The sequence below is a fragment of the Nothobranchius furzeri genome, chromosome 1 (assembly GCF_043380555.1).
Source record: "Nothobranchius furzeri strain GRZ-AD chromosome 1, NfurGRZ-RIMD1, whole genome shotgun sequence".
Classification (NCBI taxonomy): domain Eukaryota; kingdom Metazoa; phylum Chordata; class Actinopteri; order Cyprinodontiformes; family Nothobranchiidae; genus Nothobranchius; species Nothobranchius furzeri.
In genome coordinates this window covers 59549804-59610751 of record NC_091741.1, presented here as the reverse complement: position 1 = coordinate 59610751, position 60948 = coordinate 59549804, and the positions used below count along the sequence as shown (strand labels likewise).

Here is a 60948-nt window from a genome sequence, read left to right as displayed (position 1 = left end):
CATGCGGAGCAGCAACTTTCACCAAGAATAAAAAAACATGATTAGATTACAACATGAGTCATTTGAGCTTTTACTTCATGGTTTACTTAAAAATGCATTAAAAAGGTGAAATTTTGATCTATGAGGGTTTCAGCTCCACATGGATATGTGGAGATTAAAATAAAAATGGAAGAAGTGCTTCTTTTTTCATGAAGGACAACACTATGCCTTTTCCGGGCCACGTAGTCCAATCACAGCTCCGAGGCTAGGGTTCTCTTCAGGGCTGGGAAAACTAAGATCTCCATCATGATGAAGACTTCATACTGTCCTAATGGCTCGTTACACCAACCATGTTCTGGACCACCATCCTGTCCGTGTGCCGGAGATGTGAGGACTTTTGCAAAATAAATTAAGCAAACCGGAAATCATGTGGTGGTGAGGGAGACCAGACTCTTAATTAGGAATCCAAAGGAGGACTTTAATGGCCTTTGCTGCCTGGTGGGTTGTGGATCCAGTCCAGAGTGATGAGGGACAAGCTGCCGAACATGAAAACAATTCCCATGATCAGGAAGACCGTTGCCTGGATAGAGAGAGAGAGAGAGAGAGAGAGAGAGAGAGAGAGAGAGAGAGAGAGAGAGAGAAGAGTGGGTTGAGTGGGGAGGAACACAGTAGGGGGGGGGGGGGGGGACTCTCCACAAGGTTGTGTTTTTAAAACTTTATCCACTTCTTCTGGGGAATCAAAAGAGAAACCTGATAGAGTGAGAAAGCAGCTTCCTGCACACTCACCCCGACCTTCTTCGGGGTCGACCTGGGCTTCACCAGGCGGAGGTAGAAGGCAGCAGGTAAGATGAAGATGAGCATCGTGGCGGCAGAACCTCCTGCAACAGAGAGGAGGGAGGGGTTAAAAAACAGTACCTGAGCTGGAGTTCATCAGCCAACCAGAACGGGAGGCAGGAAACGAGGCAAACAGATCATTTGCTGCTGTGGCCCCCAGACTCTGGAACTCTCTCCCCCAGAGCCTGAGATCAGTGGACTCAGTGGTCTCCTTTAAAAAGCAGCTGAAGACTCACCTATTCAGGCTGGTTTTTGCGTGATCTTCATCACAACCCTCTCCTTATTCTGTTCTTAATCCGCCATTCCTGGGATCCATTGATTTCCCTCTTTCCTATTCATTTTCTCTCTCCTTTTTCATATGTTTTTGTGTCCTTTTCTCCTTTTAAATATGTTTAAAATAATTTTAGAAATAATTTTATACTTAAATTTTTTATGTTTTTGTGAAGCATAAATTAAATACTGGAATCAAGAATGCAAAAACAATATTAACTTTAAAAAAAGAGATAAAAAATGAAATGATTAACTTATATAGATCTGTTACATAAACGCGTGAGGGGAGGGGGGTTGGGGGGTGAAAGAAAAAGAAAAAAAGGGAAAAAGTCTATGTATGCATATGTGTATATACTGTATGTATATATGTATATAACTTTATGCTTCTTTCTGTGTAACTTGTTTTCTCTCTTTTTTTCAATTCATGGGTTGAGGTTGTGTCGGCCAACCAGTCCAGAAACTATATTGTCCAAATTTTTTAAGAATCATATGATTGTTTCATTTGTATTAATGTTATTTTAGTTAAAAGGGGCAGATAACATAAGTTTTCCTTCTTTCTGTCCACATTTTCATTTTGGCTTTTAGCAATTTAGTTTAGTATTTTTATTTTAATGTCAATAAACGAAAATAAATTTGAAAAAAAAAAAAGCACCTCGTGATTTTTATCTTGAGAGGCGCTAAATAAAAGTTTGTCTTCGTCTTGAATGCTGGTACTGCGTTCATTGAAGTTGTTCATTTAAGCTTCTGTATTTTTCTCATGATTTCAGCAGATTTATGCTTTTGCCTGAGGGACTAAAACGGATCTAGTTTAAAGAGAGATCAGGAGCATGATGAGAGCAGCTGTAGCTGTGAGGAGTCAGAACATGTGAGCAGGACTTACCGATGAAGCCGAAGATGTCCCTGATGGTGGGGACGAAGATGACCAGCATGTTGTTGAAGAGTAAGATGGCGGCAGCGATTACCATGTGGCGAATCCAGCTGAAGTCTCGACCACTGAAGAGCAGAGTGGTGATGGAGGAGCGGATCTGTGGGGAGATCACAGACACTGATCAGTCTCTCCGGGAGGAGGCATCAGAGCGACTACGGGGGCCCTCACACCTAGGACACAAATCAAATCTGAGCTGTTTCAAGATTATTCTTAACCTTTAAGAGACAAATGACAGCCTCCATGTCTGTATCAGGATTAGTGTGTTCCTACAACTTCTGCTCCTTTGAATCAAAGTCTTCTGCCACCTTGTGGAAGATCCAAGTTCTGCAGCTTATCAGTGCCAGTTACATGTGAAACTTGAAAAATTAGAATAATTCATTTTAGACTGAGAGACCATCTAAAGGCTCAGGATGCCTTTGCAGGTGTTTAGGATTCATTAGCTGAGTAACATTTGAGTCTAGATTATTGAACCTTTTCACAATAATCTAATCGTCCGAGTTTTTGAATGTGGTTTTCATAAACTGTAATCCATAATCATCCCAATTATAACAACTAAAGGCTGAAATATCTGGAGTTGCAGCTAATGAGTCTATCTAATATATTAATATACATTTTCAGGCTTTATTACTGACATAAATAAACTTTTGCACCATATTCTAATTGTTGGTTTCACCTGTGGCTACTGTTATGAAGGCTGTACTAAAAACTGAATAAAATGTTTTCACATAATTGTTTAACTGACATTAGTTTTGTCTAATCACTGCAACATTCATACATGCGTACCAACTACCCCGGCCTCATGCTCTAATTAAGCTAAACTGTTCTGATGCACCAAAGCAACTTCTGCTGTATTTTTGTAGAAATTTGTCAATTTCAGATAATATTGCTGATTAATTTTTCATATTTTATTAAAACTCCATAAAATACAACTATTTTTATGTGGTTAAAGCCCAAAAACATGGAATTCTGATAAAACCCAGTAATGAAATGTGTCGGTGAATTCTCTTCAGGCTGTTTGTGTCAAAAAATGAATAACTAAAAAAGGAAATTACAGTCTGACATTCTGCTCTTGAAGCACATTCCTTTACCGACTGAAGAGTATATTTGTGTGTGTGTGTGTGTGTGTGTGTGTGTGTGTGTGAGTGTGTGTGTACAGGAAGGAGGTAAACCATAAGAAGTTGCAGACAGACAGTTTAAGCTTTTACTGGGTAAAAGGTCGCAGGATTCAGGAGAAACCTGAGGCCACAAGACGAAAGGTGAAAAGGGAAGAAGTTGCTATGAAGGCCATTCAGTCAGACGTGTGTGTGTGGTGGGGGGTGGGGGGATTATCTCCTGTGGAGCAACAAACCCATGAGGTTGCATCAGCCGCAGAAGAGAGGAGGGCGGAGCTTACCACCAATGGAGGAAGTGAGCCACTTTTGCCTTCTCCCACTTTGTTCTCCAAACTTTTGAGCCTGACTTTAGGATTTTCATTACAGCCAAGAAAAAAAAGCCAACTTAAGTTAATTAAGTTGATTTTCTGCTCTGTCAAACTGAACCAAGCGACCTCCCTGATCACTGTCAGGAGGCACGAAAGCGACGATTAAGTTTCTCTGTTTGCTGCCAAAGCCCTGTCACCAGTTGGTGGATCTAGCGTTCCTCCTGAAAATCTAAAGCTGAGTCCTCCATGCAGCTGCAGCAGGAGTCAGTCGGCATGGAAACTTCGAGTTGGATGCTGCATTTCTCTCTGAGGCACTGGGGCTGCTCAGCACCCGTGTGCTACCTTTGGAGTTCATCGTGTTATATTTACACACTTAATATTGACCGAGAACACACACACACACACACACACACACACACACGCACGCACGCACGCACGCACACACGCGCGTGCGCGAGTTCAAACATGCAAAAATACCCAAAGAGGAAATGTCTGAAAGGGGCTGAAAGTCCCTCTGGACATGAAAACCTCAACAGTTTTTAGACTGATAATAACCTAAAAGTAACACAGGCCTAAAAACAGAGAGTGCCCTCTAGTGGCCAAATTCAGGGCTGCAGCCCAACCAACAAGCTGCTGGTTTGAAGGATTTTACCCACAGGATCACAAAAACCAGACAACTGTACTTCTTAGTTTACACAGACTCAAACAGTCTTCATTTTAAAGCATGAATAACAAACTCTTTAAACCAGTTGTGTCCAAACGTGTAGAGACACGGGTCAAAATTTATTTTTACTTTATTTAACCAGGAAGTTCCCCTTGAGATTAAACATTTTTTTATAGAAATGCCTTAATTTTAGCTGATCAACAATAAATCCCATCATCCTAGATGGCTTTGCTCCTGTTTCTTCGCCTGAGTTAACCAAACTAGTTAACTCTATGAAGACCTCTGCATGCTCCCTCGACATCTTTCCCTCATCTTTGTTTAAAAGTGCTTTTCAGTCCATCGGTCCCAGCGTGCTCTCTATAATTAATGCTTCTCTGGTTTCTGGTCAGGTCCCTGCTTACTTTAAGAACGTTGTAATCCACCCGCTTCTTAAAAAAACGAGTCTTGACGCCTGTCTCCATAGCAGCTTCAGACCCATCTCTAAACTTCCGTTCATCTCAAAGATCTTGGAAAAGGTTGTGGCTAAACAAGTCACAGCTGCTCTTGATGAACATAACATCTATGATTGCTTCCAGTCAGGTTTTCGTAGAGCTCATTCTACTGAAACAGCTCTTCTTAGGGTTTCTAATGACCTTCTGACTCACAGTGATGCAGGGGACTGTTCTGTTCTGGTTCCGTTGGACCTGACTGCAGCCTTTGACACTGTTGACCATCACCTGCTACTGGAGAGGCTGAGGGACTGGGTAGGCCTATCAGGATCTGCTCTGGAGTGGTTCTCCTCTTATCTCTCTGAGCTCTCCTTTTCTGTGGCCGTCTCCAAGTTTAGGTCCTCCACCACCTCCCTTACCCATGGTGTCCCACAAGGTTCTGTGCTGGGGCCTCTGCTCTTCCTCCTCTATCTGCTTCCTCTTCAGCACATCCTGAGCTCCTTCAAAGGAATCTCCTACCATCTTTATGCAGATGACATCCAGCTGTACATCTCCGTTAAGCCCCATGAGATGTCTAAGCTGCAGCTGTTACACACCTGCTTAGACTATTAAAACCTGGATGGCTGGGAGCTTTCTACAGCTGAATGAAGATAAGACTGAGATCCTCCTCTGTGCCCCAGACAAGCTGGTTCCCAAAGTCAGAGACTCTCTTGGTCAGCTTGCTTCCCACACCAAACCTTCTGTCAGGAATCTTGGCGTGACCTTTGACCCAGCCCTCACCCTGGATTCTCATGTCAGTTCTCTTGTTCGCTCTTCCTTCTTCCATCTCAGGAACATTGCTAAGCTGAGTCCCATTCTGTCCCGCTCTGAACTTGAGACAGTTATCCACACCTTCATCTCCTCACGCTTAGACTACTGTAACTCTCTTTTCACGTGTCTGAGCAGAACCTCCCTGAACCGTCTACAGGTGGTTCAGAATGCCTGTGCTCAGCTTCTGACCAAGTCCTCCAAACACACCCACATCACCCCGCTTCTCCTCCAGCTTCACTGGCTGCCAGTCAACTTCAGGGTTCATTTCAAGAACCTGGTTCTGGTCTATAGGGCCTTACATGGACAAGCACCATCTTACATTGGTGATCTTCTTAGTCCCTACACCCCCAGCAGGTCCCTGAGGTCCAGTGATCAAAGCCTACTAGTTGTGTAGCGCACCAGGCTAAAGACCAAAGGTGACAGATCATTTGCTGCTGTGGCCCCCAGACTCTGGAACTCTCTCCCCCTGAGCCTGAGATCAGTGGACTCTGTGGTCTCCTTTAAAAAGCAGCTGAAGACTCACTTGTTCAAGCTGGCTTTTGTATGACCTTCTTCATCACTCTCTCTTTATTCTGCTCTCCCCACCTTTTCCACCTTCCTCAGGATCCACTGATTTCCCTCTTTCCTATTCACTCTCTCTCTTTCTTAACATTTTTTAATCACAATTGTCTATTTTTTGCTCATTTTAAATATATTTGTACCATTTTCTAAATTATTTATTATATTTTTACATTTTTTGTTTTTGTGAAGCGCCTCGCGATTTTTATCTTGAGAGGCGCTATAGAAATGATATTTTCTTCTTCTTCTTATAAAATAAACACATAATGAACAAGAACAGGCCTTGAATCACGTTTCCATCAGTCATGTTCGCTTGATTTAGTCCAGTTTTAGGATGTTTTTAGTAAGTCAGTGTTTGTGGTTATAATTACTGTAAAATTAGACTTGATTAAAAATCTGGTAACTGAAAGAGCTCAAATGAATTGGATTGAAGCAAAAACCATATTTTAATTTATGTGCATTGTCGTTCATCTTTATATGAGTAAAAAAATCTGAACACAAGACCGTTGAAAAGGGTTTATCCGTATCAGCTGGAGTCATCGTCACAGATACTCTTCTATCAGAACAATAAAAACAAAATAAAAAGATTGGTTTGGGGCCAAAAACAGAAAAGAACCACATTAAACAAGAGATCTGAGGTTTTGTTCCTCCAAAGACGTGACTCATTCAACTGAGATAGCTCACATTAAAGGGATACTACGCAACTTTTTCATATTTTTTATATTATGTGCTAAAATGACCCTTTAAAGGGTTAATGAAATGTCACTCAGGCCCCCACCACCCTCTGTGGCCAGAATACTGCATTTGCAACTTTAGAGTGCCGGTCCAGTCTGGTTCCAGCTTGTTTCCTGTTTGTTTTAGATCATGAACGCAGCAGATTTTTTTCATTTAGTGATGAACGCTCCTGTAGACACTAATAAAGGCTGGGGAGTTATTTCATCTGTTAGACAAAGGTGTGAGGAGACAGGTTTTGTTTTTGGTTCTACTAAACAGACACTAGGGGGTGCTAAAAGCAAGCCAAAACTGCCTAGCTTCCATTTAATAGAGTCCTCCTCACTACAGTTTAAAAGCCTGGTACTCAGCACTTTTCAGCTAAAGGTCCAGTAGGCCTTTTCACCACAACCTGGATGACAGAAATCACTGGAACGTTGTTTAGTTTAAAGAATTTCAAATAAATAATTTCCAAATGTTAGTCAAAAGTATTTTTAAAATCCTTAACTACAACTCCTGGTACATGATGCTTCACAGATCGTCGACTCACAGACAGAAAGTCTTTCTAGTGTTTATTTATGATGTTGGAGGTGAGTTTTGTGCCGCCCTGACTTTTAGTCTCCAGCTGGAGCCTGAGAACTGGGATGTGTCTGACTCCACATAAAGCCTTCTCATTATGTCCTAGATCCTGGCAAAGCCCTGTGTGATCTGAGCCCTGTTAGAGTCCATCTTTCACGTGACTGCACACACACACACTCTGGGGCCAGCAGCAGACCATGTTAACAACAGTCTCTCAGAGGGAAAAACTGAAGACCAGAACCACAGAGTTCACACTGAGACAAAGCAGGTATTTAGGTTTATTACTGTACACGCCGTTTTTATCTGGTTCTCCTTCCTGTTGCAGCTGATATACCACAGGAACTGGGTAGCTCATGTTACTGACTCACAGGAACAGGTGATTCACTGAAACAGAGGCCCAATCCCAACACTCGCCCTGCGGTCTTCAGTAATGTGCACTTGGAGAAAGTGTGCAGTAAGGCTTCGGGTGCGTGGTACACAAGTGTGCAAATTATTGCCGAATTGAGACGGGGAGCATCGCATCATCGTTCGCAATGCATGCGGGGATGCTGGTCGCTATGATACTTAAAAAAAACTTTATGAACAACTTTCAAACAATTATTTGCTGCTTTGTCTAAAAGTTTTAGAGCATCAACTAATTGTCCAAAAATCAACTACTTTCATTAGAAAATACAGATTTCAGAAAAGGAACTTGAGCCTTTTCTCCCACAGCAATAGATTGTGGGTAATACACTTCATCGATGCAGACTTGGGTGAAGTGCGGATCAAGGGTGCAAAGGGGTGTGATCAACTTCCGCACTTGAGAATTGGGACACCCTACGCACTCGCACCCCTGGTCAGAATCGCGCATTTGAAGGGTGCAAGTGTGGAAGTGAGAATGTAGGGTTTGGGCCTGACTCATGCAAAGCAGCTGCTGCCTGCAGGTGTTTGCACACTAAACCAAATTGTCATTTTGTGTGTATTATTTTGAGTTCAGCCACTGATTCATTATGGCAAAAAACTACTAGGCTAGAATGTTGTAGCTAGTGTAATTAGCCACAGCTGAAAGCAGCATGCTCACCTAAAATAATCACTTAGACTATTTAGCAGTGTGAGTCCATCAGGGGGTCAGCTCATGTTAGATGTTTTGGAGATAAAGCCAGAGAAGACAGACTGGTTTGGACATGTCCAGAGGAGAGACAATGATGACATAGTTAGAAGGATGCTGAGGCTAGAGCCACCAGGCTGGAGGCATAGAGGAGGTTTATGGGTGTGGTGAAAGAGGATAAGAACTTGGTGGGAGGGTAGAGCATGCAGAAGATGGGACTAAATGGAGACAGACGATTGGCTGTGGAGACACCTGAAGGACTGTTTGTAAGACAGCCTAACATGTACCATGTAAATAGATGGCTCAAGTTCCTTTATTCGCTAATTTAAGTATTTTTTAGAACGGCAGCAACAGTGCTAAAGGATCATCAAACTACCCAGCGGTTAAGAGAGGAATTATTTACTATTTTACACAGAAACACTTGAGAGTGGCTAAAACATCTCCTTAAGTTCAATAGTTTGATAGAGTGGTGTGTTAATGTTAGTAAGTTAAAACAGAGCTGGCATATTTTTGCATCACACACCGTTTCTGATGATTTCTCAACCCGACTTTGAAGAACCAACACCCCTGGGTGGAGGTTTGTGAGATTAGATATGCTGAGGACTGTACACCCCCCACCCCTCCCTATCTCTGCCGCTCTCTCTATTTCACCCAAGGTCAAGGTGAGGGATTTTCCACTCTCCGTTTGGACTGAAAACACCCGAGCTGCTGAAGTCAGGAGGATGAAACCTCCCACATCAACTCTGACAGAAATAAAATTGATAAAAAGTGGAAGACGTGTTGAGATCAGGTAGACGCCAACAGCAGCTGTTTGTCTTCATGTATGCATGCATAAAACATCCCCGCAGGCATTCTGTGTGTGTGAGAGGGAACCAGTCTGTATGCCAGCTGTGTCTTTCCACACGCTGAACATCAAAGAAGCTGCTGACCCCTGGTGGCCATTCTCTGATACTACACCACCCACAAAAAGTTTAGTCTTCATAACAAGATTTTTCAGGTCTATATTGAAATTACATTTATTTAGTAAATTAGGTAACAGAATTCAGGTTCAGCTTTCAAGCTTGAAAGAAACTACAGTTAATCATTTAAGTTGGTGCAATTTAGCTGACTACAGTGTAACATAAGTCTATTTATAATACTAGAACCAACAGTGTCCTTAATGCAGCCTGCAGGCTATTTTCATATAGTGTGAAAATCCAGAGCCGTAGAAATTTGACTTGTTATTGCACACAGACAGCTTTTTATCTTTTTTTAACTTTAACAAGAAAAACAATTCGAATCTTCTTAGAGAGGAAAATGTTAATACGGTCTTTTATCAACCACAGTTTTGACTTGCTTCAATTTCAGTTTTGAAACGTTTAGACACCACTAAAATAGACTATCACAACACAATTGGCCTATTTAGGATAATAAATACCATTGGAGTTTAAAACAAACACAAAAACCAACTAAATGAATTAGATCAGTAGAAAACACAGATAGCCAGCACTGCTATAAAAGTAGAGAAGAGCTGCTAGTGTGAAGTGTGTGCTTGTTTGTGGGGTAAAAGAAAATAATGGATGCAAAATTTAATTGATGCACCATATGCCACCAGTGTTTTGCCCTTGTTCTGCCATCTTGCACTGACTTTTAAAAACACCACAGGATGCAGGTGAGAGGTGGATGTAGGACTGGACAATATCTGGAGAATTTTAAAATGTTGATATATTTTCAAACAACATTGCCACACATGGAATTTAAATGATTTTACATAGATTAATATATTATTACTAAAAGTGCATGTGAGATATATGACTTGTTCCTTTGACTCTTAGTTGATAAAGAAAAATAATGAGCTCTATGTCATTTATCAGAACAGAAAATATCGAGCTATCAGTTTTGGTCCGTATCACCCTGCCCTACGTCAGCCAGAAGACAGAAAGTGCTGATTTCATCAGTTTTGTGAGACGAAACAGAAACACACATCACATCTCTAAAGATGGCGTGTGTCAGTGTCTGAAAACTAAAAGGAGGCAGGAAACTTCAACTGAGCAGCGTCCCTTTTTGTTCTCCTGGAGCCAGAGAGTGGGGACACGCTAAAATTAGCCCACAACCATCTATGGAGGGAAGGCAGAGGAGCAACGTACGTGTGAATGGATGTAAGACGATGAGGTTTGGGGACTGCAGATGATACGCAGGGTGACCTTTGAACCAATCCTGACCCAAAGCATCACCAGAATGAATGTGAGTGTGTGTGTTGCTGTAATAACGACACGTGGTCTCCGGTTTCAGGATGACGGCATAAGAACTGAACAGTGTGTTCTTTTTTCACCCAAACTGGAAGAAAACAAACATCACAGTCCCAAAAAATAAAAAAAACCCTGAAAAGTCTGACTGTGCAGGAAAAACAAAACACAGCCTGTTGGCAGGATCTCTCTCTCTCTCTCTCTCTCTCTCTCACACACACACGCACGCACGCACGCACGCACACACACACACACACACACACACTTATGTTTAACCTTTACAATAGTGGTGTGTGTACTGACATAATGGAATGACACCACTTCTTAAACAGGCTCCGTTTAGCGATGCCCAGAAATGACGACGCAAGAGATGTAATCTTTTTTTATGAGTTTTCTGCTTTCCAAATGTGTTCCTGAAAGACCACAGAAAACACACTCTCACACACACACTGCGTGTTGAACTCACCGGGAAAAGCACGATGGGAACGGTCAGCGTGACGGCGGTGAGGACGGCCAAACGCACCAGCAGCAACAACGTGTCAAACTTATAAACTTTGGTGAAGGTGTGAAGTAACTCTGCCTCCACGTTTTCTGCAACAGGACAAGAAACAAGTGTCGACATGAACAAAAGATTGCTTGTCATGCATTTTAGTTTGTATCTGGGGAGGATTGTTGCTCTTACCGTAAAACGTGAGGTAGCCAAACAGAGCTGAGAGCATGTACATGATCAGCATGGCAAGGATGGACAGGTTGGACACTGTCTGCATTTTCTTAGGGGTACGACTGAAAACAACAAGATTTTTATTTTGGTTTTTTAGTAACAAGCCTCTAAGCTCTGTCCTCACGAGGAGAAGTGGACTTACTCTTTCAGCTCGCTGTAGATCGGCAACACCTCGGGGTGGCAGACGAAGGCAAAGGCCAGGATGGGGATGGTGTAAGCCGTCTGACATCAAATGACATAATAAACAAATTCACCACATGCATTATTCAACATTAGAAATGCATTGATTCTGGTTCTGATTCATCTGAGTTACAGCTAAATTACTGCTCAGCCGTATTACTTAGCAATGATGCATTCAAGGACCAAATAAAACAATCTGAATGTGGAGCTTCAGATTGAATCTGACCTTCTGCTAAATCTCAGCTGTATTTATTAGCGTCACATTGTTGTCTCCCTTCCCAATATGGCTGACACAGCCAACCTATTGACCCTTTGCACGTGACGTCACGCCACTCATGTGACCGCCCCCTTCGCCATGATGGACGGCAACAAGACCGTTTACACCCGTAGAAACTCCAGTAAAGGTAGTCAAAACAAGCCAGTTTGTGGCCTTTTATCGCTTTTATTTAGTTGATTGGACAGTAAAATGATTTTAGCTTGCTGCGTGGTTGGCTGCACTAAGTTAAAGTTAAAGTCCCATTAGCTGTCACACACACTGATGTGTGTGCGAAATTTGTTCTCCGCATTTGACCCATCCCCTGGGGGAGCGGTGAGCTGCAGACACAGCCGTGCTCGGGAACCATTTGGTGGTTTAACCCCCCAATCCAACCCCTTAATGCTGAGTGTCAAGCAGGGAGGCATTGGGTCCCATTTTTTCAAAGTCTTTGGTATGACCCGACCAGGAATCGAACCCCTGATCTCCCAGTCTCAGGGAGGACACTAAACCACTGAGCTGGTTAGAGACAAGGACGTGAACTCAACTCGTTTTTTATTTTTAATAACTTTGATGGAGACTGAGGACGGAGATGAACTGCACTGATCAATCAATCAAGCGGACTAGCAGGCCTCAGATTTAGAGCGAACATGTTTTTACCGGGTAAGATTAACGTTCATTTATTTCACGAGGAAGACAGGGACAGGGATAAATGTGATGTGTTTATACTAGTTATTGATAATCCTGATGGATGGGTATTTCACCACGGAGGCTGCGTTCCGTCCACTGTAGTGCAAAGTGAGATAATTATTAACAATATTAAAGCTCCAATGTATGATTACGTGTGTTAAAATTACATTATTTATTTAAATAAGTGTCGGCGTTCAGAGATATTCTCAATTTGGTGTGAGAGCAGCAGCTGAACCCGGTAACACCACCAGCAACAGAAGCTGGTAGGTGTTCGGACCTTTTAAAAAATCAGTTTTGGTGTAAAGTGAAATGCTGTTTACAACATAAAAGTTTATAAATCCAGAGGGGTGAATTTAGGCAAAGTCAGCAACATGTTTACATCGGTGAACAGCTGCAGAGAGAACGTAAGCGAACGTTGGTAAGCTAGTTAACATACCGCTCTCTATGAGCCCCGGCTAGATGCGCTACTTCGTCTTCGTCTTCCTCCGCTTATCCGGGTCCGGGTCGCGGGGGCAGCATCCCAATTAGGGAGCTCCAGGCCGTCCTCTCCCCGGCCTTGTCCACCAGCTCCTCCGGCAGGACCCCAAGGCGTTCCCGGACCAGATTGGAGATGTAACCTCTCCAACGTGTCCTGGGTCGACCCGGGGGCCTTCTGCCGGCAGGACATGCCCGAAACACCTCCCCGGGGAGGCGTCCAGGAGGCATCCTGACCAGATTCCCAAACCACCTCAAGTGGCTCCTTTCGATCCGGAGGAGCAGCGGTTCTACTCCGAGTCCCTCCCGAATGTCCGAGCTCCTCACCCTATCTCTAAGGCTGAGCCCGGCCACCCTACGGAGGAAACTCATTTCGGCCGCTTGTATCCGCGATCTCGTTCTTTCGGTCATTACCCAAAGCTCATGACCATAGGTGAGGATTGGGACGTAGATCGACCGGTAAATCGAGAGCCTGGCTTTCTGGCTCAGCTCCCTCTTCCCCACGACAGATCGGCTCAGCGTCCGCATCACTGCAGACGCCGAACCAATCCGCCTGTCGATCTCCCGATCCCTCCTACCCTCACTCGTGAACAAGACCCCGAGATACTTAAACTCCTCCACTTGAGGTAGGACCTCTCCCCCGACCCGGAGGTGGCAAGCCACCCTTTTCCGGTCGAGAACCATGGTCTCAGATTTGGAGGTGCTGATCCTCATCCCAGCCGCTTCACATTCGGCCGCGAACCTACCCAGCAAGAGCTGAAGGTCAGAGCTGGATGAAGCTAGGAGGACCACATCATCCGCAAAAAGCAGAGACGAGATTCTCCTGCCACCAAACTCGACACACTCCACACCACGGCTGCGTCTAGAAATTCTGTCCATAAAAGTGATGAACAGAACCGGTGACAAAGGGCAGCCCTGGCAGAGTCCAACCCTCACTGGGAACAGGTCCGACTTACTACCGGCTATGCGGACCAAACTCACGCTCCTCTGGTAAAGGGACTGAATGGCCCTTAACAGAAAGCCACCCACCCCATACTCCTGGAGCGTCCCCCACAGGGTGCCCCTGGGGACACGGTCATAAGCCTTCTCCAAATCCACAAAGCACATGTGGATTGGTTGGGCAAACTCCCATGCCCCCTCCATCACCCTTGCAAGGGTATAGAGCTGGTCCACAGTTCCACGGCCAGGACGAAAACCACATTGCTCCTCCTCTATCTGAGATTCAACTATCGATCGGACCCTCCTCTCCAGTACCTTGGCGTAGACCTTTCCAGGGAGGCTGAGGAGTGTGACCCCCCTATAGTTGGAACACACCCTCAGGTCACCCTTCTTAAAGATGGGGACCACCACCCCGGTCTGCCACTCCCTAGGAACTGCCCCCGATGACCACGCAATGTTGTAGAGACGTGTCAACCATGACAGCCCTACAACATCCATAGCCTTGAGATACCCAGGACGAACCTCATCCGCCCCCGGGGCTCCGCCGCTGTGTAGTTGTTTGACTACCTCAGCAACTTCTGCCCCCGAGATCGGACAGTCCATCCCCAGGCCTCCCAGCTCTGGTTCCTCCTCGGAATGCGCATTGGTGGGATTGAGGAGCTCCTCAAAGTATTCCTTCCACCGTCCGACTATAGCCTCAGTTGACGTCAGCAGCTCCCCATCCCCACTGTAAACAGTGTGAGCGAGTTGCTGCCTTCCTCTCCTGAGGCGCCGGACAGTTTGCCAGAACCTCTTTGGAGCCGATCGATAGTCTTTCTCCATGGCCTCACCAAACTCCTCCCACGCCCGAGATTTTGCCTCGGCAACTGCCACTGCTGCACCCCGCTTGGCTATCCGGTACCTGTCTGCTGCCTCCGGAGACCCACAGACCAGCCACGCCCTGTAGGCCTCCTTCTTCAGCCTGACTGCTCCCCGAACTTCTGGTGTCCACCAGCGGGTACGGGGGTTGCCACCACGACTGGCACCGGCCACCTTACGACCACAGCTAGCAACAGCCGCCTCGACAATCGCAGAGTGGAACAAGGCCCACTCGGACTCAATGTCCCCCACTGCTCTCGGGACGTGGTCAAAGCTCTGCCGGAGGTGGGAGTTGAAGACCGTCTTGACAGGTTCTTCTGCCAGGCGTTCCCAGCAGACCCTCACTATGCGTTTGGGTCTGCCAGGTCTACGCGGCATGTTCCCTTGCCATCTGATCCAACTCACCACCAGGTGGTGATCAGTTGACAGCTCCGCCCCTCTCTTCACTCGGGTGTCCAAAACATACGGCCGCAGGTCAGATGATACGACTACAAAATCTATCATCGACCTGTGACCTAGGCTGCCCTGGTACCAAGTGTACCGGTGGGCATCCTTATGTTCGAACATGGTGTTCGTTAAGGCCAAACTGCGGCTTGCACAGAAGTCCAATAACAAAACACCGCTCGAGTTCAGATTAGGTGGGCCGTTCCTCCCAATCACACCCCTCCAGGTCAAGCTGTCATTGCCCACGTGAGCATTGAAGTCCCCCAGCAGGACAATGGAGTCTCCTGATGGAGCACTATCTAGCACTCGTCCCAGGGACTCCAAAAAGGGTGGGTACTCTGAACTGATATTTGGCCCATAAGCACAAACAACAGTCAGGACCCGTTCCCCGACCCGAAGGCGCAAGGAAGCTACCCTCTTGTCCCCCGGGGTAAACCCCAACACACAGGCAGAGAGTCTCGGGGCTAACAAAAAGCCAACCCCAGCCCTCCGCCTCTCACCCGGAGCAACTCCAGCAAAGTAGAGTGTCCAACCCCTCTCCAGGTCTCGGGTTCCAGAGCCAATGCAATGTGTCGAGGTGAGTCCGACTATATCTAGCCGGTACCGCTCAACCTCTGCCACAAGCTCCGGCTCCTTCCCCGCCAGCGAGGTGACGTTCCATGTCCCAAAAACTAGTTTTCTTGTCCGGGGATTGGACCGCCAAGGCTCCCGCCTTGGTCTGCCACCCGATTCGCATTGCACCGGACCCTTCATGTTCCGTAGCCCCGGCTAGATGCGCTACTTCTTCTGATAACTGAACTGGACATGAACTAGTTGAAGGAATGCTGGAGGAGTTCTGTTTTTGTTTTGATCGCAAAAACAATTTCAGGCTCCACTTTTCCCTTTGTTTAGTAATCGTGCCGCTCACTGTTCACATGCTTTTGCCGTCCACCATGGTGGACCCACGTGATTAGGTGACGTTGGTGCAAAGGGTCAATAGTGCCAGTGTGAGTGTGATTTATAAATCAGTGAGCTAGGACAGAAATGGAAAGTTCTGTAGGCAATTTCAACATTTGTGCTAAAACATATTAACAGGCCCTTTTATCCCAGCAGCAGCAGCTACCTGCCTGCCACTACATGCAATCCCCAAAATTAATAATTTTGATGCATTTTTAATTTTTTTCCCCTCATATTCATTCTGTTGCAAAAAAAAGATTATTTTTCACAGTGCAAACTACTCTCCATTTAACCTAGAAACACATCAGGAGTTAAAGCAAAGTTAGCCGATATTCTTTAACATAAATAAAGCTGCTGGTTTTTATTTTCTTTACTCACATTAACTAATTTATTGTCAGAGACGTTAACTCTGGCTGAAACAGTCAAGATGCTCCTTAGCTCCTGTGAACCAGTTTATTATAACTAACCTTTCGTCCTCCATGGGAACTGAATGCTCCGTGTCATATTCTTATCATGATTTATGATCGTATATAAGCCCTGACACCCATCCCTTAGCACACACACACGCACGCACGCACGCACACACACACACACACAGACTCTAAAAATCTCCACCCTCTCCAGACATGTCTTGGCAAATACTTGTGTTGGATTAGCAAATTTTCTACTGAATTAACTCCTGAACTTCAGTTTTATTATTTTCATTAACTTTGACTTTAATCTACAGAAAACACTTAAGAAATTAACCAAAGAACCAAATTAAAATAAAAGCTATCAAACAAGCTTACTTTGTCCTTAAAAGGAGCCCCCCCCCCACCCCCCCCCCCCACCCCCCCCGCCACACACACACCTGTGAATTGAAGACAAAGTATTTGGGTGTGCACATCTCCTCGTCGCTGGGGTGAGGCTCGAAGCGGACTCCTGTGGAGTGAGGGGTGTTCTGGCTGCTGTGGATGACCGGGGAGACGTCGGCCCGGGAGAAGTCCATCTGCGTGGAGCTGTTTCGTAGCACATAAAGGCCTGACATGTCAGAGGAGTTCATGCTGAGGTTGGACGAGGGCCCGTAGAAGAAAGGAAGAGGGCACGGGAGCTGCGTCTTCTTGTAGATGACCTGAACAAGACACAAGCAGAAACTGGAATTTCGGATTTGCTCCTCAAACAGTCAGATCTTTAACTCTTGTCTCAGTTAACCAGCAGTTAAATTCACATTTAGTTTGTGAACATTTAGCTAATATTAAATTTAAACAATGACATGAATTTTAAATACAATTTACCGCCACAATTCTTTTTATAATTCCAGCTCATCAAATCTTCCTCTAAAAATAACATTTTTTAGCAGGTGTCTGAGAGGAGCGCTGGTTTTGGTTAAACATCTGGTAACAGGCAGGATGTTGTCACAATGCATTGTGGGTAATGTGTGCTTATCTGAAACATGCAACACCAAAACAAAGCAACACATATCAGCTTTGTCTTTCATACCAGTTTCAGAGGGCCTCTTTTGTTGATGAATGCTGGGGTTTTAGCTAGGATCATGCAGAATCCCACAAAATACCCAAACATGGTGTTCAGTCCTCCAGCCACCAGAGTTTGGGTTAAATGACACATTTCATGCTCAATATTTGTAAAATGGATCGAATTGTGGACGTTTATTTTTTATTTTTTGGCAAAGTTGTGGCAGCCATCTTGAATTGAGTTGACTTCAAAAACGAACCAGTTGTAGACGCTGATCCAATGGTTACGATCAATCTAGTGATTCATGATACATTTGGCTAAAAAAATGGTTGACTCCTGTTAGAAATAGTAGAAATTTGGCAAAGTTTTAAAAATAATCTTGAAAATAATCTCTTTATGGGAGAATGTGAAGAAAGATTTATATATTCTGATCGTAATCCTGATAGAATCCTCAGGTGAGGAGGATATATTGATGGCATTATTCTGCTTTGGTCTGGGTCAGAAACTGAACTTCTTTCATTTCATTCATACCTAAACAATACTAACAAAATTTTGAAGTTTAATTTAGACTTTACCTCATCCCAAATTAATATTTTGGATCTTGTTATCTCTAAAGGAGCCAATGGGGATCTACATACCTCTACCTTTAGAAAATGACAGACTGTAATCCAATCCCTAGAGCAGATAGCTTTCATCCACCATGGCTTAAAAACAATATTCCTTTTGGCCAACCTCAGAGACTTAAACGCATCTTTGATACAGAAGTAGACTTTGAAAGTAATGCCCGAGATATGTGCCAGAGATTTAAAGCAAGAGGCTATCAACAAGGAGCCATTAACAGAGCATATAATAAAGCAAAATATCTCCCTAGAGAACAATAACTAACCTCTAAAGAAAAAGATCAACCAATTTCTACTCAACTATTCTGTGTAACACAATACAGCAACCATGTTGAGAAGTGCTAGTGCTCTTAGAGAAGCCCTTCCAGCTGCTCCATCCATTAGCTTCCGATGAGCTCCAACTTTAAATGATAAACTTGTCAAAAGTCATCTCTCTCCTCAACCAAAGACCTGGCTATCTACCAGAAAAGGAAATCATAAAAGTGGACATTGTTATCACTGCAATAATACGACCAATGCTAACTGCTTTACTGTCATCTTTTCTGGACGTAGGTTTTACATCAATTCATTCATCACTTGCAAAACATCATTTGTTGTGTACAGACTTGAATGTCCATGTGGCTGTTTCTACGTAGGGAGAACCAAGCGCAAACTTAAAGAGCAAGTCGCCCCCAAATCAACTATTTTTTTCTGATAAACTATATAAATGCATGTCTAATTGTGCTGCAGACACGTGTAGTCAATAGTTTTGCACTTTAGTGCATGTTAGTTAAGATTTAAATTTTCTGCCTGAAACTGTCAGTGTTGTGCCGTTGTCCGGTAAAAACTCTTCACTGCATTTGAATTTAAATCTGCCATCGCTATTGGCTAAGAGGTATGCTATGATGTAAACTGGTACATTATGATGTCACAATGTCGTGAGTGTGTGTATTTGTTAGTGGCTCCACCCTCTCGGTCTGCTAGGTAACAGCATTTGTTGCATTTTTCAAACATGAAGTGGGAGTGAAGTACGCTTCTTGTAAAGGGTGACTTGCTCTTTAAGACAAGACTGGCTGAACACAAATATGCAGTTAGAGCTGGTAGTCCTCTATACCCCATGGCAGTACATCACACAGAAATACATCATGGAAGCTGTGACTCTTAAAATTTCAGGTATTGAGCAAATCAAAGACAATTAGAGGAGGAGACAGACTTAAGAAGCTCCTTCAAAGAGAATACTTTTAAAAGCCACATGCCATCCAGGTTTGAATGGTGAAACAGATTTTCAGTGGTTATTTTTCTACAGTTTAGAATACATCTTACTTTGTACTGATCACTTTGTTTACACTTAATGTTTTTATTTTAATTATCCAGAAAGACCAATCGTGTGACTTCCTGTCAGCTCAACAAAACAGCTGAAACTGATTATTCTAGTAAGCAGACAAACAAACATTTATTGTCCTGATGAAGGCCAGCGTGGCTGAAACTAGTAGTTATGTTTTTATTTGATTAGCCATGGAATATTAAAGGCTTTCTAACTATTTTCATCCTCCTGAGTGCCTCAGATCCTTTTTTTTTCTTCTTTTTTTTTTTTTTAAATAATCTTGATTATTAAACTCAGATTTTTCTCAGCAAACACAAATCCATAATTTAGACCAGTATCTGTAATTTTGACTATGCATTTGCCTTTTTCCATTTGTTTTAAGTCAGGTTGCTGGTGATAATAACTGAATGTGGAGACGGAGTCATGACTGATTTGTGTCAGATGGCTAAAATCCTCTGAGGAACAGAACCCGGTGTGATTGGCTGTTAGCTTGACTCCTCCCTGATTTTCCCACCTGAGATCATTCTGACTGGTCTTAGTAAGATGATAGCTACCTCTCTACAGAAACCCACTTCCCAAAACCTGAACTAATCCTCTAAAACATCCTGAAAGGCCATGGCACCGACTACTGAGGGAGAACTTACTGCAGTCAGGAAGAAAACCATGCAGGATAGGGAGAACCCACTGGTGTAGCCCAGGTAACCTAAAAGAAGGGTTCAAAACAAACATGTTAATAACTTCAAGTTAAACACAGTTCTGGTAGATCAAGCTGTCATAAAGTTTTATGTTTTATCTGCATGAGCGGACCTGGGAAGTGCAATCATAAATCTAGTCTGAGTGGTGGAGCTGACTGCAAACCTCATGGCCGTGTTATGTTACCATAACCCCATAGCCGGCAGAGCTGACTAAGGGCTGGACCGGTGTCTCGTTGCATCTGGTCTGGTGGAGCCGATTATGGACAGCAGCAAAAACTAGAAACACCAGGAGATTTGGTGTCAGGCAGCAGCGGGCTGGGTCTGTAGAGGGGACTCTTACCCAGATTTTTGAGGAGAGACAACGGCAGAATGACCCCGAGTGACACGAACACAACCAGGTAGTTGCCATTCAGGTACCATTCACTGCAAACACAGCACAGGTTTAAAGGCACAGGTAAAATAGGGTTTATATAGGGTTTAACTTGTTTAACCTTTGAGAGCACTCACCCTGAGATTTCTTCTAAACCCATGAAGGCTCTGATGACTTCAGGAAGCTCATACTTCACAATAAAGAGGTAGCTGGACATGGCTGCAAGAGGACAAAACTAAATAATAAATGACTCCTACACAGAAAGTACCTCTATGCCAGGCGTACTACTATTTATGTATATTATGATCTGTGTTTACTTTGTGTGTTTGAGGGGGGGGGGGGGGGGGCATAATGGTAAATAATGTTTTGCCCTCGCTCTACCATCTTTACAGGATGTGAATTTTTGCAAAAACATTTGTGACCAGTTACAATCTGAAATATAAATCTGATAAATTGCACAGTACTACCACTAATTGCACCTGTTCACACGTGTACTTTGGCGATTTATTTTTACCTCCGATGTTCTGCATGATTATTGAGCCAAAGGCGGCCATTTTTCCTGGCCAACCAAATGCCTTCTCTCCCAACTTCTCATAAATGAGGGATCCTGCACAGAGAAAACAAGGAGAATCATCTAGAGAGGAAAGTCAGAATTCATATAAAATATCAACGTTTCCCTGACCACTAGCTCTTATAACTGGAAAGGACTCATTTAGAACATCGTCATTAGACATTGGGGGCTGTAAGCTGATCTTGCAGCACCTTTGAATTTAAATACCAACCTCCTTCCTTGGACGTCATGAGGAGCAAATGTACAGAGTATAAGGACAGGATGGCCACAGCAATGAGGAGGATTCTGCACAGAGGAAGCCAAAACTCATTAACATAGTACCAGAGGATCCACAACATGTATTTTGTTGTCTTTTCATTTTAATAAGAAACAGTAAAGGGACACCCTGCAGCTGCTGCTCGGTGATGAGCGTCGTGAGACGCCATGTTCTTTCAACTTTAGCCTGATGACCCGTGTTGAGTCATGCCAGTGCTGCGTGAACTCACCCAGTCACTGCGTTCTAAAGATGGCACGCTGTCTGTCAGTGGGAGGGTGGGGTTGGAGGGGGGTGTACTGGAAGTACTGGAACAGAGCAGTTACATCTGGACTGCCTCCAGCAGTAAATATAAACCTCTCTCTAGTTTTTATTTCCAGCTAGATTTTATTCCTGGTGCTGAATCTGCAGCAGTGTAACAAGCAGCAGTGGTGTTTTAATGGAGCGGTTTACTCATTTAATCAATACATTTGCAGTGGGCTCTAGAAGGAATGAATGCCTTGTAAGTCGCTCTCTAGGGGTGAGACGCCATGTTCTTTCAACATGGGGGTGGGTGGGGGGGGGGGGCGCACCAATTCTAGGAACCAAAAGTTACCCACATCACAGGTTTTGGAGGAGCTTCAGCTGTGTGGTGAAGTTGCCAATGATAACGGTTAACTTAAACTAGCCAAGACGTCCGCTGCTGATTGCTGGACGTTAAAACAACAACAACAACTTGTCAGGATGGGTGAATCCATGAACATTAAGTTAAGTGTCAGCGTGATGTAGAGTTGTCAGGCTTTTCAAATCCTAACGTTTCATCTAGGGAAGACCCGATACGACTTTTTCACTTCTGATACAATACCGATATTGCAGCCCTCAGTATTGATCGATACCAATATCAATCTGATATCCAATATCAGCACAAATCATACACACTTTTACTTATTTCATAGTGTGGAATGTTTGAAAGACTTGATCAAGTGACATTACTCAATCGGAGAACACGAGCCAGCAACAGTAAGTATGAAGAAAAAAAAAGACAATTTTTTTAACCATCGGTTGCATTAATGTAAACCTTAAACAATACGTATAACAAATGAATAAAAATAAATACATAATAAATTCAAAGACTGAAAAATATTTTAGGTTAACAAATAAAAGAAACCTTTTTGAAGTACAAAATTCTAATTCAAGGACACTTCAGTTATGTTTTACTGTCAGCAAATGGTAGGCACTGTTGAGGGCAGTTTCATCCATTTCCTATCATAAGCTAACGCAGGATATGTGTAGGAGACTATTTCGTGTTCAGCCTGCATGAAAAACTCTGAGCGACTGATTATAATCAGAAATAATAAAAACACCTTTCAGTGAAGATCATCTTACACGATGACAGCGAAAACAACCTTTTTGCTCAATGTTTCTAAAATTGCCCTAATTTTTGTGTTCTGTAAAATCTTTTACAGCACTTACGTGAACAGAACGATGCCGGTGTTTGCCATGGCGTAGGACAGGCCCAGGATCCCGCTGCCCATGATGGCATTGCTCAGGTTAAAGACCGACATGCCGAAGGAGGCGTGGCCAGGAAACTGCTCGATAGGAAAGTACCAATCAGTTCGAATCTTAAAAGATGCTAAATTGGGGAAATAGAGCTACTCAGAGCTGGTCCTGGGGACAGTCTTGCAAAACACACTTACTTCTTCGTCATCGTATTTCTTCTTCATTGGTATCCCATTTGACAGGAACCGTTGGTCTTCGCCATCGTCGTTATCGTCTAGAAACTGGCTGCTGCAAGGGTAAAAAAGTGTTGTTAGAATGTAAACTACCAAACTTTATTGCATCACAGTTTAGTTATTTCACCTTGTGGTTTGTGCTGTGTGCAAAAACAACTGCCTAGACGTCTTTAGAAGTCCTCTGTAGATGTTTACCTAAATCAGCTAATTCCATTCACACAAGACCTGACCTGTTCTGACCTGGTTATGGTGGCCTTTTCAGAGTCAATGGGCTCTCGGTCCAAACTGGTGGTACTATCATCATCAGCCTCAGTGGGGACCCTCTTCAGCTCCATGTGATCTCTTACTTTCGGCATTTTGATCCACAGATCAGAAGACGAGGCGGCTTTAAGAAGTTTCAACGTATGAACTTCTCAAAAGCGATTCTTCTTCTTTAATCCCCAGTTAGATGCAGTCGGTCTGGGGAAAATACCTTAAAACAAACAGAAGAAGCACACGAGGAAAACGATTAAGGAAGTGTTGAAGGGACATGAGTTATATTTTGCAGTTTCTGACAAGCCTGCTGGTCTTATCTGACCCTCCTGGGGGCCATTTGGCCCTGAGGAAAACCCTTTTGGGTGTGTTATTGTCCACTTGGTAAAGCATTTTCTAAACTCAAGATTTCTGATATCACTTTGAAGAAGAAATCTCAAATATGCAAACATGCAAAGGTGATGTAATTGGACATGTTTAACCAGTCTCTGCAGCAGCTGGTTTAATCTAGCAGGGTTTTCCCCTGAAGGCTTCATAGGACCAGAGAAGGGCGTGTGCTGGAGCTGCGTCTTATCTGAGTGTTTTAAACAGAAGTTTAGAGCTGGTCTAGTGCCATTATATCGCTTAAAACATTGCATAAAGTAAATGTTTAATCTCAAAGCATTTTCAGTGATTGCTGGTCTATACAGCACCAACTTTTAGGGGCTAGAGCCTGAACCCTTGGTACTAAGCCAGTTCTGCTCTTGTTCAGCACTGCAACACATTTAGTGGAAAAGTCCTGAACTTCTCATGCTTATGGGAGCAAATAGGTTTAAAGTCCCTCACCTTCATGCTAACTTTAGTATATACAGCTGAAACTCAACTTTGTCAGTCATAGGAGAGATCGAGAAGAAGTGGCTAACGTGACAAATAGAGCGCCTAATTCTATTTTCTATCTGGTATCTATGAGTTATGTAAGGAAGAGGTCAAAAGCAAGTCTTTCACACAAAGAGCTCTTTGACTGAGTCCATGAAGAAAGAGTCTCAGAAACACGAACTACAAGTAACAGGAAACACCAGACATGGTGTAAGTCTTCAACAGCAGAGTTGTTCTGTTGTTTCTGCTAATTGTTCGTGTGCATAAACAGTATTGATCATAGACAGATGTTTTGAAGGTAACTGTGTTATAACAAAGGCAGAACTATTAACGTTTTAGGTTAGAAAACCGAAGCTGACCTATGTCTGTAACATGCAAATGTGTACGGGTGCCTGGGAGTGCAGTGAAGTATGACAACAAAACTGAGAAGATACTAATCTAGTTACTGGTTGCGAGAAACTACAGATAATGATAAATGAAACAGCACTTCGATAGCACCTTTCAGAGTCAGAGGACTCCAACGCGCTTTATACTACAGCGTTGGGTGGGGCAATACATCGAAAATTTGACTTACTGAGATTAAATTTTACTTATTGTGATAAAATTAGACTTATCGAGATAATTCTTCCCATGTCAATAAATCTGAAAATAAAAAAATGAAAAGATGTGTGTAGGTCGGCAACGTTCATGTCTCTAAGAAGCTGTACCACCTTGAGTCACGTAAAAATGTGACTCAACATGATACATGTGACAGCTCCATCTAGTGGACTACTTTTGTTTCTGCGGATGTCTGTGGCTATCATCTATTTATCGTTACCGAGGTGAAATCCTCAATATATCATGATATTGATTTTAGGCCATATTGCTCAGCCCTACTAATATCTAGGGCTGCAGCTATCGAATATTTTTGCAATCGAGTACTCTATCAAATCTTTTATCGATTAATCGAGTACTCTAATAAATTACTCTTTTGCGTTTTTTAAACCATTATATCATGTTATATATATATATATATATATATATATATATATATATAGCAAATATATATATATATTATAGCATGTTATAAAATATGAAAGACCTCTTAAAATGAGCACGCAATTGCCAGTTATTCTTCAAGTTTTATTCAAATTTAGTTTTCAAAACTTCAGCACTTCAACTTTACTTCACAGTAAACAAATGTGAGCGACTGCGGCCCAAACAGAACCAGAACCGTTCACGGCGCATGCGCAAACATGGCTCGCCAGCTGTTTCCCTATTAACACACGTCCGTTTTAATTTCTACACTTTCTTTTTCTCACACTAACAAGGATTGTTGAAAGCATGTTTGCCGTGGTTATGCCAAATTATACTGATCACAAAACATTTATTTACTTTATCTCGTTTTCCTCCGCCACTCACAAATACACGTGTCCTCCTGCAGCAATCCTGAGGGACAACGGACGTCAATAACAACACAGTAAAAAGTCTGACGTGTTGTAAAAACTGCTATTTTTAGCACATTTTAAGACCGACGTGTTGCTATCAGATGTACGGTGTGAGCTGAAACTGAGTGCTATAAATGAAAAAGTCGCACAGTGTTTGCAGAATATATAGAAATACAGGCTAAAATGCATAATCTTGTAGAGGCTCCGAGACCGCTTGCAGGAGTGACATTTACATGTGGATGTTTCCTGGTCAGGTGCCGCAGCACGGAGGATGTGGTGTTGTGGTAGGCTAAATCCATTTTACAGCATACACTGGACTACGTTTTCCGCCTTACGACGTGAAAAATGGTCCCACACCTTTGACATTTTCTGGTTTTTTCGCACTCCACCGGGGTTCAAGTTGTCCGCCATGGCTTAAGAGAAAGTTAAGTTACATTCGCTACTCGCGTGTGCATTCAGTGCAGTGTGTATGTGCGTCACTTATTTCGGTCCGGGTGAAACATGACCCCGGGCGATTGCTAAGCCATGAATTAATTAAACATGAATTAAAGGAAGCCTTGAGGCAGAGAATTTGACTCGAGGATTTTTTGTACTCGAATTATTCGAGGTACTCGAGGAATCGTTTCAGCCCTATTAATATCATTCACCCATTCACACACTGGTGATGATGAGCTACAATATAGCCACAGCTGCCCTGGTGCGCACTAATGGAGGCGAGGCTTTCGAACACAGGTGCCACCAGTCCATCCGACCACCACCAGCAGGAAAGGTGGGTTAAATGTCTTGCCCAAGGATGCAACAGCTGAATTGTGTTGGAACCCGGGATCGAACCTGCAACCTTCTGATTACTGGACAACCTGCTCAACCTCCTGAGCAACTGCTTATTATAATATGTCAAATTAAATTCTTATAATATAATAGCTATAATGGACAAGCGCATGGCTCAGCAGTGAGATTAAAATAAAAGAAAACTGCATTAGTTCCTCTTCTCAACCTCAGCTACATTTACACGTTTAGAAAACTTTAACTTTTAAATTTAGCCTACAACTGACAAAAATATTTATTTTAAAACCAGACCCAAAAATGTTCAGTGTAAGTTTTTACTCTAATCTTTTTCATTCATACTTTGAAAGAACTAAATAAAGAATGTAGCACTCCTACGTCTTTATCTTTAAAGCACAATAACAACAAAAACTACACGTAGAAAGTCAAATTCGACCATTATGCCCCCTAGTGGCCCAACTTTAAGCCTGGTCCTATCTTTGGAAACAAATGGGACCATTTTTCTGGCTACAAATAAAAAACACACTTCCTAATGTTTTCAGGGAGTGGACTTCTATTTCTCACCTTGTTGCTACATGTTCAAATATAATGTTTACCTTCCTAAATACTTACTTTGTGTGCATGTATCCACAGCTCTACTGGAAGACTGTTCTTGTTTGTTTTTTGTAATTGTCAAAAAGGCTGCAAAAACACATTTGCACTTTTGACTCAATGATACACAGTTACTCCATTGATCTGGTGATGGTGAAATCAGATAAAACCAAATAGGACAAATTCTACCTGGAGACACAATCATACGTTTTATTCCACACAAAGATGGATAAATATTCAGAATATCTGCAAGCTGAAGCAAGACTGTCAATTTCTCCACAACACTTTATTTTAAACTGTGTTATTGTTTTGGTACGATGGTGCTGAAATCCAATTAAAAAACTCATCCCTGGATAAAAACTTAAATGCATTTAAAAGGTTCTGATGTTGAATAAAGCGGCTCAGAGCTGAGGTTAACAGGTAAACATCCAGTAGTTTTCCATGGCCAAAGAACTAGCACCACAAAGTGTTTGATTTAGCCACAGTTTAAAGAAGGAAGTGTTTGAGTAACACATTTGCATCATATGTGTGTGTGTGTGTGTGTGTGTGTGTGTGTGTGTGTGTGTGTGTGTGTACAGTCAACAGGCATATCTTCTATTTTACAGCAGAGCTGGGCCAGGTGGCGTCTCACACCTCCTCTCTACCTCCCAGATGCAGATGGACCCTTCAGACCCTCTTTTTCTCTAATGTGATCCCAGAAACTTCTTTAGGTCTAACGATCAGTTGCTACTTTCTGTTCCTTTTGCTCACACACAGTTAGGAAAGAGAGCCTTCGCCTGCTCTGCTCCTTCTGCTTGGAACCAGCTGCAGAAAACCTGGAAAATGACTGAGCAGGTTTCACTAAATGCCTTTAAAACCAAACTGAAAGCTTCAGAGACTGCATTAGTAACCTGTAACTGCTTTTAATGATTGAGTGTTTTATCATTGTCATTACGTTGTAACTGTTTGTATTTTTGCTGCCTCTTGGCCAGGACACCCTTGTAAAAGAGGTTCTTAACCTCAATGGGTCTCTATCCTGGTTAAATAAAGGTTAAATAAAAAAAAAATAAAAATAAAAATAAAAAACAGCTGTACCTCAGCCAAAAGAGATTTAGCGGCTCCATTACAACAAAACTCTAGCTAATCTTGCTGTGTCAACCTCCCATGATTAGGAGGGCAGAAAATGTGTTTGTCCAGCCAACAGGATTAACCTGTCTGACTGGGTTAACTTCACACGTTGTCACCACCTTGACTTTATGGCTGGGGTGACGGCCATGTGCAGATGTGTCTATAGTCGGCTGCTACAGAGTTCAATCCCCATCAGACAGATTTGGACTTGCCCACAAATGAAACCGCAGAGGAGTATTAGGAAAAAGTAGCTAATGAATCTAGAGAGAAAATGTCATTTCCTGCTCTTTGGATGTCATGGGATGGCTTCATGCTTTACATCTGCTTAAAACTGCGAGCTAATTAATACACATGCTAATGGGCTAATATTGTTTTATAATGAAGATTACCAATTTGTCTACAAGACTTCAGGAAGGCTTTTTGTGTACATAAAAACAAATAAACCCATCGTAATCTCACTTCCTGCCGCAACTCAAAAATGTTTTACAGCAAAAGACCAACACTCCACATCCAACAACAGATGTGGATCCAAGTTCTAGTGCCCCACTTTCATTATCCTGTTTAATTTAAACTCCTGGGATGTTCTCCACCCAAACAAACTCTTGCATCAGCCATCTGTTAAATTCCTTCCAGCAATTGCTCGATGCAGAAACTCAGTGGTCTCTGAAAACAACGGTGTACTTCAGACTCTTTGCAACATGCACAAAACTGAAATCAATAATCACAACTTGCAAAAAAAAAAAAAAAAAAAAAAAACTCTTCGCAAATAAACTCTGAAACACGTTGCTGCTTTTAAGTCGCAATCTGAATTCCTTACAAAATGCAGGCTCACTTACAGAACAGAATCCTTACAGATGTTTGCCAAGATGGTCCCCCTTTCAGAAAGTTATCCTTATACTTATTTAGTTTATTACAATAAGGAACAAGACAAGTTGGTGATCGAGGAGCTGTGGCTCTTTTGTAACTCAGGTGAGAGGGAATGGGTTTTAAAAGGGAGGAGGGAGGACTGCTCTCAGCCAATCAGAACATCCCACTTTTCCCAGACTCCTCCTGTATGAGCCAGAAAAAAAAATTCTATGTGAGCTCACAGGCCTACACACGTCAGCAAAAAAAAAAAGAAAAAAAAAGAAAAGGTATTAATTGATTTATTTCTACAGATAGATGATAGGTCAATAGTTCAATAGATAAATAGAGAATAAAAGATGGCGCTCACCACCAGTTGGGCCAGCGTTATATACCTACGGCCCCCTCAAGACATGATCACATGACCTGCCACATGACTGGTTTTTATTTTGGGGGCAAATTTTCTGAACCAAACAGAGTTGGGCCGCAAAGAACACAGAGCCAAAAAAGTGGAGATATAACACACACACACACACACACACACGCACACACACGCACACACACGCACACACACACACACACACACACACACACACACACACAGATTCTAGGGTGCACTGTGGATGACCGTGAGAGGTCTCAGAGGCAGTGCCATCCAATGGCCAATCAGAAGGAAGAACTGAGGGGTCGCCACTGTGCCCAAGGTTATGTTCGTGTCAATACAGGGTTTTTATCTCTGTTAACTTTGTAATACTGTCCAATTACTGGACCAGGCACATGAAGCTTGTACAGGACAAAACGTGGCACAGCTTTCTCAACTAAAACGAGCCAACGTGAAACTCAATCAGACTGATTATAGTACCAAATGTGTTTTTTTTTACCAAGAAATTAAAGATGACTGTAGCAGAAGTTGGTTATTAAACCAGCACTGAGGAAATGTGTTATTTTATTTACAATATTGAATGGATTCAAACAGAATTACATTAAATATCAGCAAAGTTGAGGAAGAGCTGAGATCCACACGTGGGGTATCGGTCCGATACCACTTCATGGTGGTAGGGTGCTCACCTGTCGGTTCAGTTGCAGCAGGAAGCTGCGACAGCTACCAATCTGCAGCAAAATCTGAAGACGAGTGACGTGTATGACACGGTACTGACATTAGGTTCAGGTAAAGCTGATGAATTGATTTTCTGATTGATTTTTCAGTTTAAACAAAGTAAGCACTAGCGTCAGACCTTTGTTTTTGTTGCAACAAACCAAATAATAGGGAGTCGAAATCACACCCAAATACTTCTGGACCATGGGCCCTCAACTGCCAAAAAAAAAATAAGAATGAATGGGAGTCTATGAGAGAATAAAATTATTTTCTCATCCCATTTGATGCGTGTCATGGATTTCACATATGATGTCTGATCTTTAAAGACCTATTTTGATGCAAAGGAAGCGCTTAATTTTGACAGGCAGCTACATTTATTTTAGGTTCACAGGTATACCTGCACAACATAAATTATGTGTGTATACCATTTTCTTCGCCGCAACAACCCTTTGAGTACTGGTGATGAGCCCAATTTATACTTCTTCATCTGCAGAGGCACACAGCGCCATTATTCGTCGACGCGAAGTCTCTCCGACAGGCACGCAAGGACGGAGTAGAGTGCAATTTTTTACCTGTCTGTCAAATGCAACGGTCGCGGCACAAATGCCGTACTGAACATCAGCGCCTGGTACTCACTTGAGTAATTTAACTGTAGTTAGGTGTACCCATGACTATTGGGATTAACAGCCCATGACTATTGGGATTAACAGCCCATGACTATTGGGATTAACAGAAGACTAGAAAATAGCTGCTGAAAATTTTCATTCTACTTTTCATAAAATAGGATGATTGATATAACTTTGAAGTTACAGATCAAACCACCAGCTTTCAAATATCTTACTAATGTCATAAATGGTTAGTGAAACCGCTTTTGTGCCAACATGTAGACAGACCGTTCTGGAACCTGGTGTACTCTCCAAATGCCTTTTGACTTATTTTCATAAATGATAATTGACCCTGTAATTCCCATTTTTACTGTTTAAATCAGAGCCTGCTCTGCTCTGGTGAGGCAGCTGATTTGTCCAGTTGACGACACCAAGAGTTTCCTTATCTTCCGCAAATTTAACAATGACGTGGTGGAGAAAATATGGATGTTTTGGTAACAGGAGACTAACAAAAGTCTGTTATGATCATTCAGTGAACATGCAGCAATGGGATGATGTTTGCGTCCCAGATATAGGGGGTTATTAACCTCCATTCTTCATCAAAACATCTGCTTTTCTACCTCCGACAGATCAGAAGCATTGTTGTTGTTGAATTGCAACCTAAAGGCCTGACCCCACTCTAGACCTGGAGACAAATCCTGAAAACATTCTGCTGGTAAATGATTGGCCAGATAACACCATTCAGCTTGTCAAACACAAAAATAAACAGACAAATGTTTTCCTTTCTGGTGAATTGAAATTGACCTACCAATCAAATCCAACACAACTCATTACTTCTGTTTACGGCTGGTCTAATCCATCAACTGCATGCATGTGTTTACACGTAGCACCATATGACGTAACAAACACCATCTGACATTTGGTCAACATTAGCAGGTTTAACGTGTTTTCCTTTGTCATGAACAAAAAAGCCAATATGTTAAGTGCCTTAATTTAAAATATTTCAAAAATTATTTTATTTATTCCAATCTATCTTACAACACGAATCAAAACGTAGATCCATCATAATTTCAACTAAACCAGGGTATATGCAGGGATCTTGAAGTAAGTTTAAATACCTTTTCAGGACTTCTCTAAAAAAATTAAGATCACAATGCGCCTGAAACTTACAAAAAGTCTTATTTTGTAATTCAGATAAAAAGAAATAAATGTTGTAATTCAAACTTTATCCAAAGTTTATTCAAATTTGCCAGAATATCAAAAATACTATTGGATCTTATGGAATTCTTTACGACAACTAAGTCAGGCTGTTAAAGTTTAAAGCCGCAACCAATCAGGGCCAATGAAAAAGAGCTCCTGTGAAGCGCTCTGCATGCTGAGCACCGTCTCCCAGATAGGAGAAAAGGTAAGAAAGAAACAAGTCACTCCAGGACCCCCCAAAGTAGATGTGAATTAGGGCTGCAATTATAGAATATTTTGGTATTCTATCAAATCAGGTTAATCGAATCAAATCAAATTCCCATTTTGACAACGTTTCAAGTAAAACAAGACTGCAGTCTGCTGCTACAAATATGAAAATAAAACAACAAAATTATAAGAGGTTCAATAATATGTATTAAATTTGTGTTGTCTAGTTCCCCCTTTCCCATCTGATATTTAAAGTTAATAAATATCTTACGGAAGAAAAATGTAACCTACATTTCCTTAAAGGGGCCATTTCATAGAAAATCTAATTTGGGAGCATTTTAGCGTGTGTTATTGTTGTTTCCTCATGAAGAATACTCCCAAACCCACTTTTGGCTGCATTTACACATTTTCCTGTTTTAGCTGCAAATTTTGAATTTTATTTTCAAATTGCAATAGTACCACTCATTTTAGTGTAAATATCCAGACCACATATGATCAGTAGATCATTTAATTATTTCAGTAGGAAGCTACTGGAAATGCTATTAATATTTATTTCCTACTGGTAACACTGTAATAGTTGCATATATACTGTTTAATCCAGTCTAAATTATATTCAAATATAGAAGCATTTGTGAATTACATGTTTCAATGGCTTGCCACAGAATTGTGGTGTGTGGAGGAGACTCGTAGCTAGGAATTTCCCGATCAGCATTTTAGGCTGCCGATCCCGATCCGATCTTTCAACTTCAAATCCGGTCTGATTTTGAGTCCTGATCCGATAGTTTGCCTTTACTATTGACATTGTAAATCCAATGAAATCAACTTCCTGTTTTAAGACGGCATGCAGAGTGCTATATTTCTGGCAGCTTTATTTTGTGTTGAATTGCTAATGTGAAGATGGACTCAAAAGTACAAAAAAGGAAAGGTCACATTCGTTACAAAGAGCGCAAGGTTGGCTGTAGCCAGTACCCTCTTCTTATTCTTTGCTTTTTCTTCTGTGCGTGCTTTAATGCCCTAAAAGTGTTCAGACCGTGGTGCGCACATTTAACAACGCTTTGAATCAGTAAAAAATGATTAGAGAAATTTAAAGGTGCAGCATGTAAAAATATAGTGAGAATTTTATAGTGAGAAAATCCCAAAGAGTAATTTTGGAAGGAATGATCTGAAACATATTTCCTATCCAGCTGGCTGTAGGGATTGTCAGTTTTTCTCCTTTCAAAACAAAGTAAGGAAAGACGTAACTACTGTTTACCAGCAGTGAGTGTGGGGGTGTCGTGTCTCCTGCGAGCTAACACTGCAGCGCCGACGACTGTAATTTGACGACGGCCGGCAAAAGCTCCAGAGTTGTTTAAAGTGGTTGCAGTGACCAAATTTTACGACAGGATGCTATTTTTACCTCATTTCTACATAATGCACCTTTAATGGATCAAACTTAATGTGAACTGTAGCTCACTTTATTTTCTAACTTAATGGTTCATTCCCTTTTTATTCTGGTCAATCACGCATTGACAAAACTTTCCTAAAACAGTTTTCCTCTTAAATGCAAACCTTGTTCTGCCTTCTGTTATTACCTTGGTGCTTAGTGTTGAATGAGGGCAGGGCACAAAGCCTGAGGCCAACCAGGATAAAATTATCAGGGTTGTTTTATTGCAGTTTGGTGGGGATCAACACCATTCTGCTGTCGTCAAACGCACTTATACATTTTTTAAATGGAGAGCTTGTTTTCCCATGTACAGATCATTTAAATACTTATTTCCCCTCAAATGGGATTCCATACACTGAGAGGGTGGGTCCTGGTGTTGGACAGCTGCTTTATGTAACAGTTCAAAGAAATCCATCTCACCACTTTTGGCAAGGATCAGACAAGCTGACTGATTGATGTTTGACACATTTTTATAAGAGCTATTTCAATAATCCAAACTCTTCGTCGTCGTCATTTTTCCTTCCAGCGTCAGAGGAACATCACCTCTCTCCACTTCTCTGTGACATCAGACGATGGGTCTAAGTTCAACAGCTACAGTAATGTCCCAAAACCAACAACCCAACACTTACCCACCGCTTCATGGTGATTGGCTGGGAAACAATCCAGTTTTTCTGGCTCTTAATCTACATCAAAATCCAAGTGCATGAAGGTTCATGTTTCCCCCATGCCTTCAAGCATGGCTATCCATAACAACGCTGACATTCTGATGCACTCAAACGCACTTATGAATGTGACGAACCATCTAACACTTCAGGCTCAGAGCAGTCATCTCATCAGCAGGATATTTTCAGCAAACAAATGTTTGATAGAAGTTATGACAAAACAAACAAAAATACAAAAAACCCAATGAATGCAGAATTTGTAATAGGAATATGCTGAACTAATTAGCTGAAATGACTCCTCAGACAAAAGCGAAAACCTTTCAACTTCAGTCTTATCGTGTGATAACGAAGACCAGAGGAGCTTGAGTAAACATCATACTGGCCTTTAGTACATAACCCTGGTGTGTCCCAACCTGCTGCGAACCTTACTGGCCATTTTGTTGCCCTTATCTGTGACTATTGATCTGCAGACTCATGTATGACGCCAGCTTCAAAGTTAGGTAAAAACTTGATTTTTTGTACAACCTTGACAAGATCAGAAAAGACAAGTTAAACCAAAAAAAGTTTTACTATTAGATATTTATTACTTTTTGTTTTAGATTTTGTCAATAGAGGACTTAATTTGGGCAACAACCCCCCCAAAAACAAACAAACAAAACAACTTTAGACTGTCCGTTCTTCCAAGACAATTCCAGCACGACAGCAACCTTCATCATCAAGTGTTAATTCACAGCATAAAGTCGAGCCTAATCGCACCACTTTACCTTTAATCCAAAGTAAAAAAAACTTCAGTTCAAATCTAACACGTGGAAAAATAAGACGTGGAAAAAGTTGTTACTAGTTTGTACAGACGTTATTGAGAAGCATGTTTTGCAATGTTTGGATGCGTGTTGTGATATCATCCTCTTGCTAATCTTTTACTTTGGTTAGCTATTGTGATAAAGGTTTCTGTGCTGATCACTTCCTCCACCCTGATACATTTTGGTTTATCCTGAAACTACAAAATTTAGTCTTTTTAAGATGCAGCTTTAGTTAAAAATCTATTCAATTTGGGAAAATATGGTTAATAAGCCGGTTAGCTTAGCATCGTTGAAAACCGTCCTTTACTAATCTCTTACTAGCGTAAGCTACAATTTATTTTAACCACAACTGCTTTATGGAAGTGATTATATTAGAAAACACATTAGCGTAGCCACTTAGCTTAGCAAAAACCCTTTTGCTAATCATCATCATTGGTCATCTACCAGTGTTGGGCAAGTTACTTCAAAACTGTAATGTGTTATTTATTACTTGTCACTGTCATTCCAAAGTAATTTGTTACATTACAATATTACTGTATTTAACAGTGTTAGTGTTAGTAGGAATTTTTCCAGCTGTGGTGGTGGTGTGTGTGTGTGTGTGTGTGTGTGGGGGGGGGGGGGGGGGGGGGGGGGGGTATGACACATCTCACCTTTGTGTTAATATTGTTTAATTTGATGCACTCTACTTTGAACTGCACCAATCCAGCAACTGCTGCATTTTAACACCAATATTTGCACAAAAATAATTTTTGTTTTAAACTCTCAGTGACACACCTTGCAGGGGGGTTTGGCATTTAATTTTTCTTGGCGTCTGGAAAAACATCTCCTTCTCCCCCCCCCCCCCCCCCCCCATTTGACTTTCTGCCCCCTTTATTTTGGTCCGAGATCATTACTGGGCTGGCCCTATTAAAAACAACCCTACTTCTACACCCCTGCTTAGTAGACTTAATGAAGTATTTTTAAGCCAGGGTTGAATGAAACAGGGTCTGACTCACCTTGGTAAGATTTAAATAACACGAAAGCCAATACGTTTCATTTTGGATGTACATTGTACATTTTTTAAACGTATTTTCACTTTTAAAACAGAGAGATTTAATGTTATGCCCGACTGTGCCTGACAAAAGTATTTTAATTTTATTTATGCATTTATGTCTATACTGACTGGGCACTGTGCCTAATTGGTGTTAGACAGGGCATTTTTATTTACTTTTAGTATGAATTGGCCTAACAGCAGCAACGTTCAATAAAATTTGCATTTTCCATTGAAGTACCCAGCTTTCTTGTGTTTATTATCATTTTTCACACAATTAAAGCAATCTCATGCTAAATTTAAGAAAAATCAGAATCAGAAAGCTTTATTGCCAGCGCTCCAGGGAACCAGAGCATAGGAACTTGACTCCGCAGCACAGCCTGACCAAGGTTATACAGGCAGACCACGAGAGCAGCCATAACGGCGCTCATTTCTTAAAAATTTTTTTTTTCAGAAAATGCAATAATTATCCAATTAGTTGACTAATTGTTCCAATTGTCAGTGACTAGTCGACTATTAAAATAGTCATAAGTTGCAGCCCTACTTCTGACTGTGTTGTAGCGCTAGATTCCAGCTTCTTTTAAAATGAAGTGAATGAAATATTGAAAATATTGATAACAGCAGCTAGCTTAGCGCAAAGACTTAACGTTGGGTAAAACAGTAAGATTGCCGCTGTCCAAAAGTCACCTACTTGCACCATTAAAAATAAAACTTACAAGTATGTATAGTCTTACCTCACATCAGTCAATTTTACTTGCAAGAGTAAAAACAAAGCATAAGTGTTTTAAAGAGCTCTGTATTTTACTCCTGGAGCGTTAACCAACAAGCACAACTTAGTCTAAATTGAATGCAGACTAGGGCTAGGCGATATGGCCTAAAATCAATATCACGATATATTGAGAATTTCACCTAGATAACGATAAATGGACGATAACTACAGGTATGCGCAGAAACAAACGTTGTCCACTGGATGGGGCTGTAACGTGTATCACGTAGTCACATTTTTACGTGACTCAATGTGGTACAGCTTCTTAAAGGAACATGAACGTTGCCAACCTCCACACATCTTTTTATTATGAAATTTATTGACATGGGAAAAATTATCTCGATAAAAGTCAGAAATTTTGATAGCGTCAAATTTTCGATTTATTGCCCAGCCCTAATGCAGAACTTTTAATGCAACTCTACTTTCCTTACTTTTATGGCATGAACAAATAGCTCATTTAGCTATTTCTGCAAACATTCTGGTATGTTAGAAGGACTTTCAGCAAGACACTGCATCCTTTTAAGTGACCTTTGATCTTTGCCATCTGCAGAAGAGGGGAGAGAGGAATTTCTTTAAGGAAAAAAAAACACTCAAAAGAGCATTCCCCAAAATTGTAATCTACAGTGAATTTTCATAATAGTTGAAACAATTTCTTGGAAGTTTATTTTATGCTCTTTTGGACTGCAACCAAACCTGTTGACAACAATTTGAGAAACTTCCAAAAGCTCATACTCTTTGTGGCACCACATGCCTCGATGTGTCTTAATGCCATTAATATCCAGCACTTTCAAACTGACTTGACATCTGGATTGAGGTTCATTTGCACTCAAGGTTACATCAGCCAATGCCAGAAGTGCTTGGGAGCTCAGCCACACAGCAGGCTCTGACCTATATTTGTCAGTCAGGACTTCTCATAGCCAATCAGAAGAAGGCTAGTCTTTGCAATGTTGGCAGGTGTTTCAAACTGTGCTGATATTTCTCCTCACCTGCAGAACGTAAAGCACTCTTTGTAGCCTTTAAGGCAAAATGCAAGAAAAAAACTTTTGTTTCACACTGATCTCCGTTATATGGCGGTATATACCTCTGCAGACATTTACAGTGCTTCCGATTTTGTGATGTTTCAGGGTTTAGACTTTAGCGTTTACTATACTTTTATGGGTGTGATGGCTTCTCATTGGTGTGGTGCCCCTAAAAGTACTGTTCTTGAACTATTAATTAAAGGAACTTGAAGTATGGTGCAGTTGTGGTATGTCCCTGTTTTAACCAGAATCTCTTCTATAAATCATAAAGTTGTTCCATCTCCAACATCTAACATGGCATCCGAGTCTGCAGACCATTGTTTATGCATTCCACTTGCAATAAGTCTATCCTGACAGAGATCCAATCAAAAGGCAGTTATATGGACTTGTGGTAAATACATTACTGATAAACCCTTTTTCTTCAAAGGCACATACACAGACCTTTTACTACTTAGAAACATAAATAAAACTTTCAGGCCGTAAAAACAAACACCAAGTTTCTATGAAGTCCAAAAATCAGCCCTAGAGGGACATATGTCCATATTAAAATATGTAGTACTATAACTTTTGATCTTGTAGAGTAAATTATTGTAAAACAACTTGTATGTAATTTTTGTTATATTATCTTTATAAGATTTACTATTTAAGCTGTTCTCAGGCTACCCTAACACACCAGTTGATTTGTTTCGCACGATTATCCTGAAAGGTCTTCTGTGGAAAGTATGTCCAACATTTCCTGAGTTGTTAGAAATAACACTTGGCTGGTTTTCTGTCAAAACTGCAAGCCCAATCAGATCAGTCTAGTCTAGAGAGACAGCTGGATTTATACTTCTCCGTCAGCTCCGAAAGGGAGAGACACGCACGCACGGGCGGAGACATTTTGCCCTCATACTCCTCCGTCTCCTGGGGAGTGTTGCAAAGCTATTCCCTGCCAGGACAACAGAGGGCGTAGCACTGTTCTGTGGTGTCCTGTCATGTATAAGAAAGTGTGTTTATATTGTGTTTTTTTTGTATGTAAGAGACTTTTTAACACAGACAAATTTGACTCTCTTTCTCCTCCACCTCTTCATGCGTTCTCCGTCTCGACGGATGGATGTTTAAGCCTGAGTCATGCTTCTGCGTCTGTGCGAAGACACGCAACGCCATTATCCATCCTTGCGAGGGCTCTACAGCAGGCTCGCAAGGACGGACGGAGTCGGGCTCTCTTTTCTAAACATCCATCTGTCGAGATGGAGAATGCAAGCTTGTGATTGGTCAGGACGCAGCTGTCGTCTACACCGACACCATTGCACCCTCAAAAACATAAAGACAGCCGAAGACAACTAGCGGCAGACATGGAGAAGCTTGAAGAATACCTCGCAAACAAACTCTAAAAATATGAATTTTAATTCCCCCGTAACTGGAGGAGGGAAAAGATACACAGCAAGCGTTTTATTTGTGGACGGAAATGATAGGAAACGTGGGTTTAGAGGTGGCGAGCGCATGAAGAGGTGGAGGAGGATGAGATTTGTCTGTTAAAAAGTCTCTTATATACAAAAAAAAAATACATGATATAAACACACTATCTGGGACCGGATACCACAGAACAGCGCTACTCCCTCTGTTGTCCTGGCGGGGAATTGCTTTTTCAACACTCCCCAGGAGACGGAGAAGTATGAGAACAAAATGTCTCTGTCCGTCCGTGCGTATCTCTCCCTTTTGGAGAAGCATAAATCCAGCTGTCGAAAAGAGAGCTCGACTCTGTCCGTCCTTGCGAGCCTGCTGAAGAGCCCTCGCAAGGACGGATAATGGCATTGCGTGTCTCAGCACTGCCGCAGATGCCGAAGCATGACTCAGGCTTAAGAAGAAAAGCTGCTACTGTTACACTGTAAAAACGAACTGCTGGCATAATAAATAGACTTTTCTGCTGTTGCCACAAACAACAAGCCTGATTTGGTCAGATTGATGAGAATCCATTGTCTTTGTTTACCTTTTTCTTCCTTAAAAGGCATAGTTTGAATGTTTGAAGTGTGTTTCTATGAGTTGTTATCAGCCATAGGTGAGTTATCAGTAGACAACAGGCAGAGAAGTTCATATAAAGGAGTCAGGCTAACAGCTAATCAGAAGCCGTTGATAACAAGTCTCAATAAAAAAATCTCACAGTGATGCTGCATGTTATATGAAGCTACAGTCGCTCTTACCAGGCGTCCTTAACATGTTCTCTTTTTGGTCATCAGGTGTTTTACCTGGAGAATTCTGCAGTGGTCCTGGTTCCAACACAGCTGAATAATATTTACCATGAAGTAAAAAGGAACTAATCGGTCGTTAATATAATTAGTCTACAATAGTTCTTAGCTAGGACAATTTTTAAGTTGAAGTGTTGGTTGAGTGTTTTGCTGAACTGTCAAACTGAAAAGTTTATTAAAAGTTCAAGACAAATTAGAAAAGGATGGTTCAGGAAAAACATCTAAATGAAGTAATAAACAACAAGCTAATGATGGTTAGCATCAATGCTGACAATTTTGCATCGACGTGCAGGTGGTAATATTTTACAAACCTGCAAACTCGGAGGGTTTGAAAAAGGTGACAACTACAATCACCCCCCGACAAAGTCCCTGCATGCTGTAGATTTGCGTCTGTGGGGTTATTAGTAACCTGCACTGACATTTATATAATTCTTGTTGCCACAATAATCTGTTGGAATAATTTAAATAAAGTCAACATGATTTTTTGCAAAATTCAAACAATTTTCTACCATGTGTCTGCTCAGAAAAAGAAATATGGTTGAAAAAAAATTTCCTAATTTATTAGAGATAATCATATATATTTTTAAGAATTTTTATGAGACTAAGTAACACTCCAAACACCAAAAATGGAAACATCTGAAAATTTTCCAGAATGCTGTAATCATCCCTAGGTTATTGTTACGGGTCACGAGTGCTGCAGCTCTGATGTGTTGGTTGTGATTAAATGTTTAGGTAAAAGCAGCTTTATCTCAACTGTTGCTTGAATACTTTAAACCACTGCTAAAGGTAAACTGCTGTTCTGACAAACAAAAAATAAATAAATAAAACACAACGAGCCTCTGGAAAAATCTAAAAAGGTAAATCTGACAGAAAACTGTTATTTAGTGGTGATTTTGTTCGATTTGACGAACTTTGAACTCAAAACCTCTGTGAGATGTTAAAGCGACAGCACTCATACTCACTGTGAGCGCCGCTGCTGCCTCGTCGTCTGTAGCGTACTGTCTCTGACTGTGATTGGTCAAATGACGACATGAACTAGCCCACTAGAACAAAGATTGTTTGCGAACAAGAAAAGTCCTCCATCCTTTCTCTGATTGATTCTCATATGAAAAGTGACTAAAACCCATAACTAAAACCTGACAGAAGACCCCCCATCGCTCCCCTCAAACAAAAACTCTTCGGATCTACACGATTCACGTAAACGCCACATTTGGCTTCAAAACCGGCGATTTTTGCCAAAAAGCTACAAGTTTGCAGGTATGATTTTAGATAAATACTATCAGACCAAATCATTAAAATCTGCTGTATTTCAGCACGACTGGCTAATCTGAAGTGTGAACACACTATTGCTAACACAACAATGATGGTCTTTACTTCCAAAATAACAAAGTTCACATTTGTTTCAATTCCTATCAAACTTGGTATTGGAAGGTCAGAAGCGTAGAAGTTTTATAAATTGGTATTGGTCCTTAAAAATGACATTGGTGCATCTGTGAAAAGTGTTAAGCTGTTGCATCCAATGAATTAATGCAAAATGCGAATAACAGAGATACTCTCCTGTAGTTCTGCTGTAGCCATGACATCACTGCTCCTGTATGGTTGAATAGTTGCACTCCTGTGCCAAAACAATGTTGGTGGTCCAGGACTGGAACCAGTTACAGACTAGGCTCACTGTGCAGAGAACAAGTGTTTGGTCCAAACTGTGTTCGCAGGAAGCATGAACCCAAACACAATGAGTTAAGGTAAATCTGGACTGCAGATTTTTATTAACTATTCCATAAGCACTGGGGAAAAAATGAACTAAAACTCTATAGAAGCTGTTTGTTTGTCTCCTAATTTAGGAGGTTTCTGGCACGGTCAAAGTCTTCAACATCAGTGAATAATGAGGGATCACACCACTGGGACCCACCACAGAAAAACATCTACATAACAAGGATTTACAGCCTGCTTCTGACTTGTCTCCTGACCACGACATGAGCAGGCGTACCTATTTGTGGGGTGAATGCAACCAGAGCAAAGGCCTTGCTGATGGGGAATGTTTACCCTACATATCCCTGGAGGTATGTAGTCCCTCAGAAATTGCCCCCCGACCCCCATTCCCCCCAGCAGCATGGTGGAACTTTCTGTTCCAAAGAAATGCTCTCGGTCACTTTTAACAAGCTGTTACAGTGTCTGAGCAGAGGGCATGTCCACGTCATGCACGCATGTCAGTCACTTTGTGTCTTTGAAGACACTCGAGCCAATTTAAGTCTGCAGGATGTGGGTCATGAAGTTACACAAAACTTTGAGGTTGTGCATCATTATTATTATTTTTTAATAAATCTTAAAAAGAAGCTTTACTCAAACTTTATGTTATAGTTTGTAGTCAGGCAGGCAAGACACCTAAATGCCTCAGTGGCACCACACAACATAAAACTCAGCCAAGTGGGCAACCAGAACAAGCTAACACAATAGGTGTAGAGACCCAGGGGGCATTATATAAGCTGTGAGGAGTCACCATGCGGCAGCTGTGGTGGATATTAGTTTGTTGAATGGGACTGACAGGTCTGGATGTGTTATCTCCAGGCTTGATCTGTCATCTTAAACAAGAAGGAAGCGTGCCAAATGATCAGAATCGTTCGAATACTTATCTTTCATTTTTGTAATTTACAGTTACATACATTGTTGCAGTAAATGCGTTCAACAAACCAATCCGTGCAGTGGAGAAGCCAAAAAAGTGAAAGTATAGAGCATTTGATGCTTGAAATGTTTGTTTTAACAAGAGGAACGTCTGAACAGGACAACTCTGGGAATTTTTGTGCAAATCAACAAAAGCAGAACAACATTTGGAGCTGATTGCAATCACAACACACCCATTATCCTCGTGTTATATAAACTAGAATTCCTCTCCGTTGTCAAGGTACACCTTGTGCTACTGCAAAACAGGACCTCTACAAACACAAAGCAGCTTCTTGGTGCAACATTTTATTCATTCTTCATTTTTTACAAATAAAACAACAAAAGAGGTGTGCAGCAGGATGTGAAATGAGCATTTATTGTTCAACTGGTGGTTTTAGATAAGTTCACTATTATTATTAATATTATTATTATCGTCACAAATGCAGTGTTTTAGCGGCTCCACCCAGCAGGAAGCATAAATCCAACTGCACAAAAATGTGTACCAAGATTACCTAGATTTACTACAGCAAGAAAATTGAGCTGATTTATTCAGACACGAGGTAGCTAATAAAGCCAAACACGTGAGACTCTCAACCATCTTTTTCTTTTTATTATTTTCCCATCAAAGCTGCCGCCAGTTCCTAAACAATCAGCAGCAGAGCGGCGCGCGCTCCAGTCCGTCAAACATGGAGGTCTGAAAAAGCCCAAATAATAGCGGGGTGATTAAATAAAAGCGAGGGGAGGGAAGTCCGCGTAAAGGGAAAACGAAAGGCTTTTTACCTTGTAAGAGATGATGGCGGAGAGCTTCTGCGGCCGGCCAGGGGAAGAGGCGGACTTCTGAACAACGGGGACCGACGCTCAACTGTCTTGAGCAGTGGAAATTTCCATCATGCATGTGGCGGTGGACGGTCGCGGTTTAAGGGAGCGTCGTGTTACAGCGGAGGAGCTCTGCTGGGGGCTCCCTGGACCCAGGACCCCTCCTCTCCTCATGAGTCCAGGCCTCTGCCAAAACGGTCCTAGTCACGGTTCATTTACTCTAAAACACGGACTAGAAGACTTATAATCGTTTCATGTATTTTTTTCAGCTAAAGAGTGATTTTCGGGTCACTGTCTGTGTAAAAGTTGTGAACAATTGCTTGATGTAAACAGCCTCAGCTTGGAGAAACGGAGTTTAATGTGTCTAATGCGACCCATGATGCATTGCAAGAATCTCCACCAGGTGTGTCCAAATCTAGGGGCTTCATCTAATTCCCTGCATGCATTATGAGCAATGTTGCAATATTTTCAAAAGTGTGGGGGATGTTGTCTGTGCCTAAAATAATTTCATGTTATTCATCTTGTTGTTTGTGCCAGCCCCTAGCAGTTCCATCCTCAACCGCTAGGGGCTGGCACCAGAAGTGAGCAAATCCTCATTGACTCCCATGTTAAAAATGCCAATTTCACAGCAAAAATTAATGTGTCCACAGCCTGGTTCAAAACCAAGTATAGATTTATAGATCTAGTTTACATTCACAAAAACTCTGTGGGGGGTGAATTTATTTTTGTAACTCTTCTGTTTAAGTGTAATGCTTACATTTCTATATAATTAATGAGCATCAGAGCCACATCAGAGCTAGCTCTGGGGAAAGGCCTCAGCCTGGGTCGGCTCCTTGGAGGAACTGGGGTGACACAGGCTGTACCTGCACCCCTCATTCTACCCCCGATGTCGGTGATACAAACAGCAAACTTGAGCACAGTGCCGAACACATCAGGGTGTTTGTTTACAGATCGAAGGCATGTGTATGCGGCGCTGCACACATGTACCTCCGATCACTATGAAAGCAGGGAGGGGGTTGGCGCACGCAACATGCCTGGTACAATTAATAATGTGATGGGATCTGTAAATATTGGTGGGGACAAAGCTGTTAAAGAGGAGGAAAGAAAAATAAACAGCGCTTCAGAAAGGTGAGGAATTTTTAAAGTTTAATCAGCAATCATACCTCTATGTAATTCCTAATTTATGTACCAGTAATTTACTTTAACCTAGTACTAATTGTATTCTAATTAGTCAAAATGGCCAATGAAGACATCAACAGCTATGTTATTACTGGTAGGAATTATAATTAAGGACATCCATATTAACAACTGTAAAATTAGGAATTAAATTTGAGATATCTCAAAATCCCTAAAAACTAAAGGTGGCGTTTTAAACATTTATTAGACAGACTGGGTATGTATTCCAGATATCTATAACTCTATTGTTCCTGGCACAAATTTACATTCCATATATCCATAAGAACATTCTTACTGACTGAAATATTCAGAAATCTGAAAGGTTCTTTCTAGACAGCAAGAATCATTCAGTTATAAAAAATCTTTAACGTAGACATTGTAGAATGTATCTGCATTAAAAGTAATGTTTTTAATGTAACATGTCCAACACAGTCACAGTTTTCTAGGTCCAAATGTCTTTTTATTTTTTGGGACTCTGGTAGTTTGTCCTAAAGTTGAAGTGGTAGCAGCCAGGTGTCTCTCCTTCTGTGGTATTATTGAGCGGAGAACCTCTCACACCAGTAGTGTTCTGCTGCTAAATACGCGAGTGCGTAATGAATGAAAAACCCAGGGAACCAGATGGTCCAGTAGTTGCTATCGGTCCGAGCTGTGTTATGGGCAAACATTTTTAGACAAAGGTCAGCGAACACTTCATTTAAAAAAAATCTCCACAGTATATTTATAGCTATATTATGTTAGAACATTGTTAAGAGGCATGATAGAGAAATATGTGGGCTAATTTACTTTACAAATTTGCTAGAACAGCTTTAAAGCATCTTTCCGGAGTATTTATCTTATCCGATGGCACCATCTAGTGGCTGACATGCATGTCACACAAAAAGTCTGTCGATCTGTTTTATTAAAGAGGAATTATGGAGGTCAAAACATGTATAGAAATAATACATTTCTTCTTCATACATTCTCCTGCAATGCCTTGGTCCTGTAGAATGAGCCCTGACATTTTTACTGTGATTGCCTGTTTTTCTGTAAAATCACAGAAAAAGAGAGCTGCTTGGGCCAAGCAGACTGCTTCATGCGCGTTCACTCTCAGGCATAGCTCGTAGCATTTGCTATCTGTAGCTTTAGCAGCAGAGATAGAGGTAGTGCCATTTTGTCGCTGTTCCTAACGCCTAGTGACAAAGCTAGCTACATTTCTGAGGACCATTAGCTACTTTCTGTAGAACTTTCTTCTAGATATTTCCTGCAAATTAGCAACAAAATAGCCATTTTCGCTCCGAACCGTTCTTTGAACGTTGTTTCAGCTGTCATCAAGGATATAAATGTTACAAGTACAAAGGACGTTACTAGCGCTTTAGCTTACCTAGTAAGACAACAGACTCTCGTGTAGAAAACCTGGGTTTGATTCTGGATGTGAACATAGTTTATTTAGTTTCTTTTTTACATTAATGGTATATGCTTTTTACAGTAAGATGCCCAAATTTTTATTTGAGACTCGCCGAACGGCATTGAATTCACAGATAAAAAAGATGTGGGTTCAACTTTCATTTTGGAACAATTTTTCAAGCAAGGGAAGGGAATGATCTGAGCATGCAGGAGGACTGACCCATCTTAAACCTTTGTCGGCTGTGCTGAAGAGAAAGGTACATAACCAAATTATTTAATTAATTAGCTGCGTATTCTCCTGTCCTTTGTCCTCCGGGCCACACACACACACACACACACACACACACACACACACACACACACACACACACACACACACACACACACACAAGGGACTGTCTCAGCTGTTATTTTCGTTAAGGAGCGTGCACATACAGCATGCGCGCCTCGTGCACGAGCCTACTATTGAAGCTGCCGTTACGCTTTTGGTCTGCGGGGGCAATCGCAAGCATAAAAATTCAAAACTCCGTAAAGTCCCTTTAAGATGGCAACTTCACGTTTCTTGTTTATTTATAAATGTGCTTCTGTAGCCGACAAACAGCTAAAACACGCTGTTTTACAACTATTCTTCTCATGTCATGTTGTGTTCTCATATATTTATATTTTAGAGACTTACTTGTCCGTGAAAAGTTCATCAAATCTGCAACAGCCGAGGTTTTCCTTAAATTTGAATCACGTAAGTTGTAGTCAAACGCTATTGGTTAGTTCTGGTCAGCGCTCAGTTTCCTATTGCATGGAGCTCTGCGGGGCAGGGGGTGTGCTTAGCAAAAAAATAAATAAGTAAAAAAGACATATTGCTTACATTACATCACAGTACACGATAAGATAATCATTTTTATGAATTTCTGGAAAATCATACATAATTTCTGAAAGGAGAAAACTCCAGAAAGCAACTTAAAATATCTGGGGATCATATTTTTGAACAAAGGATAAATTGGAGTCAGAGATTAACAAGTAGATTGGGGCAGTGTTCATAGTGATGTTCATGCTAAACTGGTCTGTTGTCATGAGAAGCTTAAACTGGAAAGTGAAGTTTTTAAGTTACTGGTCAGTCCTCACCTATGGTCATAACCAAAAGAACATGATGGGACTTGTCAACTTTACAGCCATCTCCTGCACCTACACACAAGTATAAGAAAAATAAATAAATAAATAAAAAAAACAAGAAGATCAATTTATCCATCCAGCTTTGTCAATAATTTTTTTCTAAATTTAAGACCAGAATTGAATTTTTGAACTTCTGAGGCAGGTTTTCTACCAGTCATAATTAAGTCACGATCATGTTTGTGCAGCTGATCAGTGTAGCTACCAACATATCAGTCTACAAACTGTGTCAGGTAAACAAGCTGTGCAGTCAAGCCTTTCTTCCCTTATTTTTGTTGTAGCTTAAACACCCACCCCTTTGTTGCCTTTACTACAGTTAAGGAGATTTGTATTACACATTCAAGTCACTTTCCAAAAAGAATAATCCAACTCACGGAAATGACACTATTCTCACTAAATAACAATTTCATTTGCTTTAATAATGGTGCTTGACACTGAATTCCAGTGTTGAAATGTCTATTATTATCATAGCTGTTTTTAAAGGAGACTCTCAACTCTAATTCCTCTGTGATGATAGATGTTTGACTCCTTCTTCCTGTCTGGATGATCCAATCCAAAATAATCACCATAAACAGAGGTGAAGCCTCTTTTAGATCATTGTTTAGATGTTGTGGCTAAAGGTCCCGCTTTGTAATTCAGCCTCACAGAACTTTCAGTTTCACAGTGGTTTGGTAATAGCAAAAGCCACCCATAAAACGTGGTATTGTTAGTGCAGTAGTGCTTATCTCTGCTGTTGACACCAGCTCAGAATACAATCTGGGTCTCAAAACTTTTCATCATGCAAGTGAGGTCAAAGGCCATATGCAGGCCAATGTATTAACCCTCCCTCTGTATTTATGGGTGATCCCGCGAGGAAAGTTGACCATTGAGCGCAGGATTGATGGTTTATCCCTTGAGGTTCACGTGGCAGGGGTGAGGTGGTGCTCACTCCTCACCCCTGCCACATGGACCCAAGGGAAAAACCATTAACCCTGCGCTCAGTGGTCAACTTTCCTTGCGGGGTCACACCCATTAGGACAGTGGGAGGGTTAAAGGGTAACTAGGCCAGGAGTCGGCAACGTTTTCCCATCAAAGAGCCATTATTACCTGTTTCCTACAGTGAGGACAACACTGGAAGTCACAGCAGCCGCGGCGTTGGGGGTGGGTCTACCTAGCCTGGGCCCACCCCCTTGCACTTGGGGCCACCCTACAGCCGAGAGCTGCTTTAACCCATGAAAACAGGTGGCAGCACTGCAACCAATACTGTTCGCTCGTGTACGTCAAAGTTATCTTTCAACAGAAAATAATTGATTAAACTTTTTCAATAAACTTGATCTAGAAGTTGTAGCCCGTATGTGCCTACAAAATGTTTTCCATCAGAACATCTGAGCATTATACTGGACACTGCTCAACGCAGCTCGATGTCAGCACGCACGTCAGGTGGACAGCGAGCGGAAGATGTGGAGAGGGGCTTGGAGCACGTCGGTAACAGGAAGCAGGAGTACCAGAGCGCATGTGGGAAGATTCCTCTCACTGAAGCAAATAGTGCTTGTTCCTGTCTCTAATGTGGTGACGCTGACACATCCATGAGCCTGTCTGAGGCAAAAGTCCAGAATCTCATATCCTCTTCAGCTCAGAAAGCACCTATAGAGACATTTGATTACACACGAGCAGGTGACCTGTCATTTCAGGTCTTTATCATTTTTGTTTAAATTTTTAAAGATAACAATCTTTGCATTTACAATAGACATACATAGAAAAACTGAATGCAGTAAAATAAAATACAATTTAATTAAATATTCATTTATCAATTTACAAGCATCAGATGGATTAAAGAGGCGAGGGTTGCTGACCCCTGCTTTAAGCTGTTTTCACAAGCTCTATGGCTTTTTCTCTATTTGGTGATGGGAGAAAAAGAGTAAACTGTCCTTGTTCGGTCCACCATCATTTCTACTTTTTGTCATAGAGATCAAACCAACAGTAAAACAGATGATTGCTAGGATTCCTGCAACAGTTTCATGTGAGCTGAGTTAATGGGAGGGGGCTGAGAACACATCCTTGTGGTGCTAATGGTAAAAGCATGTGGTGGTGGAGCACTAGTTGCGTCTCTATGACTTAAAAGATTTTCAGTGTTTTCAGGTGACCAGTCACAAAATTATGTGGTTTGTTTGCTTTGAACTTTTAGTCAAAAAGCTGATTTTAGAGGGGGACTCAGAGTTTGAGGTGTACACCTTAAGAAAATCAGTTTGCATGACGTCTACAGAAGCATCATTAGAGTTATGTGCACTTTTTCTAGAACCAGATTGCACTCTCATGAAATGGGACTTTATAACTCTCCTACAAACTATCATAGTGATCATGTATCCAACAACAACAAAACAGACACACAGAGATGCAAAAAACTACATGCATCAGATGGAATCAACACCTGGGAAAAGTTATCTTAGGTGTAGTTTTATTATCCAATGACTGTCAGAAAAGTTTTCCATTCATTCACGCGAAGGGGTGGGGCTTAAAGCTTAAACTGGTGCTATCCACAAGTTGGGGGCCTTTTGATTGCTTTTATCTTTAACGTCAACAGGTCACGTTTAAATTTCTAGTTAATGTGTATAATTAGATCTAGACTGTGTGAATGCTAGTCCAGAATTTTCTTCTAGTCTGCAGTTGTATTTAACTAAACTTTACTTGTCAGATGGATTAAAATACTCCATACCTAGTCAAACCTGTAAAGCTACACAGCCCATTTGTTTAAATAAAATATGAGGTTGTAGAATACTAAGGTGTGGTATCATTGAATAGAGTTATGTAATTTCTAACAGCCTTCGCATGCCAGCGTAAGTTGTTTAATAATGAAGTCCACAGCTTAATACAGGCAAAACCCACATAACAAACATTGAGCCACAATCTTTAAAGGCCAGAAGTTGACTGACAGCAAGTCAGGGTGATGAGGACTTGGAAAAGGATCAACACGAAACATCCCACTGAGAAAATAAGTCATCCAAAAGCTTTTGTTAACTGCAGTGATGACAGAAGCACACACAGCAGCTTTCAGTCTGTGATGGACTAAGATGGTAAATAAAAAATAGAATGATACTCTTTAACTGGGCAGCATCTTCACAATCATTTAATCTGTGTTTTCTGAATTACATTTACCTCTGTGTTTACAGCACAGGAGGGTGAACATTCAGAACATTTGTGTTTTTGTGAAATCTAACATCTGTCCGCCTGATTTAGCATAAAAGGAAGTTCTCATCTGTCTTGAGCGAGGGAGAGAACATGGACCCCGAGGATGACTCCCTCACCTCTCACCCACGTCTGTTTGTCCAGATGGATGTTTTTTTGACCACGGGGGCAAACAGGCCAAGAATATTTTCACTTTTACGACAAACAACTAAACCATTACAGCTTGCGGTAAAATTATGTCAAAGTTTGAATTAAATTAAAGTGTTTTCTGAGTCAACAAACCTCCCTGGGAGATTTGTGTCTCCACAATCTGCAGAGGAAAACAACTTTTCTTCTGAATGTGATGAGTTTTGGTTGTTTTTGTTGGGTAGGAACATTTTTAATGAGCAGTTCCTGTAATCACCGCCAATCCGCATTCAGCAAATCCCCTCAGTCAACAGAAAATAAAAGAATGCCCTTAATTAAATGCTTTTGGTGGAATGTTTAATGGCAGTTCTCTATTATTATGGGGGAGGAAATTATTAACATTATCTGAAACCTAATGAGAAAAAACTGCATTTTAACCAAATGAGAGAAACTCTGCTTTTATTTTTTAAAATTCCTTTAAAACAAGATCTTTACCACAAATACAAACTCTGAGGTCCAGTCTAATGCAGCTGTGTCTGTTGTTACAGCTTAAGCAGTTCTTAGATAAAAAAAATCACTTTAAAAGTGAGTATTGATCCAGGTTGTACCTTCAATTTGGGGGGAAATATCAAAAAGAGGTGCAACAAACTTTTTTCTATCTGTAATTGTTTAGTTATCTCTTTACAAGCAGGGAAACTGATTGTATTTGTCTTCAGAATGGCTGCTTTAAATAGATTAAATCATTTCTGAGTATCTTCACCGTAAGTTGACCAGGCATCATCAGTGGAGTTTTGATATGGTAATTTTCCAGACATCGACAGAGGAAACAAAAAACTGGAACAGAAAGTTCTTCGTAGCCTTTTCACACTGTGAAAAAGCAAAGGAAATGCAGCTTTTATGCTAATATTTTGGAGCTATGAGGATCGTAAATGAAGATAGAGATGAAGTAGGGTGATGATGGCGCCAGTGCTCGGCAGCCTCACCTCTGTCAATGCGCTCCAGGGCAGCTGTGGCTACATCGTAGCTCATCCCCACCAGTGTGTGAATATGTGTGTGAATGGGTGAATGACTGATTGTGTTGTAAAGTGCCTTGGGGGGTTCCAGGACTTTAGAAGGCGCTATATCAAATACAGGCCATATGCCATTACCATGATAATGTAATAATAAGCTAATGATTTTATTCAGACACATTTTAGTAAGGAGTGATTCAGTTAAGTTCAAGAAAAACAAATAAATTAAACACCCAATTGAACTAACATTTCTTGTCTTATCCAAAGGGATAGAAGGTAGAGAATGAAGCCAACTGGACTTCTTTGGTTTCTTGAGGATGTTTCGCTTCTCGTCCAAGGAGCTTTGTCAATTCGGACTGGAATATGGGAGAGTCAAGTTTATAAGCTGTAGCTGTCTGTTATTTAACGAGTTCTCCGTTCTGCATCCTCGATGCCCTCCTGTGTTCCCCTCATACCAGAGAAGAAAAAATTATAATTTAACAATGTTCCACTTCTCTGCTTCAGCTGTTAGGTTCTAAAGCTTGTTGTGTAAGTTATTATGCAACATTTTTCTTTTGTTTGCTTGTTTTCAGGTCAGCTAATAGGGCCGGTTCAAGGCGGTCGGAGCTGCAGCTGACATTCACATGCTCCCTCCGGCTCCTGTCCTCCTGTTGGGTCGGGCCCCATCCAGACCCCCCCGGCTGGGGCGGAAGGACCACCGTCATGACACACACATGTCCCCAAATGTTTGGAGTAAACAAGACACACGTGCAGTTTGTCTGCTGCTTCACATGGGTTTCACCATGAGAGCAGAAATATTTTTGTTTTGGAACATGTTGGAGAGATGAACGACTTTTTGCCCATCTGGTGAGACGAGTTTCAGACGTGTGCTCCCATCATCTGACTTGTCAGAATATTTGTTACAGCCACCTCATGCAGCAGTGATGTGGTGGGCATGTTTTTGAAATTGTATTATTAAATTTACCATACCAGTTCATTTATCAAGCACACTTAAAAAAACTGCACGAGAGCTGACCAAAGCGCCTCACAGGTGAGTAATTATACAGTAACTATACAAGACTAACAAGCCCTCACAACAAAGAATAAAACATGAAAAATAAAACAAGAGACATAGCAGAGGGCAATATTTTCAATTCTAGCCCCTCACAAATTGATGCCTTAGTTCATCATGTTAATTCCTCTTTACGTGTGGCATTAGATGATGTTGCCCCTTTAAAAAAGAAGGTAATTAGGGACAGGAAGTTGTCTCCCTGGTTTAATTCTCATTTACGAGCCTTAAAACAAAACTCTAGGAAATTGGAGAGAACATGGCGCTCTATGCACCATGAGGAGGCCTACCTATCCTGGAAAAATAGTCTTGTGCTTTATAAAAATAAGCTTCAACAAACTAGAACTGCTTATTTCTCAGCATTAATTGAGGAGAATAAGCATAATCCTAAATTTCTTTTCAGTACAGTTGCTAAACTTACACAGAATCATAGCTCTGAGCCATCAATTCCCTTAGCCCTCAGCAGCAATGACTTCATGGGATTTTTTACAAGTAAAATTAATTCTATTAGAAACAAAATCTTTAGCATCCTCCCTAATGCGATTTCTTCTTCCTCAGTAAGTGAGGCAGCATCAGAGGTGACTGTATGTCATGTTCTGCGGGTGGGGGTGGCAGACCATGTGTGGTGGTGGGTTCCAGAGGCAGATGAGCAGGCAGACGGATGTAAAAAACAAAAAGCTGTTTATTGTAGGACGGGAGCAACAGGACGAACGAACATGGACAACGACAATGAACTGACAAAGACAACAACCAGGAGGGAGGTTTAAATACACAAGGGAATCAGGAACGCATGGGCAGAGTAATCAGGGACAGGTGAGAACAATTAGGCAAATCAGGGCAGGAGAGACACAGTCAGGGAGGCTGGGGCAGATCATGACAGTACCCCCCCCCTCAAGGGGCGGATACCAGACGCCCACAAGCCACAAAACACAGGAGACACGGGCACGAACGAAGACCAGACCAGGGCACACACGACAAGGGAACACAGAAGACGAGACCAGGGAACAAGGAACACCATCCAGGGCTGCGGAGCAGGGGCCTCTCGGTTCAGGCGGCACTCCGTATTACGACCAAACAGATGTGTCCAAGAACGTAGACCAGGAAAACTCGGACCAGAAGACTTGGGACTCAAGGACTGGGCACAGGGACTCGAACACTTGGACTTGGGCACAGGGACTCGAACACTTGGACTTGGGCACTCGAACACTTGGACTTGGGCACTCGAACACTTGGACTTGACTTGACACTTGGACTTGACTTGACACGAGGACTTGACACAATGACTTGACACGATGACTTGACTTGACACGATGACTTGACTTGACATGATGACTTGACACGATGACTTGACTTGACATGATGACTTGACACGACGACTTGACACGACACGATGACTTGACACAATGACTTGACTTGACACGATGACTTGACTTGACACGCAGACTTGAGTAGACTTGACTTGACACGCAGACTTGAGTAGACTTGACACGAACACTTGACTCCAGGAATACAGGACACCAGGAACACAGAAACAAACTGCAGCATCAGGCGTGGGACCCAGCAGGAACTGCAGCAGCAGGCATAGGCCCCAGCAGGAACTGCTGCGTGGAGAACCTGCAGGCACAGAACCTGCAGGCGTGGACCAGGAAGTGGTTGAGTAGCGGGAGCGACGCGTGGAAGCCCAGCTCGGCGGCAGGTACTCAACATCCCAATCAGAGCAGGTGCACATCCCGATCTGCTGGGTCCATCGGCGGAGGCTCGGGTGAAGGGAAGCCAGAGAAGAGCAGGGAGACCAGCCCTACCACACCGGAGACAAATGACGTGCGCAGGGGGTGTAGCTCCCTTGAGGCTCCAGGATCCACCGGAAAAGAGCGGGGAGACCAGCCCTACCACACTGGAGAATAATGGCGTTCGTAGGGGGTGTAATTCCCTTGAGGCTCCAGGATCCACGGCTTCAGGAGAAGAACAGGACGGGGCAAAAACAGCTGGAGGAGAATGACCCTGGCCACCCCGAAGATAAATAGGATGCGCCAGGATCTCCCAGAGGAACTTCGACCACCCCGAGAACAGGTAGGATGCGCCGAACACACAAACTCCAGGCCAGAAATCTCCCACAACTGAAAGGGACAAAAAAGAAAAAATAATCCTCCAGGAACAGATGTGTTAGCTCACCACAGGTCCAGGTTTGGTCGGTTCATTCTGTCATGTTCTGCGGGTGGAGGTGGCAGACCATGTGTGGTGGTGGGTTCCAGAGGCAGATGAGCAGGCAGACGGATGTAAAAAAACAAAAAGCTGTTTATTGTAGGACGGGAGCAACAGGACGAACGAACATGGACAACGACAATGAACCGACAAAGACAACAACCAGGAGGGAGGTTTAAATACACAAGGGAATCAGGAACGCATGGGCAGAGTAATCAGGGACAGGTGAGAATAATTAGGCAAATCAGGGCAGGAGAGACACAGTCAGGGAGGCTGGGGCAGATCATGACACTGTAGAACCTCATCTGTGCTTGAACCGTTTTGATCCAGTTGAGCTTTCAGATTTATCAAAAATATTAGCTTCATCTAAACCTTCAACTTGCATTTTGGATCCAATCCCAACCAAATTATTTAAAGAAGCATTTACTTTGGTTACTGCCCCATTCTAGATATAATCAATCTATCCTTCACTTAAGAAGCCTTCTCTGGATCCAGATGACCCAATGAATTATAGACCAATATCTAACCTTCCATTTTTATCCAAAGTCCTGGAGAAAATAGTGGTCATCCAAGTATGTGAGCATTTAAACACTAATGATCTGTTTGAGGAATTTCAGTCTGGTTTTAGAGAGTATCACAGCACTGAAACTGCATTAGTGAGAGTTACAAATGATATTCTCATGGCCTCAGATAAGAATCTTGTGTCTGTTCTAGTCTTGTTAGATCTCAGTGCTGCCTTTGACACAGTTGATCACAATGTTCTTTTAGAAAGACTTGAACATGTTGTAGGGATCAAAGGAACAGCATTAGGCTGGTTTAAATCCTACCTGTCTGACAGATTTCATTTTGTAAATGTACATGACAAATCGTCTTCATACTCCAGGGCTACTTGTGGAGTACCACAGGGTTCAGTGCTTGGACCAATTCTTTTTACTATGTATATTCTCCCAATTGGTAAAATCATTAGACAGCATGGGAAAAACTTCCACTGTTATGCTGATGATACTCAGTTATATTTATCCATTAACCCTGATGAACCTAATCGGTTGGGCAGATTACAGGCTTGTCTTGAGGACATAAAAAATTGGATGACTCTAGTTCATGCATTTATTTAATCAAGACTGGATTACTGTAATTCATTACTCTCGGGAAGTCCACAGAATGTAGTTAAAAGTCTTCTGCTTGTCCAAAATGCTGCAGCTAGAGTTCTGATGAGAATTAAAAAAAATATCATATCTCTCCTGTCTTAACTTCCCTACATTGGCTACCTGTTAAATTCAGAATAGATTTTAAGATCCTTCTTCTCACATATAAAGCTCTTAATAATCAAGCTCCATCATACGTCAGTGATCTGATTGTTCCATACGTTCCTAACTGAGCACTTCGCTCTCAGACTGCAGGTTTACTGGTGGTTCCCAGAATATCTAAAATTAGGATGGGAGGCAGATCTTTTAGCTTTCAGTCTCCTCTCCTGTGGAACCAGCTCCCAGCTTTAGTCCGTGAGGCAGACACTTTGTCTACTTTTAAGACTAGGCTTGAAACATTTTTATTCGATAGGGCCTATGGTTAAAATCTGATGTTAGCCTGAATCTGGACAAGTGGGGGAGTAGAGGGAGGTGGAGTGTACAGTCGGTAAAGACAACTCTCCCTTGCCCTGCCTCCAACATGCCTCCATCTAAATAGGATAGATTATATATATATATATATATATAGGCTTAGACTGCTGGAGGATACACTGACCACTTTTCACACTCTACTGCTTTCTTCTACAATCTGCTCTTTAACTGTACTATTTTGTGCAATTTCAGCTGTTAACTTTATTTTTTCTCTAAGTGTTTTTCTCCCCAGAAGAAGCTACAACGATGTTCTGCTGAGCTGTGGTGGCCTCATAGAGGGGGCCATCGTCTAGCACACTGAAGCTAACCACTTAAATATTCTCCCTCTCCTGATAATAACTTTTTGCTTTCCTTGACGTTGGACGTGTCACTGCTAGTTTACCCGTTTAATTATAGATCCACTAGGATGAATACAATAAAGTTTATCTCTCACCAAATAGAATATTTACTAAGAAATCACAATATAACTATAGACACATTGCTTTGTGTGTGTGTGTGTGTGTGGTGTGGTGTGGTGTGGTGTGGTGTGTGTGTGTGTGTGTGTGTGTGTGTGTGTGTGTGTGTGTGTGTGTGTGTGTGTGTGTGTGTGTGTGTGTGTGTGTGTGCGCCTGCTCTGTCTTCTCGATCCCCAGTGAGTCGTGGCGGATTGCTGCTTATACTGAGCCAGGATTCTCTGGAGGTTTCTTCCTGTTAAAAGGGAGTTTTCCTCTCCACTATCGCTTTATGCTTGCTTAGTATGAGGATTGCTGTAAAGTCACTGACACCAGTCAGTGACTTGATGCAATTTGCTGGGTTCCTTATATAGGAAACATCATTTCTGGTTGGCTTAATGAACTGACCTGAATTGGAATGTTTATTATGTGAAGTGCCTTGAGTCGACTCTTGTCGTGATTTGGCGCTTTATAAATAGGGATGCACCGATGGATCGGCATTTGATCGTAATCGGCCGATAGCGCCCCTATCGGTTTTGATCGGAATTTTCAAAATAGCGCTAAACCCCGGTAAAAAAAAAAAGTTGACAATAATAACCATCTTGTTTTAAAAAAAACTATATTATCTTGGTGGGTTTACCGTGGCTGCGGTGTAGGCGCGGTGACCCTTACCAGCCACCGTATCATCTGCAGAAGTTGCCGGCGGCACATGCGCGCTTTGTTTACAACAAAACTTTCTTGAAGCTAAAGCTGAAATAATGGTCAAAGGAGGAGACGGCAACACTCAGGAGGACATTTATTATCCCTCAAAGAAGACAAAGTCGGAAGTACGGGCATATTTTAGATATTTGAAGAATGCCGAGGGAGTTTATAGAAGACGGGCGGCTATCCTGTTTGCAGCACGAGCAGAAAAAGTGTCTGTGAAAGGCAGCAACGCTTCAAATCTCATGACACATCTGCGTGACCATCACCCACAACTCTACAGTCAACGCAAGGCAAGCTAACGTTAGCGTTTTAGCTAAAATGCGTGATCCGAGGATTTGGGTTGAGGGAGAATGCAACGAGTCGCTTGAGTGGCTCAAGCAGCCGCAGCGCCGCTACCTGCATATAAACCGTGTCGCGGACACCCCCATGTTTTGAAATGACGCTATGCATTACGGGGCTCCCAGGGGCAGATAGAGTTGGTCTCTCTCCGAGAATAAATATGAATTTAACAATGATTACTGCCTGATGACATTTTCCCACATCTGCAAAGCTCACTGGAAGGACACAAACCGAGGACGATATTTTCCTGAAATACGGATTGCTCAAGTAAGGGTAAAAAAAAAGTATCTGATTAGAAGGCTACTTGAGTACTGAGTATCATCTGATCTAATATTTTTAAATGATGACATCAAACAGACATAAAATACGAAGTTATGGGCAAATATTGGTATTTTAAAGACTAAAGTGGAAAAATGTAAACAAATAAACAACATAATTACAAAATAACACATTTTAGGCAAAATTTAGACACAAACCGAGGACAGTATTTTCCTGATATAGGGTTTATTACTCAAGTAAGGGTAAAAAAGTATCTGATTAGAAGGCTACTTGAGTACCGAGTATCATCTGATCTAATATTTTTAAATGATGACATCAAACAGACATAAAATACGAAGTTATGGGCAAATATTGGTATTTTAAAGACTAAAGTGGAAAAATGTAAACAAATAAACAACATAATTACAAAATAACACATTTTAGGCAAAATTTAGACACAAACTGAGGACAATATTTTCCTGATATACAGTGTTTATTTAATTGTGTGAAAATGTAGCACGTTTAAAAAAATACCGCGATAATACCGAAAACCGTGGTAATTTTGGTCACAATAACCGTGAGGTTACATTTTCACACCGTGACAACCCTAATACAGACCATTTTAGATTAGGTTACATTTCCTTTATTCCCAGATTATGTAGTTTGTAGCACTCATCATAATGTTGTAGAAAATTTCTGGCCAATCCACGTGATCGGTATCGGTGATCGGTATCGGTGATCAGCATTCTTTGATATCGGTATCGGTGATCGGCAGCAAAAAACCTGATCGGTGCATCCCTATTTATAAATAAACTTGAATTGAATTGAATTGAAGTCCAATCAGCCCATTGAAACAGTCAGTGCACTAGATGAGATAATACAGATAAAAAACACTAAGAGAGCTAAAATATTACATAGTGGTGATTCGTGATTCAAAAATAAAAGTAAGAAAGATGAACAAAATGTACTTAGCAAGATTTGATAACTTTGTAAGCTTTCAGGGACGAGGAAAACAGAACTCATCTCGCCTGTGCTGGTTTCGCTGAACTGGCTCCTTGTGAGCTATTGGGCTAAGTTAGGGATTTTGTTTTTATGTTTCCCGGTCTCTACAGGGTAGTGCCCCACCATACTTGGCTGCATTACTAAAACGGCAAACCCCATTATGATCTTTTCACTCATCTGAGCAGGAGTTGATGATTGTCCCACGCTCTCGGCACAGGTCTAGAGGTGATCGGGCGTTCTTGGTCTTGGTTCCTACTCTCTGGAATCAGCTGTTGCTTGATATTAAACAGTCACCATCTCTGCAGGTTTTTAAGAGTCACTTGAAGAACCATTTTTATCATTTATCATTTTATGTAATGTGGATTTTGATCTTCATCGACAGTGTTTCTATCTTTGAATCTGTTTGTGATGCTGCTTTTTTGTTTAATTGCTCTCTGATCTTCTATTTGATGTATGTCATGTTCAGCACCTTAAGCTCCCACAAAGGCAGTGGAAGGTGCTATTTAACTACAACTTGATTGAAACTCTGTCTATTTCCTATTTTGAAGACTTTATGGGGTAATTGTTGATATTTACCATGGAGACCCCCTAAAAACTGTGTATATATATATATATATATATATATATATATATATATATATATATATATATATACACAATATGAACAAAGGAAACAGAAATCTATCCTTTTTGTCATGAAATAAACAGTAATTTGTATCTAAGAACCGCATATATTTTGTGTTGTTGCACATTATTTACATTTTGCAGCATTTTGGACTCAATTAAAAAAACAAATCAATGTCACAACTAACAAAATCAAAAGCTTCTCATTTTTAAGGCAGTGTGAACGTTTAATCCATTGAGTGAACGCTCATCCACTGACTGAATTTACCTGCAATGACACAAAGTTCACATAAAACTTCACATGATGACAGGTGAAGTTTATCCATTTTCTGTCACAAGGTTGGGATGAAAATCCTCGCTGGCTCCTCCTGGAGGTTCCTAAGGTCTTCTCTTTCTTTATTAATAATCTTCCCAAAGTGTGTCCAAATATATTATCACAAATGTATGCAGACGATGCAGTCATCTACAAACAAGCCAATAGCACCATAGGAAGCTGCCAAAGATCTCACAGCTGCTTTATCATTGGTGCACAGCTGACTCGTGCCTCGTACTAAATACCAAAAAAACTGTTTGTATGTACTTCTCAAAACGTTCCATAGATCTGAAGCAATCAAACTTTTTTAAAATGGATTACAGCTTGATTTAGTCCCAGAGTTTAAATATCTTAAAGATATCTATATATCTTAGACCCAACATTGTCCTTTAAAGAAAGTGTCCCAGGTAATCAAATTCAATAATCGAAATTTCAGCCATATTCACAGTAATTTAAATATGAATGCTGCAAAAATGTACTTTCACACTATGATTATCTCCCATATAGACTATTGCTTGACTTCTTGGTCTCTTGCATGCCCAACATTGCTGAAGAACATTGAAAACCTCTACAAAAGAGGACTAAAAATACTTGATAAAAAGCTTGTTTCCTACCATCACTGCCATGTTCTAGAAAAGCATAGATTACTGGACTTTAATAATATGCTGAATCTTAAAAGACTCTGATCTATAAAGTCTTACATTCCTTTGCCCCACCACCACTAAAGGAGTTCATTAAATGTAAAGATAAATTAGACAGGACCACGTGAGCCACAACCAGAAGAGATTTGATTATACCACAGAAACGGACAACCTTTGGGCAAAATGTTTTATCTGTCCAAGGTGGCCATCTGTGGAATAAACTCCCACAAACTATGAGAGAGTGTTCTACATTCAGCTCCTTTAAGACACAGGTCAAACACTGGTTATGGACAAGTCAAGATTGCACCCATCTGTAGGGGCGGTATAATTGTAATGTTTTTAATTCTCTTTTAGCAACACAGAATTGTACGTGTGTGTGAGTGTGAATGTGTTAAATGTGCTGACCAATGTACTCTTAA

At 41.5% G+C, this 60948-nt stretch overlaps 1 protein-coding gene across 2 annotated transcripts; it reads right to left on the bottom strand.

Moving 5' to 3' along the window:
• Positions 1–225: 225 nt before the first annotated feature.
• Positions 226–43501, bottom strand: slc38a4 (solute carrier family 38 member 4). Of its 2 annotated transcripts, none has more exons than XM_015955319.3 (16): positions 43294–43501; positions 23205–23436; positions 22929–23019; positions 22705–22820; positions 21211–21284; positions 20943–21035; positions 20566–20647; positions 20399–20481; positions 20008–20066; positions 16839–17099; positions 11357–11436; positions 11176–11276; positions 10960–11084; positions 1964–2108; positions 766–857; positions 226–559 (listed from the first exon to the last, which is right to left on the bottom strand). In XM_015955319.3, the coding sequence occupies exons 2-16, from the start codon at positions 23318–23320 to the stop codon at positions 458–460; spliced, it is 1620 nt and encodes a 539-aa protein (XP_015810805.1). In that variant the 5' UTR covers positions 23321–23436; positions 43294–43501; the 3' UTR covers positions 226–457. The 2 variants fall into 2 exon arrangements, with proteins under 2 accessions (XP_015810805.1, XP_015810797.1); XM_015955311.3 differs by lacking the exon at positions 43294–43501 and adding an exon at positions 28816–28941.
• Positions 43502–60948: the final 17447 nt, after the last annotated feature.

Excerpts from the sequence above, each read along its gene's own strand:
- slc38a4 (XM_015955319.3), bottom strand. The coding sequence starts at position 23,320 with ATGCCGAAAGTAAGAGATCACATGGAGCTGAAGAGGGTCCCCACTGAG. Across the intron at positions 22,821-22,928 it reads AGAAATACGATGACGAAGAA|TTTCCTGGCCACGCCTCCTT; the intron begins GTAAGTGTGTTT and ends CCTATCGAGCAG. Across the intron at positions 2,109-10,959 it reads TTCCCATCGTGCTTTTCCCG|ATCCGCTCCTCCATCACCAC; the intron begins GTGAGTTCAACA and ends ATCTCCCCACAG.